Raw genomic sequence first — 60,948 nt, forward strand, 5'->3', positions numbered from 1 at the left:
GTCATACCAAAGAAGCTAGAAGATCCAGGATGCTTCACATTACCTTGTGCTCTTGGGCCTATGGTATTCGATAGGTGTCTCTGCGATTTGGGAGCTAGTGTCAGCTTGATGCCCCTATCTGTTGCTAAGAAGCTCGGTTTCACTCAGTACAAGAAGTGTAGACTTTCTCTGGTATTGGCTGATCGTTCAGTTAAGTACCCTGTGGGTATCTTAGAGGACCTCCCAGTAATGGTTGGAAATTATGAGACCCCTACAGACTTTGTAGTGCTTGAAATGGGTGAAGAAGCTCAAGACCCTTTAATCCTTGGAAGGCCTTTCTTAGCCACAGCTGGAGCCATTGTTAATGTGAAAGAAGGCAAGATTGATCTCCATCTGGGTAAAGGGCACGTTCTCCATTTCGACATCAAGGAGGTAATGAGGAGGCCAACAGTTCAAGGGCAGGTGTTCTACATTGAAGAGATGGACGCCCTTGCTGATGAAATCCTTGAAGAGTTGTCACTAGAGGACCCTCTACAGCATGCTTTGACTGTAGAGAAAGAGGCTGAGGTGGTTGAGAACCTGGAGAGTACTGCCTATGGGATGATGCTGGATTCACACCAGAGGTTTTTCAGTGAGGATCAGTACGAGGAGCTTCCCCAGATGGTTCACAAAGAAGTCTCAGTCACTCAACAAGAGGACAACCAGCAAGATGGCTGGAGTGAACTTAAGGCACCTAAAGTGGAGCTTAAACTTCTTCCCCATGGTGTAAGGTATGCATTTCTTGGTCCTAATGAAACTTACCCTGTCATTGTGAGTAGTGAACTTACTGAAAGTGAGCTATCTGAACTTTTGAGAACACTTAAAAGATTTAGAAAGGCAATAGGTTACTCACTAGATGACATCAAGGGGATATCACCCTCTCTGTGCATGCATAGGATACATCTTGAGGATGAATCAATGACTTCTATCGAGCATCAAAGAAGGTTAAATCCTAACCTGAAGGATGTTGTAAAGAAAGAGATTCTTAAACTCCTAGATGCTGGTGTTATTTACCCTATCTCAGATTCTAAATGGGTATCACCTGTGCATGTTGTACCAAAGAAAGGTGGTATCACTGTGATTAAGAATGACAAGGATGAATTGATACCAACAAGAACCATCACAGGTCATAGAATGTGCATTGATTACCGAAAACTAAACTCTGCATCTAGAAAGGATCATTTTCCATTACCATTTATTGATCAGATGCTTGAGAGACTTGCAAATCACCCATTCTATTGTTTCCTTGATGGGTATTCAGGATTTTTCCAAATCCCCATACATCCCAATGATCAAGAGAAAACGACATTCACATGTCCCTATGGTACCTTTGCATATCGAAGGATGCCATTTGGTCTATGTAATGCTCCAGCCACCTTTCAAAGGTGCATGATGTCAATTTTCTCTGATCTGATTGAGGATGTTGTGGAGGTATTTATGGATGATTTCTCTGTCTATGGATCTTCGTTTTCTGCTTGTTTGTCAAATTTGTGCAGGGTCCTACAGAGATGTGAAGACACCAACCTTGTGCTGAATTGGGAGAAGTGTCACTTCATGGTCAAGGAAGGGATTGTGCTAGGACACAAGATTTCAGAGAAGGGGATTGAGGTGGATAAAGCCAAAATCGATGTTATGGTTGGTCTGCCTCCACCAAAGACAGTGAAAGACATCCGGAGTTTTCTTGGCCATGCTGGATTCTACAGGAGGTTCATCAAGGATTTCTCCTTGATAACTAGACCTTTGACCAGGCTGCTGTGCAAGGAAGCTACCTTCAGTTTTGATGTGGAATGCCTACAAGCTTTCAAGAAGCTAAAAGGTGAACTCGTTAGTGCCCCAATTGTCCAGCCACCTGATTGGGATCTTCCTTTTGAGATCATGTGTGACGCCAGTGACTATGCTGTGGGAGCTGTTTTGGGGCAGAAGAAAGATGGCAAAACCCATGTGATCTACTATGCCAGCCAAACCCTCAATGATGCTCAGATGAGGTATGCCACAACAGAGAAAGAGATGCTGGCAATTGTTTTTGCCTTTGAGAAGTTCAGGAGCTACTTGGTTGGGTCTAAAGTCATTGTCTACACCGATCATGCTGCCTTGAGACACCTTTTGGCCAAGAAGGATGCAAAACCCAGGCTTTTGAGGTGGATCCTTTTGCTCCAAGAGTTTGATATGGAAATCAAAGACAAACCCGGAGTTGAGAATGGAGTAGCTGATCATTTGTCCAGGTTGAGGGTAGAGTCTGGTATCCCTATTGACGAAGGACTTCCTGAGGAGCAGATCATGGCTATCGAAGCAGTGATAGCAGTCTGTGAGACTGGTAGGAAGCTGGAAGAAGTCCAAGCAACAGAGGAGAAAGAACCTTGGTATGCCGATTTAGTGAACTACCTAGCCACAGGAAGAGAACCTCTGAATCTTGTGGGCTATGCCAAGAAGAAGTTCTATAAGGATGTGAAAAGATACTACTGGGATGAGCCCTACCTCTACATTCTCTGCAAGGATCAGCTTTATAGGAGAGTGGTTGCAAATGAGGAGATTGATGGGATCCTTGCACAGTGTCATGGATCATCCTATGGAGGTCACTTTGCCACCTTCAAAACAGTTGCAAAAGTATTACAAGCTGGATTCTGGTGGCCACATATGTTCAAGGATACACAAGACTTTGTTTCGAAGTGTGATTCTTGCCAAAGAAGAGGAAACATCACCAAGAGGAATGAGATGCCTCAAAATCCAATCCTTGAAGTTGAAGTGTTTGATGTCTGGGGTATTGACTTCATGGGACCATTTCCATCATCTTTTGGCAACAAATATATCCTTGTGGCTGTTGATTATGTCTCCAAATGGGTGGAAGCCATTGCAAGCCCCACCAATGATGCTAGAGTTGTAATCAAGATGTTCAAGAGCATCATCTTCCCAAGGTTTGGAGTTCCAAGAGTTGTAATCAGTGATGGAGGTTCCCACTTCATTAACAAACTGCTTGAGGGACTTCTCAAGAAGAACGGTGTGAAGCACAAGGTGGCAACTCCTTATCATCCCCAAACAAGTGGCCAAGTTGAGATTTCTAACAGGGAGATCAAATCTATTCTGGAGAAGATTGTGGGGATTACAAGGAAGGATTGGTCCAATAAGCTTGACGATGCACTTTGGGCTTATAGGACAGCGTACAAGACACCACTGGGCACCACACCTTTCAACCTAGTGTATGGGAAAGCTTGCCATCTGCCAGTGGAGCTTGAGTACAAGGCACTATGGGCAATAAAGTTGCTGAACTTTGACATCAAGAGTGCCAAGGAGAAAAGGCTCTTTCAGCTACACGAGCTTGATGAGATAAGAATGGATGCTTTTGAGAACTCAAGAATCTACAAGGAGAAGACTAAGGCTTTCCATGACAAGAATATCCTGAAGAGAGAGTTTAAAGAAGGAGATCAAGTTCTTCTCTACAACTCTAGGCTGAAGTTGTTTCCAGGAAAGCTTAAGTCAAGGTGGTCGGTCCTTTCAAAGTCAAGGAGGTTAGGCCATATGGAGCAATAGTTTTGTGGAGCACTGATGGAAGAGACTTCACAGTCAATGGACAAAGGGTTAAGCTCTACATGGCTACTGCACCAGAGGAAGATGGGGTTTCAACTCCACTGTCTGATCCTACCCCGGCCTAATCTAAAAGGAGGCAAAGTCAAGCTCGGGACTTAAAACAAGCTCACTTGGGAGGAAGTCCCATGCGTATCCTTGTATATATTGCATTGGTATTTTCATTTTTCATCTTATTGCATAAAAAAAAAAAAGAGAGAAGTTGTGTGCAGGTGCTTGATCGGTTCAGTTTTGAGCAGGAGTCGTGCGTGGGAGCGAGGTCTCACAGCGACACCTCAAGGTCGCTCCAGCTGGGAGCGAGGTTTCGAGAGCGACACTCCAAGGTCGCTCGCGTTTTCGTCGCCGGATCAAGAAAAATCGCCTCAGAGCGAGGTCTCGGAGCGAGGTCGAAAGGTCGCTCCAGCTGGGAGCGACGTTATGGGAGCGACACCTCGGAGTCGCTCGCGGTTTCGACGAAACGGAGCTCAAAAACTGACCCGGAGCGACGTCCTAGAGCGACACCTTGAAGTCGCTCCAGCTCAGAGCGAGGTTTCTAGAGCGACACTCCAAGGTCGCTCGCGGTTTAGTCGAAACACGACGCGAGGAAACGACTCGGGAGCGACCTCTCCCAGCGACACCCTCACGTCGCTCCCGAACCGGTCCAGGTAAGTTTCCTAACTCTAAACCCCGGTTTAATTCAAGTAAACCGACCCTAACCACCCTAGACCGAACCGGACGACCCTAAACCTACCCCAACCCCCGCGACTCCATCTCTATCACTCTCCCCTCCTCTCACAAACTCACAAACTCTCTCAAACTCACCCACACCAAAATTCCCAAAACCTTCTCAATTCTCACCCAAATCAACTAGTTCTTGTTTCTAAATCCAAGCTTTCGCCCCTGTAGTCTATTCTTCACTACCCATTCACCATTTCCTTTCATCCAGAGCAAGGTATTGAGTTTTTAAATTCAAATTCGTAGGTCCATGAACCCTAGAATTTGAAAGTCGAAATTTGGCCTTTTCTTGCTAGATTGTGGTGAAATAGACTAGGGAAAGTTTATCTATCAAGTTGGGTTGTTGAATTAATGGTGAAATTGAGTTTAAATTGCACTTTGGCAAAATTAGGGTTCATGGATTTGGGGGTTTTTCGAATTTGATCTTAATTGGGTGTGTTTGTGGGTGGACTAGATGCGTTAAGATGTTACATTGTTGCATTGTGTTGAACTTGAGTTTAAACTGAAAAATTCACCTGTTAAGTTCACTTTCAAAATTTTCACTTGCAAAGTCTTGCTTTTCTTTACTTCCATCTACTTATCCCTTTCCAAGTTTGTAATTTTTCAGGTGAAAATGGTTAAGAAGACAAAGGGAAGGTTGGAAGCTGAGAGGCAAGAAGCCGAAAGTCAAGAGTTTGCACTAAGAGGAAAAGCTTTAACCAGCGAGCCAACTGGCTCAGGGACGCAGAGGACTGTGCGACAGCAGACGTTGGCTGCAAGGAAATCGAAAGAACACGAGAAGAGGGCAGGGAAAAGTGTACCAGTTCCCACCCATGAGGAAGGTGAAACTGAGAGTGAAGATGAGCCGGCACCTACGAAGAAAGCCAAGATGTCAAAGGGCAAAGGGGTTGCTGTTGATCGAGACAGAGCGAAAACTCCATCTGTGGAGGAGCTATATGATCATTTGAAGAATGGAGTCACTTGGGCTCCAACCAGGTTTGCCGACCTCGATTTGCTGAAGGAGTTGGGTCTAGAGTCTGATATTGAGGCGATGCTGGGACATTTGAAGATGCCAAAACTCCTCACCATGGCTTATCCTTTCTACAAGGATGTCACTTGTCAGTTCCTATCCTCTCTTGTGGTCACTTACCACGACACGGCGCATGTGAGACAAGGATGGGGAAAAATCAGGTTCAAGGTCAATGGAAGAGAATACAACATGAACTTCAAGGACATTGGGAGGGTCATGGGGTTCCAAGACCTAGAAGACCACTCACTTCCCAAGTGTGAGAACCTCCCCACAGAGCTCTGGAAGTTGATCACTGGAAACAAGCACTCTACCGGGGCGGACAAGAACTCACACATCCGACACCCGTCTGTACGCTACCTCCACAGATTGCTAGTCCATGCTTTTTACCCACGGAAGCAAGCTGGTACGGTTACTGAGGAAGACATGCGACTGCTCTGTCCGGCTATCCGTCCCTACGCTCAACCTGGAGTGTTACCCCTTCCCAGCACTGACATCTATGCTACCTTTGGGATGGTCAGTTTCTTTGTGGGCCGTCTCGAGCACTACAGAGACTGGGCGTGGTACACCACTGATTCGCGCCCAAAGATGGGGATAGGCGGAATGATCACACCACTGCTCCAATTTCTGAATGTTCCCTTGGGAAAGGACGCAGCAGGGCCTAGGTTCATTGATGGCACCTACTTGAGGATTGCCACCTATTTCAGTGGGATGTATGGGAAGGACTACGTCTACCACTACTACTTGCAGGGCAAGCCAGTCGAGGTGGTTCTTCCAAACCGGAAACTGACGAGTTTAGAGATACCTGGAGCTGTCAGCTTCAACATTCCCCAGGAATACTTTCTCGGAGAACACGGGCCTCTCGATCCAATTCAAGCAGCTCCATCAAGGAAAAGGAGTGTCCCTACGCAACCTGACTCGCCTGTTGCAGACACATCTGAGCATATCTATGGACCTCCGCGCTACTACTTCAAGCCCCATGACGGAGTCCTTCCCCCTGGAGCTCTCCGTGATGCTCATGACCACATTGGTCGTCTCCAGAGGTGGAACAAAGCTCAGGACAGAACGATAGAAAAGCTGAAGGATAAGTGCAAGGCGCTCAGCAAGACTGTGAAGAAGCAGGCAAAGACTTCAGCCAAGTTCATGAAGAAAGTAGCTGATGTCTTAACTAGGGGAGGAATAGCTGGATGTAGCTCAGCCGATTTCGCTTTCGCGAACACCTCAAACCCCCAGCCTCCACCCCCGCCTGATGCTCTTGGCTTCCCCCTCACTGCTGCGCAGCTTCAGCGTAAGTGGAGGAACCCACCCACTCAACCTTCCACTTCCGGCAACAAATCCCCATCCCTCGCTTCTTCAGACAGTAAGGACGAGATTGACGAGGTTGAGAGCCAACCATGGTATGGAGGCTCCGGTTCAGCATCCGGTGGTTACTACACCACCTTCCCTCCTGACGACGACGATGCTGGGGCATCTGCCCCCACCTACTATCCATAGGAGGTACTTCTTTCTCTCCTTGTATATACCATTTCATTTTTGCATATTAGTTTTCTTCTCGGTATCTCTCTCCTTCCTTGACCACACAGAGACTGTGTATCTCAAGTTTGGGGGAGGTACCAAGCATTTGATAATGTTTGCTTTGATTGTGTTTCATTTGAGTCATGCATTGCACACCTATTTGCAAAAAAAAAAAAAAAAAAAAAAAAAAAAGATTTTTCATTTATTTTGCATCATTTGCACCATTAGGAGAGTCTAGAGCATATAGGTTGCATTCACTTGCATTGGGAGCAATGATTTTAAATGCCTTGTAAAGAACACTACGTTGCACTGAGTAGCCATGCACCTCTCGAAAAGACTTGTATGTTTCGAGCCTTGAAAACTCTTCTTGAAACTTGTTGATTGTAGAAACTCAGTCTTTGAAGCCAGCTACAACCTTATTTGAACTGAATGAACTTAATGCTTCTTGCTTGGGGTCTCTTGTGTACTGAGTCATGGCTATACACACTTGAGTTGTCACATCTTTTATGCCATTCTTTTTGACAAACTCTAGTGGTAGACCACTCCCAAAACCTTTCCTTCCTTTTAAGCTTTCATTGTTTGATGAGTGAGGCCTTCTTCGGAAAGTTTTACATGTGCATAATGTTGAGAGTATCGGGAACGACAATGCTTGATCTTCATTTTTGCTGGATTGGACACTCTATTGTCTAGCTATAGGTGGGAGGGTGAGCGTTGTAATCATGATTTGGGAGAAATAAAAAGGATAGATTCTTGTGCTCAAGTGAATTGATTTATTGGGATAAGTAGAGAACCTCCAGCTCTAGTTTTGAAAAGTCTTGGCCCCCAACCTAAAAAAAAAAAAAAAAAAAAAAAAAAAAAGGGGCTAGCAAAGTTGTTAGGAGCTGAGAGACATTTTGAGGTTGTGAAAAATCCCTTATAGATTTCAAGGAAAAAGAGCTGATGTTTTTAGAATCTTTTGGTGAGAGGTGTGAGTTGGGTTTGACATTTGAGAGTGAATGTGTAACTTATATGTTTGGGAAAAGGGTAGAACAATGGAGATTGAGCATTGTATGCATGAGTTGGTCCCTTTCTTAGATATATTATGTGCAATGTCAAGGCTACTTGTTTTGAGAGTAAACCACCTTAAAGATCATATGTTTTGAACCTCTTGAATCACTTGAATAAAAGCCTTCCCTTACCCAACCAAATGACTTGGACCAACTGACCATTTGCAAGAGTTCACTTGATATCTTATGCTTAATGAATGTGAGAGTTGGCAGATTTGAATGTGTGGATGCTTGATGATGAGTGTAGGGACAAAAGGAGTTGAGATAGGCCTAGAGAAGCTAGAGTGTAATAAGAGAGTGTGCTAATTGTGTTTGCTAGTGGTGTTTCTTTTGGCTATGAGCTCCCACCTTCAACCTCTCTCCCTATGAGTTCTAGAAAGTTCACTTGTGGACAAGTAAAGAACAAGTTTGGGGGAGTTGATATCTTGCATATTTCTATTGTTTTATCCATTCATCCATGTGTATTTTGATCATATAGATTAGGATTTAGCCATGTTTAGGTTGCATTTAGCATACATGAGTCCTTATCAGGTATTAGAGTACCACATGGAGTTCTTGGAGACACTTGGAGGCATTTGGAGCTCAAAAAGGAGTGTTTAGAGTGGTCATTGGGCGAGCAAGGCATGGGAGCGACCAGTCCGGAGCGACACCACCAAGTCACTCTGATCACCCTACTGGAGCGACCTAACCAGAGCGACAGGGAGAAGTCGCTCGCGGTTTCATTACTCGGAGACGCGAGAACGAGCCCGGAGCGACCTCTCGGAGCGACATAGCGAGGTCGCTCCAGCTGGGAGCGACGTTATGGGAGCGACAGGGAGAAGTCGCTCGCGGTTTCATCACCCGGATACGCGAGAACGAACCCGGAGCGACCTCTCGCAGCGACACAGCGAGGTCGCTCCCGAAGCCTAGAGCGACTTGTCGGAGCGACGGGCTGAGGTCGCTGCGCGTTTTATTTCTACTCGAACTTGTGATTTCTCAAGGGCCTTTTGGTCATTTCATTATGCACGTTTTTATTTTCTAAACCTATGTTTTAATACTCGAGGAGCCACCAAAGGGGGGATGATCTTTTGTTCTTAGAGAAAACCACCAAAAACCTTTGGAAAGTCATCTCTTTGAATCAATTGATCAGTTTATTATTGAGAATTCTGTGTTCTTATCTATTTCCTGTGTTTCTCTACATGATTAATCTGAAATCCAACATGGGTTTAAGATGAATCATGGAGATTAGTGAGTAATTACCTTTTGAATTCATGGGTTAGGGAGATTGAGGGTGTTTAGGTTAGAACTAGGATGTTTTAGTGTAGATCATTCATATTTCCTTGCTAGTAGAGTGAGCATAAAGCATCTTCTGAGTTGGCCACTGAGTAGTTGAACCTTAGGCATTTCCCCCCCGAAAGGTGTTCGAGGAAATGCCCGAGACAACTCTTCTTAGCTTTTAGCATACTTTGCCAAAGACATTTGTTGTTAGAGGTGCTAAGATAGCCATTGGACTTGCTAGTTATGATTGCTTTCATATTATTCAACCAAAGACATTTGATGTTTGAATTGTGTTAAGTAAATGAACATTCATCTAGACATAGAGTTTGTTTAGGATTGTGTCCAAGCTTAAGGTTAATAGATTGATTGATCGTTTGCAATCTTTAGTTCGAAACTTGATCACCCGAGGTCTAATTCCTATATCCATGAGTTCTCTTTTCCAATAGTTAAGAAAATATCATTTAGTTATTTCTTTTAATTAGTCATAGTTTAAAAACTCATCTAAATCATTGGTTGCACTTAGATTAAGTGATACTTGCATTCTCGGTGCTTTGATATCTCTCAGAACTGGTTCGACAATCATTTATACTACATCATTTGTCTTAGGAGCCTTGAAAACTCCTAACATCATGCGGCCATCTCAAAATGAAACGCTCGGAGAGTCGGTCAAATTGGCGACCTTCGTGACCAGCTCAATTCGAAGGCCGACGACCTGCAAATCCAACTCAACCGTTCGAAAGGGTTCGGTCTGCGACGACGTCTCGAATCAAAAAAGAAACAGCCTGCAGAAATTCCTACATTCGAGAACACAACTGACGATTTGAGGAAGCAACTCGAATCAATGCGAGCTACCCGAGCCCTGCACATTAGCGTCATAATGGGCGGATCACCACCTTGCGGTGACTCGGTTCGAGCCGTCAAAGATTACAAACGTCAAGCAACCACCTCTCAGAAGTGGCCTTCTCCAGTAGAAAATGATCACCAGATCACTTTTTCGGCACTAGACACCAAGGGCGTCCACATGCCACATAACGATCCTCTCCTCGTCGACCTTGACATCGGCGAATGTCTAGTCGCAAAAGTCCTTATTGATACCGGCAGCTCAGTCGATCTCATCTTTCGCGACACACTCGACAAGATGGGAGTTGATTTAAGGGATATGAAGCCTTCCTCTCGCACGCTCACCGGCTTCAACGGAGCCTCGGAGCAAATGATCGGGACAATTCGCCTTCCAGTTTACGCATGTGGTATAACCCGCACCGTCAAGTTCTCCGTCATCTGCGCCAAAGCACCCTATAATGCCATACTCGGAACACCATGGCTGCATCCCATGAAAGCCGTCCCTTCGACTTATCATCAATGCGTCAAATTTCCCGGCAAAGACGGTAAAACTCAGACGATTCGAGGAGATCAACAAGCCGCGAGAGAACTACTGATCGCAACTGTAAAGATGCAGCAACAAGCTTCCCTTGTCAACTCCGTCAGTAAACCACTCCACAATATATACCCCCAGAAGGAGGAAGTTCGCGAAGTCGCAATTGATGAATCCGACCCGACGAAAATCATCCGAGTTGGCGTCTACCTGTCCGACGACGTATGTTCAAGGATCATCTCTTTCATCAAAGACAACGCCTCGACGTTCGCCTGGAAGACTTCCGACATGAAGGAGATCGACCCCGCAGTTACCTCCCATGAACTGCACGTCGACCCGATGTTCAAACCCATCCGACAGAAGCGACGAAAAGTCGGTCCAGAACGATCTAAAGCCGTAAATGAAGAAGTCGACAGGCTCCTCGACGCGGGTTTCATAACCGAAGTCCGATACCCCGAATGGTTGGCTAACCCGGTTGTCGCCAAAAAGAAAAACGGCAAATGGCGCATATGCGTCGACTTCACGGACCTCAACAAGGCGTGCCCAAAGGTCAGTTACCCACTCCCTCATATCGATCGTCTCGTCGAATCGACTGCTGGGAACGAACTCTTAACCTTCATGGACGCTTTCTCGGGATACAACCAGATATTGATGCATCCCGACGATCGCAAGAAGACGACATTCATCACCGACAGAGGGACCTACTGCTACAAGGTGATGCCCTTCGGGCTAAAGAACGCCGGCGCGACTTATCAGCGACTCGTCAACCGAATGTTCGCTGATCAGCTTGGCAACACCATGGAAGTGTACATCGACGACATGTTAGTCAAATCACTCAAGGCCGACGATCACCTAAACAACTTACGCGACTGCTTCAAGATCTTGAACGACTACGGGATGAAGCTCAACCCGGCCAAGTGTACCTTCGGTGTCACTTCGGGAGAATTCTTCAGCTACAGTGTCACTCAACGGGGAATCGAGGCTAACCCCAAGCAGATCTCGGCGATCCTCGACCTTCCAAGCCCAAAGAACAGCCGCGAAGTACAGCGACTAACCGGACGCATAGCAGCTCTCAACAGGTTCATCTCGCGATCAACCGATAAGTGTCTTCCCTTCTACGAGCTACTAAGGGGCAATAAGAGGTTCGTCTGGGACGAAAAGTGCAAGGAGGCGTTCAATCAACTCAAGCATTACCTCACAACCCCCCCAGTACTATCAAAGCCAGAAGCCGGCGACACATTGTCTCTCTACATAGCCGTCACATCCTCCGCCGTCAGCAGCGTGCTCATTCGAGAAGATCGGGGAGAACATAAACCAATCTTTTACATAAGTAAAAGAATGACCGAGCCGGAGACGAGATACCCAACACTCGAAAAGATGGCCTTAGCTGTCGTCATCTCGGCCAGGAAACTGCGACCCTACTTTCAGTCGTACACGATTGAAGTACTGTCCAACCAACCACTCCGAACGGTTATGCAGAATACTAACCAGTCAGGACGGTTGACTAAATGGGCGATGGAGCTGAGCGAACATGACATCGTGTACAAGAATCGCACAGCAGCAAAGTCACAGGTCCTTGCCGACTTCTTGATCGAGTTAACACCAGAGCTGGAGCAAGACCTCATCCTACCAAGTTTAAACTGGATCCTACACGTCGACGGTTCATCCACGAGTAAAGGGTCGGGAGCAGGAGTGCAACTACAATCACCAACAGGAAAACTCATCCGGCAGTCATTCAGTTTTGGTTTTGCGGCGTCAAACAACGAAGCTGAGTACGAATCCCTCATCGCAGGGCTCCGTCTCGCCAAGGCAGTGAAAGCCAAAAGAATCAGCGCTTACTGCGACTCTGAACTTATCGTAAGCCAGTACCTCGGCGATTACGACGTCCGCAACGAAAGGATGGACGCCTACCTCAAACTCGTCCAAGACCTCACGCGAAACTTCGAGTTCTTCGAACTCACGAAGGTTCCTCGCGGAGAAAATGTCTGTGCCGACGCCCTCGCTGCTCTAGGAAGCAAGCTACACGATCAAGTCAAGAGGACAATCCCAATCCATAAAATCGAGAAACCGAGCATTGACACGAAGGTGGAACAGACTGCGATCGCAGCAGCGATTAGCGAAGCGATGGACATCGACGAAGCAGAACCTCCTTCGCAAGATGATCAGCCAACAGATTAGCGCAAGGAACTCATCGATTACCTCGCTGAAGGTTTATTGCCTACCAAGAAATGGGACGCGCGGCGACTGAAGCGACGTAGCGCACACTACGTTGTCATGGACGGGGAACTACACCGATGGACCGCGACGAAGGTGCTACTCAAATGTATCTCCGGCGAAGAAACGAGACTAGTCATGGCCGAAACACATGAAGGAGCAGCAGGCAATCGAAAGAATAAACTTTGCGATCGAAAGAATAACCAGAAACGGCGAGAGAACGCACTTCGAGCGATCCGGTCCTTAAGCTTGCGAATCCTCTCGACGGTAATTTCGGACCAACGGTAGATTCGAAGCAAAGCGACGGCTCGAACGCTCTTCAGGAAATCCTCGGGATAGACTAGAGACGTAGGATGGCCAACTGCGTACACAACAAAAAGAAAGTTTCGTTAAGATCGACAAAGTCAGACGTAGCTCGCGACAAGATATTCTACCACAAGAACGGTTCCATAGAACCCGATAGTCCTCTCGAGGAGCCTCCTCGAAAGCCGAGTCGTCGGACTTGAGGAAGAAATAAGAACGCTGCCAATTCTGCGTTTTGTTTGGATGACCGGCGCACACATTGCAGTTTGGTCGCATCTTCACCGAATAGGTTCTTTCCTTCATGTCGGTTATCGAGGTCATCTCCTCGAACGACCTGACGCTCATCGGCATGTCAATCTGCTCCGCTAGAACTGATAAAGTGACGGCTAGTCGCAGCGAGCCGTTTAGTAACTGACTAATCGCGAGATCTCGCCGCCTAGCGTACGCGGTGATTAGTCGCGGGATGGGGAACCAACAGCGAGTGTCGTCCTGGAAATAGGACTCGTATACCATTTGGTACCCGATCGGAGGAGACCAAGGCCTTTGCTCCTTCGTAGGAATGAGGAAGGTCACGCCTGTCGCGTTCGTGGCCCGAAGAACCCTCTTCACGCTCCGCGGGGTCGACTTAGTCTCGTCCACACCGTCCCACTCTTGACCAGCCACGAAAGCAGGACGCAATAAGTCAGGATGTAGTCGTGGAAGCTCCTCGAAAATCCCTTCCGGATAGAAGGTCGTCGGAAACAACTCGGCTTCAGAATCGTCGTCTTCCGAAGGAACGTCTTCCACTGCGCGAGCTCTCAAGGTAATCGAGTCAACGGGCACCGCCCCGCTCTGTCCATCTCTCGCACACTCCGTCGCGTCCCTCACAGCGACATTCTCACTTCCTTCTCTCGCAAGCCTCGTCGCATCTGCGACTAAAAGCCTTTGGGAGCGAGACAGATTGACTGCATCCATCATCGCCGTATGATGAGCTGATTCGAGGTCCCCGGTGCAACCGCCGTCAGGATTCCTAGCCGGAGCCGACGTCTCCGCAACTAATTTCCCCTTCTGCTGCCTCGATAGTCTCTGAACTGACGACATGGTGGAGCAAGACGGCGAAGAATGCGTCGAAAGAAGGCTATAACACTTAGAGAGATAAGGAAAGGAGAGAGTAAGTACCTTTGATCGCGGAGGAGAACTTGAAGAAATGAAAGGGGGTCTGCGTATTTATAAGGAAAAGAGAGGGGGGGGAACTCGAGGCGCTATCATTAGGTCTACTCGGGCCTAAACGGGCCTCGAAATCCACCCTAAAAACCCAGCGGACCCTCGCGACGATTCCGCTTCTCGACATATTATGAAAGGAAGAGAAGGGGGGAAACTCGAGGCGTCATCGTTAAATTCAAACGGGCTCGTTTGGGCCTCGAAACTCTCCCAAATGTCCATCGGACCCTCGCGACGGTTCAGCTCCTCGTCTAAATCAGATGTCGGTCATCTTAAAATCAGAATAAACCAACGGTTAATCTAGACACGTCAGTCGGGACCTGAATATCCGCGACTAATCGACCTCAAGCGGAAATATTCCAGAACCTTCCCTGCGACACAACGACCAAAAGGAGCGATAAAGCCTCTCCTGCTCGCCTCCGAGAAAACGACGCTGTGCGACTCATCGATCAATCGCTCCAACCTTCCGACAGGCCTTCAATTCCCTCAAACCTTCAAACCTTAGAATCCATCACGAGCCAGAAAGCATTCGCTCACTAATGGACTGGGGGGACTTACTGTGGAGGATGGATTTGACCACCCCACAAGGCCCGAAGAATAGAAAGGCCTGGCCCGGACTAGGTAGAGCGACGGCTCGATCGGTCGGCTTAAGAGTCAGGTCTCTCGGCTTGACTCTTGAGTACTTTTAGTCGATCATCGTCGACTGAAGTATGTTCGGCTCAGCGGCTGCTCGGACGCCTACGGGCTTCTCGGCCCAGCAAAGGAGGCCCACCAAGATGGCATAAATTAGGTCAAGTACGAAACATCAGGACGTCTATATAAGGGAAAGGGGAGACAACGAGAGAAAGATCCGAAATAACTGACTAACACTTGGCGGCTAGATTAGGGTTTTCACCTTTGCTTCATCTCGCCCTTAGTTGTACTTTTCCGGTAGCTCATCGAGCCACCGGCTTCCTTTCTGTCTCATTCTTTTCATTTCTCTTGTAACCGACTGAACGTTTTCTCCGACCATAAATAAGATGTCTTTGTTAAAACCCATATCTTCTTTATTACCGTTTTCCGATCAAACACATAGTTCCTCGAGAGCAAGATGATGGCGATTTTAGATCCTCTAATGGCCCTTATGAGTTCTGGACCGATGGATTCTCCTCTCCTGATCTCATTGTCGATGAATGGTGTGATTCCTTTTCTTCTAAACTCCTTTTGAATGTGGCTTAGAAACCCTATGCGGACATCTTCCCCGCGGAAGCTTGGAAAAACATCCTGTGTCCAGTTATGAGACGAAGAAGATGGAGCAGATGAAAGAGACAAAGAGGACGGATGTGATGAAGGAGACAAAGAAGATGGAAGTGATGAAGGACATGGAGGTGAAGAAGGAGACAGAGAAGGTGGAGGTGATGATGGAACTTGAATTTGGCTCTGGTTCTGCACTCGGATCTTCTTTCTCGCTGGATTCGAAAGCTCATGTCCTTTCCTCTTCTTTCTCTTTTCTACCATCTTTCTCTGTTTCTTAATTTCTTTCAAAAACGATTGAAATTTCATTTTAAAAATCTTTTTTTTTTACTGAAGTTGATAAAAAAGAAAATCAGTTTCTTGGTTTTCTCGATGGAATCTGAACTTTTTTTAGAAAACATGAAGAAGCATACAACAAAATGGTAAAGGAAATGATAAAAAGGGAAGAAGCAAACTGTATGGTGGAGAGAGGGACCAAGAATATTTCTTAGATTACTTTATGTAAAGCAATAATGAACCAAAGAGACTTGTGAAAATTTTGTATGTGTAATTGCGTATATGTCTTGAAACGTTGACTCGGCCGACTTACAAAGACTTTTGTGGAAAAATATGTCACCGACGAAAAATAAGGTGCATAAAGTTTAATGTAAAGTCCCACCATTCCGTTTTGGCTTATACTATTCTAAGAAGGAAAATGCAAGGAAGAGCACAAGCAATTTCAAGGAAGCAGTGATCAAAATCCAATGTCTGCACATCAGAACTGATGAGTTCACACTTGAAAATTTCGCAGCAAAGAGATCATTCAATCTTCTCTAGAAGCTTTTAATATATTTATCCTCCTACTCATACCAATCTTTTCTTTTAAAACGTTTGGGCTTCGTTTGGTTTTCATATTCATTCAAGCTTAAGTATATTCTTCATAAAAAAAATGTTCATGAACATCTGGTCATCATCATCTAAACAAGTTATGGTACTTTAGTTCTCTTTGCAAACAACATCCATCATCCCGCATTCTCCTAACTTCAATTTGTCATCGTAGACTTGAACCTCAAAGACAAGCTCGCTGTAGAAATGCTCCTCTAAAAGTGGTGGAGACATTACGGACTTAATACTTGAAGGTATGAGGATGGGGTTTCTTGGTCTACACGCAAGATTGACATGATTTTTAATTTTCTCCCTTGATGTGAGAAGAAGGTATCTTCATCATGTTAAACTCACAAGTCTCAACGTCGCCCTTATGAACCCAGGAACATGCATACAAACCTTAAATCTTTTGTGGTGAGAAAGTGCGTATCAAATCCATTCAGTTTCAACTACATGGAACTCTCAGTGTCTTTGCTAATAAGGTCTCTTGATTCTTGATTCAGTTTGACACAATTAGAAAGGTGATGAGAAAAAAAAAAGCTCAAAACTGAGGAAAGAGCAATCTTAGGTCACGGATTAGGTCTAGGTCAATTTGGTATAACCTGCACTTGCAACGGGAAACACGTAGTAAGCTAACAAAAGAGCAAGACAGAGACGATGTGAAGAAAGAGAATCAGATAATGTTAGCATTTGTCTGGATAATGATAGACAGTCCATTCGTCTTGTAATGGAAATGTGTGGTGGAAGTGAATTGTCCGATAGGATTGTAGATCAAGCCTGAGAACTTCTTCCTCTTTAGTAAAGATGAGAACGCTATGCTCAAAGCTACTGACTTTGGATTGTCTGTTTTCATTGGAGAAGTTGAGAATGCTATACATACAACTCTTCTGGTTATAAGATATATGTAAATGCTATGTTTTAGATTTCTTAAGATTATAACCAATGTTTATTTTCAGGTGTGATCCATATATAACTTGAGAGTCTTATTAGTTTAGTTCATAGTGGTAATCTTCAAAACAGAGGCTTTGCAAGTTGGGAATGTGAGTAATTGTGTAGACCTTGTGTTTTTTTTCCTTAATCTTACTATCAGTTTAGTTAGTTGATAACTGTGTTTCATAAGCTTTAATGTGTTGTTTTATAAACTTAAAAAAAATTGCAGGGAAAGTTTACAGGAGATGAGTGCAGAGATTATTCTAGACATCTTGCTTTGTGGTGTACCTCCCTTACTTGCAAAGAACTGAAAACCAGGGTGGCTAAAAGATGAAGTTAACAAAATCATGGAAGTTATTACTATAGATACAAACTGGATTGAGATGAGCACTTGTTCAAAGACTTCAATACTCTGACAAAGACAAGAGCTGGTAAGTTCGCTTTGGTGGAGCAGAGAAACCTATAGACTGAGAAGAAAATATTCTGAGACACTGATATGGACTTGGCTTAGACCGGTTTATAAACAGTGTATGAGTTGGAGTAAGCCATGAAAGAGTATGGATGGGGAGATGAAGCTATCATTAAATAATCTATAATGGAAGTAGATACAGATAATTACATGTTATGTTTCCCTCTACATATACAAATTCTGTTGGTATATGGTGGTTATGTTTTTTTTGTTGTTTCAGTCATTTCGAATTACTGGTATGGCCTCTTCTCTAAGAAATCTGTTGACTTTTTGTGTTCATAGGCAGAACTGAATTCGAAAGGAGTGGCGCATTGTCTCAAAATTTGCATGTTTTCATGCTCTTTTCTGATTCTTACCACGTATCTGACAGTCTGTGGTTCAGTGTAAAGCAACTAAGCAGTAGACAGAAGAAGCTGAAGTAGTCAAAGAAGGGCTTGAAGAAGCATTTAACAAGTGCTTGGGATCAAAAAAATCTGGATACTCGTTATGTCAGAGGACAATACTTACAACTGCAATTGGGATCAGTCACGGTGAAAATATATTAGGTTATACGACCGTACAATGTAGGCTGTTTGTATATAAAAGAAATGCAGTCTTGACTATATTGGAGAAAACAAATGGTACAAGGAAGGCTTCTATTAGAGTGTATAAAAGTATAAATACGTTTGAGTTTCAACAAAGAGCGTCTTCTGGTCTGGTATATATGTGGAAAGGAGAATATATTTTTTTGTATGGCCCTGTTGGAGAAAGAAAAATCTGCACAACACTGAACAATATTCTGAGACACTTAGATGGATTTGGCTAACACAGTTTTATCACAAAGGTTGAGTTGGACAAAGCCCTGAAAGAGTACGTTCAATGGCATCCTGAATCAATTGACTTAGGGCCCGACTAGTTTAAACGCAGCGATTGCGGTTGCGGGTGCGGAAGTTTGCGGATGCGGATGGTTGCGGTTTCAAGCGTTATTAAGCGTTTTGTATGACTGGTACAACGTTTGAAAATTGTTGCGTTTGCGAAATATTTGTGACTGGTTGATTATAAGATATTGCAGCGGTTTAATAATAAATTACTTATATCAACATATTATAACATTAAAAAAATATAAAAAACATATTATTGTAATAAAATATAATAATTATCAAAATAATATGATTAATAAAAATATTAGGTTTATTTATAAAAAAATCAAATTAGTTGAAAGTTATAATTTTAATAAAATTTGTTTTGAAGATTTATATTAAAAAAAATTTAAAAATATTTTATTTCATTTTATATATGTGTATATCTTTATATATGTGTGTATAGAAATGTTTAAAAATTCTAATAAATAGTTAGTTTAAAGTTTTTATAAAGAAAATTATGATACTGTTTGTGAATTTTAATTAATATATAAAATATGTATATATATTTTTATTTATAATATTTCCATTTTAAAATTTTAATTTTAAAATTTTATAATATTTTTGAAAATAATTTTATATTTATTTTTCCACCCGCAACCGCCCGCGACCGTCCGCAACCGCAAAAGCTAGCTTGAACCAGCTTTTGATTTTAAGAGGTTCGGAGCGGTTTGAAGCGATATGTATGATTGTTTCAAAACGCTGTCAACCGCTAGCAACCGCAAAAGCTGCGTTTACGGGTCGTAGCGGGAAAAGCAGTCGGGCCCTTAGTCACTTAGGATATATTTCACTCAAGTTGCACAAACCTTTTTTATTGTAGAATGAACGTATCACAACAATATTATGCACATAGGCACATAGATTATTTTTGCCAACACATTTTTACTCAAACCCCAAGATAACTCACAACGCAATGATAATTTTAGACAAATACCGAAAAAATGGACATCAACTTGAAATTAAGGTTTTTGGAAGAAAAGAAAATTGTTAACGAAAATGAGATTTGTTTTTTTAGCGTCCATTAACACGAGGAGGGAGCATCGCTTTCTGGAGAACCGCATTCGTCACTTTCTTCTGAACCGTATTCTTCGCTTTCCCAATCGCTTTCTGAAGTACTTAGTCTGCATTCTTTTATCCTCGTCCTGTACCAAACACCAATCTCAACGTCAGTCTTACCAACCAGCAAAACGCAAGCTTTAAATCTCAGTGATGTAGGAAAATTGATGTGAGGATATTCTTGATGAGGTCAAAAACATGCTGCCATTTCCAGAGGTTTTCACAGTATGACATAAATAAACATATCAAGACGAGACCATTACCTGAATGATGGAGGAATTTCTTCTATAGCAGTTCCATTAATCTTTAGATCTACAATGTTTGTGCAAATCTCAGGAAAGCTTTTCAACGACGAGCAGTTACTGAGATCTAGCTCCAAAAGAGATTCCAAGTTGGTGATGATCGGAAGGGCCTTTAGCTTTGAGCAACCTTTCATTTGCAATCTTTGCAAACAATGAAGATTCCCAATAGAAGAGGGGAGCTTCTCTAGACTTGAGCATCCGTTGAGATACAAGTCCTGGAGATTAGTCAGATTCCCAATAGAAGAGGGGAGCTCCACAAGGCTTGAACATTTGTTGAGGTTCAACTGTTCAAAATGAGTCATATTTCCAATAGAAGAAGGAAGCTCCACAAGGCTTGAGCATCCTATGAGACATAATTCCTTGAGACTAGTCATATTCCCAATAAAAGAAGGGAGCTCCACAAGGCTTGAGCAGCACCACAGATCCAAACGTCGAAGATTAATGGCAGTTGAAAGATCAGGAAGCTCCTTCAGATTTTTCGCTTCAGTCAATTTCAACCACTTGAGATTTCTAATCGTCTGTACAGAAAACAAAGACATCATTAAAACAAACGTTGATACATATTTCATGCAAAAAAAAAAAAAATCACTACCAATAATTCTAATACAATAGCGCTTTCTCAAAATAAAATAAAATAAAATAATAATAATAATTCTTATACAAAAGGATCATTTAATTTCTTTTCAGCTAAAACACATTGTACAAGAAGATAACTTATAGGTTCGATCAAAACGGAAGTATACAAATTTTTAGAGAGAGAAATATTTGTACTTACTTTATTTCCTTCCCACAATTTCTCAAGCTTGCTAAAACTCATGTTTATTCCCACCAGGAACTCCGGATTAAAACTAGAAGGCAGACATGTCATTGGAAATTTGGTCCAATCCAGTAATTTAAGTTCTCGAGGTAGGCAGATCAGACTTTCTAGTACGTATGGACTGTGGTCTAGTACGTATGGACCGTGGTAACTAAAATCACAAGAACGATTTAAGAATTGAACATTGGACATTCTTTCAAAGGCTCTGTCACTTACCTTCAACTCCTTTCCCAACTCAATAGTTATGCCTATAACACTTCGACTACCCTGAAAAAGAAACCAAAGATAAATAAGCAACATGATTTGTTGTCACATATTCTAGGGATAAATGCAGTGAACGACCAATATGAAAACTTACTACTGTACCATCACTTAGTACTTTGCATATATCTTCATCATCAACCAAAAACTGACGTTGCCCAGGCTCGTAAGGGGCTTGTTTACGAACAATTTCCCTACCCAAAAGTGCTAGCAAATCATGCATCTTTATAACTCCCGAGTCGACGGATATGAGAGATCTCTCAGCTAAAACACGAAGACGACCTTTTATACCAGAAAAATTCTCTGCAAGACACTCCTCCACTATTGTAATATGTCGGCCGTTGAAAAAGCAGGCTATGTGAAGAAATAAAGCTTGATCGTCATTGCATAACGTATCATAGCTGAGCTTTAAAATACTTTCAATGTCTCCATCAAGTCTAGTTCTTAACCTTGGTAACTCATGTTCCCACTCCTCTTTTGACAATCCCTTGAAATAAGATCCCACAACACTTAGACCCAATGGGAGTTTACCAACAAGCTTTGTAACTTCCAGAGCAAGGTCCCCAAAACCATCATATGGGGATTTTTGACCAAAAGCATTTATGCAGAAGATTTCAAGAGCTTCATCATCATGTGGAAAACCAACCTCGTAAATAAGGTTAATCGGATGGGCTTTTAAAATTCTCTTATCTTGCGTTGTGACGATAACCCGACTTCCCGGACCAAACCACCAAAGTTCTTTCGCCAAGGCATCTAGTTGCGCAGATTGGTCCACGTCGTCGAGAACAACTAACACTTTCTTATCTTTTAGTCGGTCTTGTGCAACTCCTAAATGATGGATAGTGACATCCTTCTGATTGAGTATTAGAGACAAGAACTTATTTTGTAATTGCAGTTGTGCGCAAGGTCTTGGATACTCTCTTTTGATATTCTCCATGAAGACGCTAAGTTGAAAGTCAGGAGAGTGTTGGCTAAATAGAGATCTGGCGATGGTGCTCTTACCAATTCCAGACGGACCCCAAATCCCTATCATCCTCACCTCATTGGAATCCAAGCGTAAGAGCAGATCCATATTTTCCATGTGAGCTCTCATCCCAACTAAGCTGTTAAAATCACTTGATGGAACAGAACTAATCAGCTTGTTTGAAACATCTGTGGCTATTTCCTCAATCATGGCCGCTTCATTATCCCTAAACAGAGGAATAATAATACATCGGCTCAAACGGTTTCCAAATAAGAATTTGGCTGGAAATATGCTGTGTGCAATTCTCAAGAATGTCACATTGCATGTTTTTATACACAAATTTTTGGATGATGTTAAATACACAAAACTCTTAAATTAAAAATTAAGCAACTCTATTTGAATTCACGCTCCCAATATCTCTTCATTAAATAACCAAACATGTTCAAAATTTAGGGAATGGTACTCCCTCCGTTTTTTTTATATTTGACGTTTTAGAGGAATTTTTTGTTCCAAATTATTTGACTTTTTCAATTTTCTATGTAAAATTTATTACTAACTAATGCTAGATAACCAATGATATTATAGTTTCTATTTTATTATTGATTAAATTATGGTTAGGTAAACAATTAATGATGTTTTTGTTTACAAAATTAAATATTTTTTAATCCATGTGCACGATCCTAAAGCGTCAGATATAAAAAACAGACTTTTTCTTGGGTTCACCCCCTAGGTGAACCTTTAGGTTCACCAACCAATAGAAAATTGTCATTTTAGATCTAGTATCTTTTAATTAAGGAAACAAAATAACTTGCCAAATTATATTATGTTTTTAAAATAAAAAAATAAAAAATTAAATAAATAAAAATAACAATAGTTCTAAAAAAAGATTATTTAAAAAAAAAAATTATTTTTAAGATTTAGAGTTTAGTGTTTAAGATTTATAATTTAGAATTTATCCAAATGTTTAGTGTTTTTCCAAGGGTTTAGGGTTTACCTAAGGGTTTAGGGTTTACCCAAGGGTTTAAGGTTTTCCCAAGGGTTTAGGGTTTAGGGTTTAGGATTAGAGTTTAGGGTTTAGTGTTTTGTTGACAACATGTTTAGTATTTTTCCAAGGGTTTAGGGGTTTACCCAAAGATTTAGGGTTTACCCAAGGATTTAGGGTTTAGGATTTGAGTTTAGGGTTTAGTATTAGAGTTTAGGGTTTAGTGTTCTGTTGACAACATTATTTTTTTTTAATTCGTTTTTTATATATTATTTTTATTTATTTTTAAATTTTATTTTGAAAAGATAATATAATTTGCCAAGTTATTTGGTTTCCTTAATTAAAAGATACTAGATTTAAAATGTCAATTTTCTATTGGTTGGTGAACCTAAAGGTTCACCATAGGGGGTGAACCCAAGAATAACTCTAAAAAACAGAGGCAGTATAAGTTTTCACAAGTTTTTGAATTTTTGGAACTAACACCTTTTTGTTATATTTTGAGATTAACATTGATATTATATATTGATGCATATAAAGAGCAAGTAAAAATTAAGAGGAAAAAACTGTGATCATTTGGAATTTTTGAGTGTTTTTTTCAATGTGTTAGATTTGTATGAGTTTGAAAGATTAGAAATAAAAAGAAATAGAAGAGGACAAACCAGGTGCTTGAATCGTAACCAGCAATTGTCGCCACCTTCTCCAAAGCCTGTCTCCATTTTTCAGTATCCTCCTTACTTTTACCCTGGCAAGTTTTTTCGAAAACTTTCCCAGAATATCCTCTCAGCTTCTTTACATGAGATGGATCTACTTTATAGAAAACGGGGATTACGGTTTGGCCTAACTCTTCTTGAAATAAGTTTGCTATTACACTAATCTTGTGGTTTTTTCTCCCATGACCTCTTATCTAGGCTCATAATCTTAGTTTTTTTCCTAAGTTAATGATTTTTGCATTTTTAATATTTAGCTTGAAATTCATGTAAACGTAATTATTCATTGTTATTGGCTATGAAATCCACCGTGTGATTTTTGCAACAAAACTCTAGTTCTTAACAAATAAGGAGTCTATGATAAATCAAAGTGAAACAAAACCACATAAAGAAAAGATAAATCACTTGTCAATTGTATTTTATCATTCATTGTTATTTATCGCTGCAATCTTCCACATCATTAGTAAAGTAATGATTTTTGGTGCGCCATAAACAAATAATCCACAAACTTTTGTTGATTACTTGTTTACATCAACTGTGAAATCAACAATGGTCACTTCATTTTGAGAAATGGGAAATACATGCGATGACATAAGCACAGCTAGCTACTTGAAACTGCTGTTTTAGCTGGTGCCTATCCATTTTGGTCCAACAAAGCAAAGCAATGAACATGATAGATGTCATAGCGAAGAAGCTGCAGTTCATTCAAACAAAGAGATGAGATGCTTTAGTCTACCAATCAACCGGCTCTGTATTTGTGTGTTATGCAAGGAGAAAGAGAAATAACTTGTTTTATCTCTAGACACCGTTTCTCATCCTCTACGTGTAGTTTTAGTGAATTGCAGAGACTGCATTTAGGTGAGTAAAACTCACGAATAGTAGCCTCTTCAACGCAGCTGTGAACTCTGGGGATGCGAGTACTTGTGTGTTGCTTTCCTAATCTGATTATAACTTTATGCCAACTTTAGTTAGTTGATAATCGTGTGTTCATAAACTTGATGTGTTGTTTTTATAATAAACTGTAAACAAGATTGCAGGGAATGTAAAACAGGGATATAGCTGAACATGCCAACCATGGCCCTCTATATCTGAGAATGTTAGGAAAAATGCTCAGTAAGGATTCCAAGAAAAGAATCTCTGCAGCACAAGCGAGAAGTTCTCTCTGGTGGAACAGATAAAATATAGACTGAGAAGTTAACTAGAACAATATTATGAGACAACAGAGATGAGTTGGAGTCAACCATGAAAGAATGCTTTAAGTGGCATCTTCAATCAGTTGAGATAGATTTCACTCAACGAGTAGGAAACAAAGGTTGCTGATAAAAATTGTTTCCTTGATATTTAAGATAAACAATGGAATGCATTACTATATTTTATGCACATGCGTACATAAATATAGTTGCCGTTACATTTTACGCAAACCAAACATAACACAATGATAATCTTACACACATACCGCAAAATGCGAAATGTTTCTTCAGCTTCCATCAACATGAGAGAGCTAAGCTTTCTAGAGGACGTAGTCCGCATTCTTTAATCTCCCAGTTTTCTTTTTTGAACCTGAACTCAAAGACTAATTCGGGGGAAGTCACAGTTTCTTCAAATTCGATTACGACCAGATGCTCAGAACGTGGACAGAGTGGGAACCATATATGAGTATATGCTGGGAAAACACCGACATCCCTCAGTTTGCCATTGATGCAATAAGATATATCCGACCTGTACCAATCCGCAGGCCCAACGTCGTCAGGGTTAGTAACCAGCAAGAGGCAAGCTTTGAATCTCAAGGATGTAGGAAAATGTGTATCGAATCCATTCAGTTTCATTGACACTGAACTCCCCGTGGCTCTGTAACTGAAATAATATGCAGGCACCGTTTCTCCGGGAAAGATCGCCCATCTTTCTATCGATGTCTTGAGAATAAGGTCTACTGCTTCTCGATTCAGTTTGAGGCAGTTAACAAAGCGAAGATCACTCAGCTTTGTCCTGTAAAAAGAGCAATCTAGTCTCTCGAGGGACTCACAGTTTTCTACATGCATGAATTTTAATGAATCTGGAAGCTGTGGGAGCGAAACCAGCTTTGTGCATCCGTTGATTACAAGTGTTTGTAGACGAGACATTTCTTTTACCAATGGAGAAATTTCTTGAATTCCTGTGTCGCTCAAGTGAAGATTCGTGATGAGGTCAAAAGCATGATGCGATTTCCTTAGGTTTTCACTGTATGACATGTCTAAGGTATCAAGACGAGACCATGACCTGATTGATGTTGGAATTTCTTCAATAGCAGTTCCTATGATTCCTAGAAACCTAATGTTTGTGGAAATCTCAGGAAAGCTCCACAAGGAAGGGCCATTAACGTTGATGTTCAAGAAAATCAAGAGATTTCATGTTGATGTTCACTGGAAGGGCCATTAACGTTGAGCAATTTCTGAGATTCAACTTCTTCAAATTATGAAGATTCCCAATAGAAGAGGGGAGCTCCACAAGGCTTGAACATCCTTTGAGATCCAAATTCTCAAGATTAGTCATATTCCCAATAGAATAGAATAAGGGAGCTCCACAAGGCTTGAGCATCCTTTGAGATCCAAATTCTCAAGATTAGTCATATTACCAATAGAAGAGGGAAGCTCCACAAGGCTTGAGCATCCGTACAAATACTTAGCCGTCATAGAATAGGGGAGCGCCACCGAGAGAAACAACTTTTTGAGATTAGTCATATTTCCAATTGAAAAAGGGAGTCCCACAAGGTTTAAGCATCCAGAGAGATCCAAATTCTCAAGATTAGTCATGTTACCAATAGAAGAAGGGAGTTCCATAAGGCTTGAGCACAGCATGAGATTCAATTTCTTGAGATTAGTCAAATTCCCAATAGAAGAAGGAAGCTCCACAAGACTTGAGCAATTCTCGAGATCCAGTTCTCGGAGATTTGTGGCAGTTGAAAGATTAGGAAGCTCCTTTAGATTTATGGAATGAGACAAATCCATCCACTTGAGATTTCTAATCGTCTGTACAGATAAACAAAATGCATCATTAAGAAAAAGACGATCCTCAGTTAAAGCATATTATTTAGAAATATATACATATTTGTACTTACTTTATTTCCTTCCCACAATTTCTCAAGGTTGCTACAACTCATTTTTATTTCCATTAGGAGCTCCGGATTAAAATTAGAAGGCAGACATGTCATCGGGAATGTTCTCCAATGCAGTAATCTAACTTCTCGAGGTAGACAGTTCACACTTTCTAATATGTATTGACTATTTGTTCGTACGAGTATAATATGCTCAACATAATGACTATCAAGTCTTAAGAATTGGAGATTGGACATTCTTTCAAAGGCTTGGTCGCTTATCTTCAACTCCTTCTCCAACAAAAAGTTTATTCCTATAACACTTCGACTACCCTGAAAAAAAAACCCCAAAGATACATAAGCAAACATGATTTGTTTTAACATTTTCTAGGGAGAAATGCTGAGAACGACCAATGTGAACACTTACTAGTGTATCATCACGTAGTACTTGGCGTATATCTCCATCATCAACCAAAAACTGACGCTGCCCAGGTTCGTTAGGGGATTGTTTACGAACAATTTCCCTACCCAAACGTGCTAGCAAATCATGCATCCTTATATATCCTTCTGAGTCTACGGATATGAGAGATTTCTCAGCTAAAACACGAAGACGACTTTTAACAGCAACAAATTTCTCTGCAAGAAACTCTTCTACTTTGCCAATCTGTTCACCGTTGAAAAAGCAGGCTATGTGAAGAAACAAAGGGAGTTTACCAGCAAGGTCTGTAACTTTGCAAGCAAGGTCCCCAAAACCATCGTACGGAGATTTTTGACCAAAAGCGTTCATGCAGAAGATTTCAAGTGCCTCATCATCACGAGGAAAATCAACCTTGTAAATATGGTTGATCTGATGTGCATTCAAAATTCTTTTATCTTGCGTTGTAACAATAATCCGACTTCCACTGCCAAACCAGCAAGTTTCTTTCGCCAAGGCATCTAGTTGCGCTGAGTGATCCACGTCATCGAGAACAGCTAACACTTTCTTATTTTTTAGCCGGTCTTGTGCAACTCCTAAATGATGGATAGTGACATCATTCTGATTGAGTATTAGAGACAAGAACTTATTTTGTAATTGCAGTTGTGCGCTGTATCTATCAAAACAAGGTCTTGGATACTCTCTTTTGATATTCTCCATGAAGACGCTAAGTTGAAAGTCAGGAGAGTGTTGGCTAAATAGAGATCTGGCGATGGTGCTCTTACCAATTCCAGACGGACCCCAAATCCCTATCATCCTCACCTCATTGGAATCCAAGCGTAAGAGCAGATCCATATTTTCCATGTGAGCTCTCATCCCAACTAAGCTGTTGAAATCACTTGATGGAACAGAACTAATCAGCTTGTTTGAAACATCAGTGGCTATTTCCTCAATCATGGCCGCTTCATTATCCCTAATCAGAGGAAAGATAATACATCGGCTCAAACGGTTTCCAAATAAGAGTTGTTTGGCTGGAAATATGCTGTGTGCAATTCTCAAGAATGTCACATTGCATGTTTTTATACACAAATTTTTGGATGATGTTAAATACACAAAACTCTTAAATTAAAAATTAAGCAACTCTATTTGAATTCACGCTCCCAATATCTCTTCATTAAATAACCAAATATGTTCAAAATTTAGAGAATGGTATAAGTTTTCACAAATTAACCCACACACCGAAACACACCGTTTTGAGTTTTCTCTCTAGTGAGCGATTCTGAGGCGATTTGGAGCTAGGGTTTTGAGGATGGATTCGGCTGCGCCACCGGGTTCTCCTGTCTCTCCGACGAGGGATAGGATGGTTACGGAGGTTCGCGACGAGGGTTCTACGGTGGGGAAGTCAGATCTACCTACCATTCCGAAGCTTGGGCTGAGTTGGGTGTTTGCTGCCCAAGATAAAAAGGTGTTGAAGAAGTTCAATGTTGAGATCACTAACAGGGATGGTCTTCATTCGGTGGTGATTCCGGAGGAGGCTCTAGCGAATCAAACTCCTTTGTGGGAGGACTTTGTCGTCGGAAAGTTTCTGGACATCTCCCCCCACATTGCTAAGGTCCATATGGTTTTAAACAAGATTTGGAAGTATGGTGAGGTTGCTGCGAAGGTGGAAGTGTACGAAGTAAATGCGACAACTATGAGGTTCAGGGTTCCAAATCCAAAAGCTAGGGAGAAGATCCTGAGGAAAGGTATGTGGAGTATCGCAGGTGTACCAATGGTGGTGACAAAGTGGACTCCGAGGGCGGAGGAAGAAAAGCAGGAAGAGGAGTCCATTCCAATGTGGGTTCATCTCCGTAGGGTTCCGCTTCATATGTTCTCCTGGGAAGGTCTCGGGTTCATTACGAGTGCAGTGGGCTTCCCGGTAAAGTTACATCCAGAGACGTTAGCTTGCTCTAACTTTGAAGAAGAAAAAGTCTTTGCTAAGGTTGATGTCTCTAAGGCCCTCCCCAAATTCATCAACTTTACAAAGAACGGGAAAGAGTTTGAGGTGGACTTTCAGTTTCCCTGGCTCCCTGACAGATGCAAGTTATGCGACAAGTGGGGACACATGGAGGAGGTCTGTAAGATGAAAGAGAAGGAGAGTCAGTGGGAAAGGGTTGAGCACTGACTTAGAAAAGGTGGTTGAAGGTGATCTAGTTTCAACTAAGCAGCTGGAGAGTTCGAAAGATGAATTTGCTCAGATAAGTAAAGTGGGGATAGTTGAGAAGAGTTTGGAAGCTGGTACACAAAAAGAAGAGAACCCAGCGGGGGAGAAGGTAGTTGTTACTTCAGATGAGACAAGTAGCTGGGCGTTAGTCTCACCTGCGAAAATGGGAAGGTCTCCGGCAAGGATCAGACAGAGGTTCTTCACATTTCAGCTTCAAAATTCGCAGTCTTGAGTGTTGAAGAAGAACGAGAGGACGGGGAAATACCACATGAAAGCCACCAGTGTGTTAATGAAGAGGCTCACTTATCCAAGGAGAGTACGGATGTTGGAAGCGAGGCAGTCGATGAGGGTATCACTATTGCTAAGGTAGTTGAGGAGCAGTCAAGTATGGTTCAAGAGGTAGATGAACAAAGTGAACCAAGTACAACAAGGGGGTCCAGAAGGAAGAAAGCTAAGTCACAGAATGCAACTTCGGTGACTATGAGCACCAGGTCTTCCCTCCGTCATTAATATGTCGAGCTTCTTTTGGAATGTGTGCGGATTCAACAAACCATTGAAACATTCCGTGATGAAAGAGTGGCTCAGCAATAAGGATATGAAGTTTGGTTGTATTTTGGAAACAAGAGTAAAGGAGGGAAAGGCAGGAAGGATTTTGGGTTCGGTGTTTAAGGATTGGTCTTCGATGACCAACTACGAGCACAGTCAGGGAGGTAGAATTTGGTTGCTGTGGAGAGACACTGTTCGGTTTACTCCAGTGTACAAGACTGATCAGCTGATCACTGTCTCTGTCTCTTTGGAAAATGAGGAAGAGTTTTTCTCTACATTTGTCTATGCTAGTAATGAGGTGGAAGGCAGGAAGCAGCTGTGGGAAGATCTATGTCACCATCATGACTCTCCTCTATTTCAAAACAAAGCGTGGTTGATTATGGGAGATTTCAACGAGATACTTGAAATGGGAGAGCACTCGGGGGGTGATAGTCTGCTTCGAGCTCCGAATGGTATGAGGGATTTTCAGAGGATGGCTCTCCACTGTCGTCTCTCAGATATGGGGTATCAGGGGCCTTTATTCACCTGATGTAATAAAAGAGAAGAAGGATTGATCTGTAAGAAGCTTGATAGGGTCCTTATAAACGATGTGGCAATGGTTAAGCTTGCGAATGCATATTCAGCGTTTGCACCTGGCGGCTGCTCTGACCACATGCGGTGTCAGATTCACATCCTTCAGGGTGTGGAGAAGATCAGACGACCGTTTAAATATGTAAATGCTTTAGGAAGGTTGCCAAGCTTTCTACCTATGGTGAAGGAGTACTGGGAGTCGACGGACGTGCTCTTCCATTCTACTTCAGCTATGTACCGGTTTTCTAAGAAGCTTAAAAATCAAAAGCCAATGATCAGGGAACTTGGTAGAGAAAAGCTGAGGAATCTATCTAAACGCGCTTCTAAAGCGTATAACACCCTTTGTGAGAAGCAGCAAAACACACTTGCCAACCCAAATACGGTGGCGATGAATGAGGAAGCTACTGCTTATGAGAAGTGGCTCCATGTGGCAGAGTTAGAAGAGGACTTTCTAAAGCAGAAATCGAAGCTCCATTGGTTAAATGTGGGAGACCAAAACAACAAGACTTTCCACAATTCGATCAAGACAAGACAAGCTCAGAACACCTTGAGGGAGGTTAAATGTCAGGATGGAAGGATAGTAAACAATCACCAGGAGATTAAGGTTGAGGCAGAGAGCTTCTTCTCAGATGTTCTAAATAAAGTTCCAAGCCGGTTCCAAGCTGCTTCGGTGGAGGAGCTGAGGGAGCTAATTGAGTTTCAGTGTACCTCTGTTGACTGTAGTTTGTTGGAAGCTGAGGTCTCGGCAGAGGATATAAGGAAGGTGTTATTCTCTATGCCGTCAAATAAATCCCCAGGACCGGATGGATTTCCTGCGGAATTCTACAAAACAACATGGCCGGTGATATCTCATGACTTCACCATCGCGGTCCAATCTGTCTTCCGTCTGGGGTTTCTACCAAAAGGAGTAAACTCAACAATTCTGGCTTTGGTACCCAAGAAGAATGATGCAATGGAGATGAGAGACTACAGACCTATTGCGTGTTGCAATGTGCTGTACAAGGTTGTATCGAAGATTCTTGCAAATCGTCTGAAGTTACTCTTACCAAGGATCATAGCTGAGAACCAATCCGCTTTCGTAAAAGGAAGACTGCTGATGGAAAATGTCTTGCTAGCTTCATAATTGGTCAAGGACTACCACAAAGAATCTGTTTCCCCCCGGTGTGCTATGAAAATAGACATCTCTAAGGCGTTTGATTCGGTCCAGTGGCAATTTATTATCAACGGGTTACTGGCTATGGGATTTCCGGAGAGGTTCATACATTGGATAAAACTTTGTATCACCACCCCCTCCTCGGTTCAAGTACAAGGCGAACTGGCGGGTTATTTCCAAAGCAGTAGGGGTCTGAGACAAGGCTGCTCCCTCTCCCCCTATCTGTTTGTTCTCTGTATGAATGTCATGTCCCTGAAAATGGACAAAGCAATGAGAGAGGGAAAATTCAGTCCTCATCCTCGATGTCAGTCCCTACAGCTTACTCATCTGTGTTTTGCGGATGACTTGATTGTGTTTGTTGAAGGTACAAAATGTTCGGTAGAGGGGGCTCTTACAGTGTTTGATGAATTTGAATTGTGGTCAGGACTCTCTATCAGTTTAGAGAAATCGACAATTCTTCATAGCAGGAGTATCAGTGGTTGAAAGATGCAGGATTTTGACGAACTTTCCCTTCGCAGTGGGAGAACTTCCAGTCAGATATTTGGGGCTTCCCCTGCTAACGCAAGCTACTTGCCTCTCCTAGAAAAGATCAGAGGTCGTATATGTACTTGGACAAGCAGATTTCTTTCCTATGCAGGGAGACTGCAGCTGATCCAGTCTGTGCTAGTGAGTATAATTAACTTCTGGTCAGCGGTTTTTCACCTACCAAGTCAATGCATAAGGGAAATTGAGCAACTCTGTTCAGCTTTCCTCTGGTCAGGCCCGACACTAAAGACCTCGGGTGCAAAGGTGGCATGGGTGGAGGTCAGTATACCAAAAAACGAGGGAGGACTGAGGATTAGATCTTTAAAACAAGTTAATTTCGTCTATGGGTTGAAGCTTATTTGGAGGATGCTAGTTGGTGGCTCGCTGTGGGGAAAATGGGTTCAAACGAACCTTCTCAAAATTAAAAGCTTCTGGGAAGTTAAGGAAAGTTCACAGATTGGCTCTTGGATTTTCAGGAAAATGCTTAAGATGCGGTCTGTTGCTAAGACATTCTATATGAAAGTAGTGGGGAATGGGAGACATACTTCTTTTTGGTATGACAAGTGGACTGAGCTGGGAGTGATGTCGGATCTTCTCGGAGACAGAGGGGTTATGGATCTGGGTATCAGGCGAGAAGCCACAGTGGAGGAAGTTCTCTGCAATAACAGAAGGAGAAAACGACATACAAGAGTTTTGTTGAATGATATTGAGAAAGAATTGGAAATAATCAAAGCAAAGCAGAGAGCAGATGTGAAGGACGTCGATCTGTGGAGAGGGAACATGGGATTCAAGCACAAATTCTCCACTCATGCGACTTGGCAGCTAACAAGACCACCAGGGACTCAATGCACTTGGAGCAGGGGTATCTGGTTCTCTCAGGCAAATCCCAAATTTGCTTTCATGGCTTGGTTAGCGCTGCGGGATAGGCTTTCCACCATGGATCGAGTTTCGAACTGGAGTCAAGGGGTGGACACGGCCTATGTACTTTGCAAAAATGCTACTGAAACAAAGAAGCACATTTTCTTTGAGTGCAGCTTCTCCTCACGTATTTGGGGAACTATCACCAAAGGGATACTGCTCAACACTTACTCTACTAGTTGGGGTGACATTATCAGGCAGATCACAAACCAGTCTATGGAGAAGAAGAAGAGGTTTGCTCTTCGCTATGCTTTTCAAACTGCCTTGTACATGATCTGGACAGAACGCAACAAGAGGCGTCATGGTGAACAGCCTCTCCCATTACTGGTCTTGGCAAAGCTGATAGATAAAGCTATCAGGAACAAGCTCAGTTTGGTGCAGTCCAAAGGAGTAAGGGGGTTGGAAAGTATGCTGCAGTACTGGTTTGGCACAATGACGTAAATAGGATTCTGGCTAATGGCTAGGTTTTAGTAGTTTTGAAGCATAGGTTGCTGTAAAGAAGGGTTTGGAGATAGGAGTAGAAGTCTATTTAGATAAAGTATCACTTGATGTAAAAAGGTTATTTTTTGATTTTTTGATGAATAAAATTTAACATTCGTTAAAAAAAAAGTTTTCACAAGTTTTTGAATTTTTGGAACTAACACCTTTTTGTTATATTTTGAGATTAACATTGATATTATATATTGATGCATATAAAGAGCAAGTAAAAATTAAGAAGAAAAAACTGTGATCATTTGGAATTTCTGAGTGCTTTTTCAATGTGTTAGATTTGTATGAGTTTGAAAGATTAGAAATAAAAAGAAATAGAAAAGGACAAACCAGGTGCTTGAATCGTAACCAGCAATTGTCGCCACCTTCTCCAAAGCATGTCTCCATTTTTCAGTATCCTCCTTACTTTTACCCTCGCAAGTTTTTTCGAAAACTTTCCCAAAATATCCTCTGAGCTTCTTTACATCAGCCGGATCTACTTTATAGAAAACAGGGATCACGGTTTGGCCTAACTCTTCTTTGCACTTCATAATCTCCACCAACTCGTCAAGGCACCACTTTGAAGAAGCATAGTTCCTCGAGAGCAAGATGATGGCGATTTTAGATCCTCTAATGGCCCTTATGAGTTCTGGACCGATGGATTCTCCTCTCCTGATCTCATTGTCGATGAATGGTGTGATTCCTTTTCTTCTAAACTCCTTTTGAATGTGGCTTAGAAACCCTATGCGGACATCTTCCCCGCGGAAGCTTGGAAAAACATCGTGTGTCCAGTTATGAGACGAAGAAGATGGAGCAGATGAAAGAGACAAAGAGGACGGATGTGATGAGGGAGACAAAGAAGATGGAAGTGATGAAGGACACGGAGGTGAAGAAGGAGACAGAGAAGGTGGAGGTGATGATGGAACTTGAATTTGGCTCTGGTTCTGCACTCGGATCTTCTTTCTCGCTGGATTCGAAAGCTCATGTCCTTTCCTCTTCTTTCTCTTTTCTACCATCTTTCTCTGTTTCTTAATTTCTTTCAAAAACGATTGAAATCTCATTTTCAAAATCTTTTTTTTTTTACTGAAGTTGATAAAAAAGAAAATCAGTTTCTTGGTTTTCTCGATGGAATCTGAACTTTTTTAGAAAACATGAAGAAGCATACAACAAAATGGTAAAGGAAATGATAAAAAAGGAAGAAGCAAACTGTGTGGTGGAGAGAGGGACCAAGAATATTTCTAGATTAGTTTATGTAAAGCAATAATGAACCAAAGAGACTTGTGAAAATTTTGTATGTGTAATTGTGTATATGTCTTGAAACGTTGACTCGGCCGACTTACAAAGACTTTTGTGGAAAAATATGTCACCGACGAAAAATAAGGTGCATAAAGTTTAATGTAGAGTCCCACCATTCCGTTTTGGCTTATACTATTCTAAGAAGGAAAATGCAAGGAAGAGCACAAGCAATTTCAAGGAAGCAGTGATCAAAATCCAATGTCTGCACATCAGAACTGATGAGTTCACACTTGAAAATTTCGCAGCAAAGAGATCATTCAATCTTCTCTAGAAGCTTTTTATATATTTATCCTCATACTCATACCAATCTTTTCTTTTAAAACGTTTGGGCTTCGTTTGGTTTTCATATTCATTCAAACTTAAGTACATTCTTCATAAAAAATAATGTTCATGAACATCTGGTCATCATCATCTAGACAGTCCATTCGTCTTGTAATGGAAATGTGTGGTGGAAGTGAATTGTCCGATAGGATTGTAGATCAAGCCTGAGAACTTCTTGCTCTTTAGTAAAGATGAGAACGCTATGCTCAAAGCTACTGACTTTGGATTGTCTGTTTTCATTGGAGAAGCTGAGAACGCTATACATACAACTCTTCTAGTTATAAGATATATGTAAATGCTATGTTTTAGTTTCTTAAGATTATAACCAATGTTTATTTTCAGCCTTTCAGGTGTGATCCATATATAACTTGAGAGTCTTATTAGTTCAGTACATAGTGGTAATCTTCAAAAAGAGGATTTGCAAGTTGGCAATGTGAGTAATTACTTGTGTAGACCTTGTGTTTTCTTTTTTCCTAATCTTACTATCAGTTTAGTTAGTTGATAACTGTGTATTCATAAGCTTTATGTGTTGTTTTATAAACTGAAAACAAAATTGCAGGGAAAGTTTTGATAACGTTTGAGAAACATAAAAGATTATAGCTTTGCTAAGCTTTATTGACACATGAAAGATAGCTTAAGAAAGCTTTATTGAAATGCTAGAAACTAAAGAGAGGAAGAGATTAAGTTGTCACCAAGAGATAAACGTTGGATTTGATTTCATATATTGGAAAGGGAGAGGCTGCTATTATAGCAGCCAAAGTTACAACCAAAGAACATCTAACGACATATTTATAATGGTCTATAAACCGTAGTTACATGGTTACAAAAAGCTTCTTAATGGATCATTCAATGGGTCTTTCTTATGGGCTTCAATAAGTTTACAGAGATATTTGGATTGCAGAGATTATTCTATACATCTTGCTTTGTGGTGTACCTCCCTTAATTACAAAGAACTGAAAACCAGGGTGGCTAAACACGGTTCTAGACTCTCTGAAGATGAAGTTAACCAACTCATGGAAGTTATTACTATAGATACAGACTGGATTGAGAGGAGCACTTGTTCAAAGACTTCCAATACTTTGACAAAGACAAGAGCGGGTAAGTTCTCTTTGGTGGAACAGAGAAAACTATAGAATGAGAAGTTAAAACAATATTCCGAGACACTGAGATGGAATTGGCTTACACAGGTTTATCAACAATGAATGAGTTGGAGTTAGCCATGAAATAGTATGGTATGGGAGATGAAGCTATCATCAAAGAAGCTATAGAGGAAGTAGATACAGATAATTACAAGTTATGTTTCCCACTACATAGCATGAAAAAAAACCTATGAGCCAACGCTGAGATTAACAATGAAGAATTCTGTGCCATGATGAAGTGATACTGGTACCACGCAGCCACAAAAGGGAAAACTTGTTCCATTCCATTCATTGATAAATCGAAAAGGAGGAACATAAAATTAAACTTGATCCAAAAACATTATTCTAGAAGTTATAGTGGAAGAAGAAGTATTGCTGTCCTAAACCGAGGGAAATGTTTTACAGAAAGTAGTTTACACAGATACCGCAAACTGCGAATTGTTTTTTTCAGCTTCCATTAGAATGAGATGGTGCCGCAAGAAACTATCGATGATAAAGTGATGCTAAAATCATGGAAATTCTTCTAGTGCAGCTCCTTTAAGCTTTAGATTTATAAATATTTATGGAAATCTCAGGAATAAACCCTTTAAGGCACGCCTCAGAGGACTCAGTTTTCGGATAGGCAACACTCTTGGTGACCATCTTGAGAGAAAGAGAACAAACACCTTGTCCCTAACCAAAGCTTGGATCTCAACAGCATCAGGAAACATGTACTCAATAAGTCAGAAAGGTCTTCCAGTTAAATGAGCATACTCAATAAGAGAAACATATCCTGCTCCACTGAAAAAAAGAAAACAGATTCTCAATTATGGTAGTCTTAGTTGATAATAATCTCGGGTGTTCATATGCTTGATATGAAGCTTACAGGGATATCGCTGGACCTTCCAACCATGACCTTGTTATGAAAAACGCTCAGTAAGGATCCCAAGAAAAGAATCTCTGCAGCACAATCTCTTTGGTAAAGCTTTACAAACCCAAAAACATTGTAATAAATTTACTAGTTAATTACTTGGAAACCTTTAACAGTATCATTGTGGCTCTTCTTTGAACATCCTTGGATCAGAGGCGGCGAAGAGCGGGATAAGCCTTTATTGATAATGCTGTGTTGAGAAGAGGAAATTAAAGGTCTTAAAACAATCACTTACACTAATTAAGAACTCAAACTCTTTGAAGCTGAAGTTAAACAACTTGTGGAAGCTGTTAGTTTAGATACAGACCTGATCGAGATGAGCACTTATTCAAAGCCGATACATTGTACTCAAACCCAATGCGAAATGTTTCTTCAGCTTCAATTAACATGAGAGAGCCAAGCTTTCTGGAGGACGTAGCCCGCATTCCTTAATCTCCCAATTTTTACGGCGGAATCCGAACTCAAAGACTAATTCAGGGGAACTCACAGTTTCTTCAATTTCGAATACGAGCAGATGCTCTGATTGTTGAGACAGTTTCCCCCACAAAGAACAACATACCGAGTTAACCTTGACACCACTCAGTTTGTCCTTGATGCAATAAAATATATCCGACTTGTTCAAAGCACCAAAGTACCAAGCAGGCTCAACGTAGGAAGGCTTAGTAACCAGCAAGAGGCAAGCTTTAAATCCCAAGGATGTGGGAAAATGTGTATCGAATCCATTCAGTTTCATTGACACTGAACTCCCCGTGGCTCTGTAACTGAAATATGCAGGCACCGTTTCTCCGGGAAAGATCGCCCATCTTTTTGTCGATGTCTTGAGGATAAGGTCTCTTGCTTCTTGATTCAGTTTGAAGCAGTTAACAAAGCTGAGCTCATTAAACTTTGTCCTGTGAAAAGAGCAATCGAGTCTCTCGAGGGACTCACAGTTTTCTGCAGCTATGATTTGTAATGAATCTGGAAGCTGTGGGAGCGAAACCAGCTTTGTGCTTCCCTACGTTACAAGTTTATGTAGACGAGACATTTCCTTGACCCATGGAGAAACTTCTTGTATTCGTGTGTCGCTCAAGTGAAGCTCCGTGATGAGGTCAAACGCATGCTGGGATTTCCCGAGGTTTTCACTGTATGACATATGTAACCTTTCAAGACGAGACCATGACCTGATTGATTGAGGAATTTCTTCAATAGCAGTTCTCTTGAGCTTTAGAACTCTAATGTTTGTGGAAATCTCAGGAAAGCTTTTCAATGACGAGCAGTCCCCGAGATGAAGCTCATCAAGAGATTTCATGTTGATGTTCACTGGAAGAGCCTTTAGCTTTGAGCAACCTCTGAGATTCAACTGCTTCAAATTATGAAGATTCCCAATAGAAGAAGGGAGCTTTATAAAGCTTGAGCAATAACTAAGTTGGAAAGATACTAAATTAGTCATATTCCCAATAGAAGAAGTGAGCTCCACAAAGCTTGAGCTTCCGCTGAGATACAAATCCTCAACATTAGTCATATTTCCAATAGAAGAGGGGAGCTCCACAAGGCTTGAGCACTCGCCAAGAATCAACCTCTTGAGATTAGTCATATTCCCAATAGAGGAAGGGAGCTCCACAAGGCTTGAGCATCCATCGAGATCCAAATTCTCAAGATTAATTAGTCATATTACCAATAGAAGAGGAGAGCTCCACAAGGCTTGAGCATCTATCTAAGTTCAACTTCTCGAGATTAGTCATATTTCCAATAGAAAAAGGGAGCTCGACAAGGCTTGAACATCCATTTAACTCCAACTTCTTCAGATTAGCCATATTTCCAATAGAAAAAGGGAGTTCGACAAGACTTGAACATCCATCTAACTCCAACTCTTTGAGAGTAGTAATATTTCCAATAGAAAAGGGGAGCTCGACAAGACTTGAACATCCCGTGATATTCAAATTCTCGAGATTAATCAAATTCCCAATAGAAAAAGGAAGCTCCATAAGACTTGAACAATCACGAAGATCCAATTTTAGGAGATTTGTGGCAGTTGAAAGATTAGGAAGACTCCATAAAACGTTATCTCTACTCTCACTCACTCGTTGAAAGATTAGGAAGCTTCTTCAAGGTAATGATAAGAAGTCAGAATCATGAATGTGTGAGAGAGCGTTGATTGTTTGTCGTTTTATTATATTTGTTTTGGCACCTACATGACAAGGCCATGAGGTTTTATGTCGTCAAGGGGTGTGATTTCTGGCTATTGAAGCCAAAATGGAAACTAAGTTTGTGACATGACAAGAGACCAAACAAAAAAAACTGCCTTTGCGTTTAAACAAAAAGATTGTACAAACTCTTCCTCCCAAGTCCAGACATGGGTTCATTTGCTCTTGTTTTTGTCGGTTGCTGAATTGGAATCTCCGTTCTCTACGCATCACTAACATGTGTCATTTACATACTTAAAATCAATTTCAAACATAATCATCACACAGACTACAATGATGCGTGAGTTGTAGACGACAAAAATAAAATAAAGATAAGTTACTTCTGTTGTATCCTACTTCATTTTGCCTTTACATCCACAAAATTAGTGATTTTAACATTGTTGTTGTTCCATTCATTTCGTGGGAAGATAAGCGAACAAAGAAGCAAACACATATGGTAGTAAGTTTACAATAATGCCCTTGGGAATCACCGACATATAGCTAGGCTGCTACAAAACATCGTTGACATCGTTGGCAAAACATCTTCTGACATATGTCACCAACGAAAAATAAGGTGCATAAAGTCCCACCATTCCCTTTTGGCTTATACTATTCTAAGAAGGAAAATGCAAGGAAGAGCACAAGCAATTTCAAGGAAGCAGTGATCAAAATCCAATGTCTGCACATCAGAACTGATGAGTTCACACTTGAAAATTTCACAGCAAAGAGATCATTCAATCTTCTCTAGAAGCTTTTTTATATATTTCTCCTCCTACTCATACCAATCTTTTCTTTTAAAACGTTTGGGCTTCGTTTGGTTTTCATATTCATTCAAACTTAAGTACATTCTTCATAAAAAATAATGTTCATGAACATCTGGTCATCATCATCTAGACAGTCCATTCGTCTTGTAATGGAAATGTGTGGTGGAAGTGAATTGTCCGATAGGATTGTAGATCAAGCCTGAGAACTTCTTGCTCTTTAGTAAAGATGAGAACGCTATGCTCAAAGCTACCGACTTTGGATTGTCTGTTTTCATTGGAGAAGTTGAGAATGCTATACATACAACTCTTCTGGTTATAAGATATATGTAAATGCTATGTTTTAGATTTCTTAAGATTATAACCAATGTTTATTTTCAGGTGTGATCCATATATAACTTGAGAGTCTTATTAGTTTAGTTCATAGTGGTAATCTTCAAAACAGAGGCTTTGCAAGTTGGGAATGTGAGTAATTGTGTAGACCTTGTGTTTTTTTTTCCCTTAATCTTACTATCAGTTTAGTTAGTTGATAACTGTGTGTTCATACGCTTTAATGTGTTGTTTTATAAACTTAAAAAAAATTACAGGGAAAGTTTACAGAGATGAGTGCAGAGATTATTCTAGACATCTTGCTTTGTGGTGTACCTCCCTTACTTGCAAAGAACTGAAAACCAGGGTGGCTAAAAGATGAAGTTAACAAAATCATGGAAGTTATTACTATAGATACAGACTGGATTGAGATGAGCACTTGTTCAAAGACTTCCAATACTCTGACAAAGACAAGAGCTGGTAAGTTCGCTTTGGTGGAGCAGAGAAACCTATAGACTGAGAAGAAAATATTCTGAGACACTGATATGGACTTGGCTTAGACCGGTTTATAAACAGTGTATGAGTTGGAGTAAGCCATGAAAGAGTATGGATGGGGAGATGAAGCTATCATTAAATAATCTATAATGGAAGTAGATACAGATAATTACATGTTATGTTTCCCTCTACATATACAAATTCTGTTGGTATATGGTGGTTACGTTTTTTTTTGTTGTTTCAGTCATTTCGAATTACTGGTATGGCCTCTTCTCTAAGAAATCTGTTGACTTTTTGTGTTCATAGGCAGAACTGAATTCGAAAGGAGTGGCGCATTCTCAAAATTTGCATGTTTTCATGCTCTTTTCTGATACTTACCACGTATCTGACAGTCTGTGGTTCAGTGTAAAGCAACTAAGCAGTAGACAGAAGAAGCTGAAGTAGTCAAAGAAGGGCTTGAAGAAGCATTTAACAAGTACTTGGGATCAAAAAAATCTGGATACTCGTTATGTCAGAGGACAATACTTACAACTGCAATTGGGATCAGTCACGGTGAAAATATATTAGGTTATACGACCGTACAATGTAGGCTGTTTGTATATAAAAGAAATGCAGTCTTGACTATATTGGAGAAAACAAATGGTACAAGGAAGGCTTCTATTAGAGTGTATAGAAAGTTCAAATACGTTTGAGTTTCAACAAAGAGCGTCTTCTGGTCTGGTATATATGTGGAAAGGAGGATATATTTTTTTGTATGGCCCTGTTGGAGAAAGAAAAATCTGCACAACACTGAACAATATTCTGAGACACTTAGATGGATTTGGCTAACACAGTTTTATCACAAAGGTTGAGTTGGACTAAGCCCTGAAAGAGTACGTTCAATGGCATCCTGAATCAATTGACTTAGGGCCCGACTGGTTTAAACGCAGCGATTGCGGTTGCGGGAGTTTGCGGATGCAGATAGTTACGGTTTCAAGCGTTATTAAGCGTTTTGTATGACTGGTACAACGTTTGAAAATTATTACGTTTGCGAAATATTTGTGACTGGTTGATTATAAGATATTGCAGCGGTTTAATAATAAATTACTTATATCAACATATTATAACATTTAAAAAATATAAAAACATACTATTGTTATAAAATATAATAATTATCAATATAATATGATTAATAAAAATATTAGGTTTATTTATAAAAAATTCAAATTAGTTGAAAGTTATAATTTTAATAAAATTTGTTTTGAAGATTTATATTAAAAAAATTAAAAATATTTTATTTCATTTTATATATGTGTATATCTTTATATATGTGTGTATAGAAATGTTTAAAAATTCTAATAAATAGTTAGTTTAAAGTTTTTATGAAGCAAATTATGATACTGTTTGTGAATTTTAATTAATATATAAAATATGTATATATTTTTATTTATAATATTTCCATTTTAAAATTTTAATTTTAAAATTTTATAATATTTTTGAAAATAATTTTATATTTATTTTTCCACCTGCAACCGCCTGCAAACGCAAACGCTAGCTGGAACCAGCTTTTGATTTTAAGAGGTTTAGAGCGGTTTGGAGCGATTTGTATGATTGTTTCAAAACGCTGTCAACCGCTAGCAACCGCAAAAACTACGTTTACAGGTCATAGAGGGAAAACCAGTGAGGCCCTTAGTCACTTAGGATATATTTCACTCAAGTTGCACAAACCTTTTTTATTGTAGAATGAACGTATCACAACAATATTATGCACATAGGCACATAGATTATTTTTGCCAACACATTTTTACTCAAACCCCAAGATAACTCACAACGCAATGATAATTTTAGACAAATACCGAAAAAATGGACATCAACTTGAAATTAAGGTTTTTGGAAGAAAAGAAAATTGTTAACGAAAATGAGATTTGTTTTTTCAGCGTCCATTAACACGAGGAGGGAGCATCGCTTTCTGGAGAACCGCATTCGTCACTTTCTTCTGAACCGTATTCTTCGCTTTCCCAATCGCTTTCTGGAGTACTTAGTCTGCATTCTTTTATCCTCGTCCTGTACCAAACACCAATCTCAACGTCAGTCTTACTAACCAGCAAAACGCAAGCTATAAATCTCAGTGATGTAGGAAAATTGATGTGAGGATATTCTTGATGAGGTCAAAAACATGCTGCCATTTCCAGAGGTTTTCACAGTATGAATAAACATATCAAGACGAGACCATTACCTGAATGATGGAGGAATTTCTTCTATAGCAGTTCCATTAATCTTTAGATCTACAATGTTTGTGCAAATTTCAGGAAGGCTTTTCAACGACGAGCAGTTACTGAGATCTAGCTCCCAAAGAGATTCCAAGTTGATGATGATCGGAAGGGCCTTTAGCTTTGAGCAACCTTTCATTTGCAATCTTTGCAAACAATGAAGATTCCCAATAGAAGAGGGGAGCTTCTCTAGACTTGAGCATCCGTTGAGATACAAGTCCTGGAGATTAGTCAGATTCCCAATAGAAGAGGGGAGCTCCACAAGGCTTGAACATTTGTTGAGGTTCAACTGTTCAAAATGAGTCATATTTCCAATAGAAGAAGGAAGCTCCACAAGGCTTGAGCATCCTATGAGACATAATTCCTTGAGACTAGTCATATTCCCAATAAAAGAAGGGAGCTCCACAAGGCTTGAGCAGCACCACAGATCCAAACGTCGAAGATTAATGGCAGTTGAAAGATCAGGAAGCTCCTTCAGATTTTTCGCTTCAGTCAATTTCAACCACTTGAGATTTCTAATCGTCTGTACAGAAAACAAAGACATCATTAAAACAAACGTTGATACATATTTCATGCAAAAAAAAAAAAAATCACTACCAATAATTCTAATACAATAGCGCTTTCTCAAAATAAAATAAAATAAAATAATAATAATAATTCTTATACAAAAGGATCATTTAATTTCTTTTCAGCTAAAACACATTGTACAAGAAGATAACTTATAGGTTCGATCAAAACGGAAGTATACAAATTTTTAGAGAGAGAAATATTTGTACTTACTTTATTTCCTTCCCACAATTTCTCAAGCTTGCTAAAACTCATGTTTATTCCCACCAGGAACTCCGGATTAAAACTAGAAGGCAGACATGTCATTGGAAATTTGGTCCAATCCAGTAATTTAAGTTCTCGAGGTAGGCAGATCAGACTTTCTAGTACGTATGGACTGTGGTCTAGTACGTATGGACCGTGGTAACTAAAATCACAAGAACGATTTAAGAATTGAACATTGGACATTCTTTCAAAGGCTCTGTCACTTACCTTCAACTCCTTTCCCAACTCAATAGTTATGCCTATAACACTTCGACTACCCTGAAAAAGAAACCAAAGATAAATAAGCAACATGATTTGTTGTCACATATTCTAGGGATAAATGCAGTGAACGACCAATATGAAAACTTACTACTGTACCATCACTTAGTACTTTGCATATATCTTCATCATCAACCAAAAACTGACGTTGCCCAGGCTCGTAAGGGGCTTGTTTACGAACAATTTCCCTACCCAAAAGTGCTAGCAAATCATGCATCTTTATAACTCCCGAGTCGACGGATATGAGAGATCTCTCAGCTAAAACACGAAGACGACCTTTTATACCAGAAAAATTCTCTGTAAGACACTCCTCCACTATTGTAATATGTAGGCCGTTGAAAAAGCAGGCTATGTGAAGAAATAAAGCTTGATCGTCATTGCATAACGTATCATAGCTGAGCTTTAAAATACTTTCAATGTCTCCATCAAGTCTAGTTCTTAACCTTGGTAACTCATGTTCCCACTCCTCTTTTGACAATCCCTTGAAATAAGATCCCACAACACTTAGACCCAATGGGAGTTTACCAACAAGCTTTGTAACTTCCAGAGCAAGGTCCCCAAAACCATCATATGGGGATTTTTGACCAAAAGCATTTATGCAGAAGATTTCAAGAGCTTCATCATCATGTGGAAAACCAACCTCGTAAATAAGGTTAATCGGATGTGTTTTTAAAATTCTCTTATCTTGCGTTGTGACGATAACCCGACTTCCCGGACCAAACCACCAAAGTTCTTTCGCCAAGGCATCTAGTTGCGCAGATTGGTCCACGTCGTCGAGAACAACTAACACTTTCTTATCTTTTAGTCGGTCTTGTGCAACTCCTAAATGATGGATAGTGACATCCTTCTGATTGAGTATTAGAGATAAGAACTCTTTCTGTAATTGCAGTTGGGCGCCGTATCTATCGAAACAAGGTCTTGGATAGTGTCTTTTGATATTGTCCATGAAGACACTAAGTTGGAAGTCATGAGAGTATTGGCTAAAGAGAGATCTGGCGATGGTGCTCTTACCAATTCCAGACGGACCCCAAATCCCTATCATCCTCACTTCATCGGAGTCCAAGCGTAAGAGCAGTTCCGTACTTTTCATGTGAGCTCTCATCCCAACTAAGCTGTCGAAATCACTTGATGGAACAGAACTAATCAGCTTGTTTGAAACATCATTGGCTATTTCCTCAATCATGGCTGCTTCATTATCCCTAAACAGGGGAAAGATAAATATATTCGCTCAATACGTTTTGCAAATATGAATCGGTTTTGGCTGCATATATACAAAATTTGAAAGATGTTAAAATACACAAAACTCTCAAATTTTAAAATCAAGCAACTCTATTTGAAATCACATCCTAATAGGTATTCATAAATAACCAAATTAACATCTGTAAAATGTAGGGAATGATATAAATTTTCAAAAGTTTTGCAACCAAGGCTTTTTTATTATATTTTGACATAAATATTGATATTATATATTGATGTCATGGAAAGATAAATAAGTGGAAAATTTGTTATCGTTTGGAAATTTTTTTTCTGTTTGTTACATTTGTATGTGTTTGAAAGATTAGAAGCAAAAAGAAATAGAAAAAAGACGAACCAATTGCTTGAATGGTAACCAGCGACTGTGGACACTTTGGCTAGAGTTTCTTTCCATCTCCCAATATCCTCTTTACTTTTACCCACACAAGTTTTTCTGAAAACTTTCCCAAAATATCCAGTCAGCTTCTTTACATCAGACGGATCTACTTTATAGAAAACGACCATCACAGTTTGACCCAACTCTTCTCTGCACTTCATAATTTCCACCAACTCATCAAGACACCATTTTGAAGATGCATAGTTCCTCGAGAGCAAGATGATCGCGATCTTAGATCCTCTAATCGCCTTTATGAGTTCGGGACCGATGGATCCTCCTCTATTGATCCTATTGTCGTTGAATGGAGTGATTCCCTTTCTCTTAAACTCTTTCTGAATGTGACTGAGTAAGTCTATGCGGACATCTTCCCCACGGAAACTGGGAAAGACATCGTGTGTCCAGTTTTGAGACGAAGAAGATGAAGGAACTGATGAAATAGAGAAAGAAGATGGATGTGATGAGTCAATTTCTTCGATGTCTTGATTGAATCTGAATTTTCGAAAAAACACGAAGCAACCTGTTGCAGCACCAAAGATGGTAAGGAAAAAGGAATAATTCATTTGTGTGGTGGAAAAAGAGAGAAAGAGAGAGATCTGTATATAATTCAGTAATCAAATATAGTAATAGAAGACATTGACTCTATATATTGACTGAGAATCTTTTTCCAAATATATTATCATTAATATGTTTTAGAAGTTAAAAGTGGCCAATAATTAGGCTTCGATTGTGTGTGTTGTAAAAACTAATAAATAATAAAATAAAAATGAAATAATTCTTTTTGAAATACTTTTATAAATATGTGAACAGTTAAAGTAGTAATATAAAAAATTATTCATTGTTCCTTTTCAATTTTTTTTTTTGTGATGAGGAATTTTTTTTTTTACATTTTATTTATAAAATTGAACATTACAGAATAGATATAAAAATATTTGAATATTTCAAATTAAATTTCTTTTAAAGGGTGTAATTTTTGGAAGATGTCACTTTTTCTTATTTCTATAATTTTGTTTTTGTAAAAATATGTTATGTAAATATGTCAGATACATTTTCTTCTTTGCCCCTATCAGTGAAAGACTAATCTCAAAATAATTTTATTTAAAATAATTTTATTTTTAGAGTCAATTTGACCAAAAGCCTAAAAAAAGTGAGGAATTACAAGCTACTTATAACAAAAAAATATTGTGGGCCTTTGTATTGTACCTAGACAAATATAAATGACCAAACAGTCCTCGTGTCTATTAATATTCCATCTGTTTTATAATAAGTGTTGTTTTAATTTTTTTTTTGTTATAAAAAAATATCACTTTACAATTTTAATGAAAACTATATTTAGTTTCACCTGAAAATTAATTGAAAACTTCATTAATTTTATAAATAATTTTATTTATCTCAGATACTATTAGCTAAACGGTATACTTAATAACAACTTACATATATTTCCGCCACTTTAATTTGTGTGAAAAATGTCAAAGTGACACTTATTTACATACGGAGGGAGTCATGAATTAGACTAGGCTTACTGTAGGTTAGAAACACAAAAAACTTATTTAAGGGGATTAATAATCATTAAAATGTTATGAAATAACTTATAATTTATAGTATTGAAAAATTTAAATAAGAGTAGAATTTAATATCCGTAGGAAGCAAATAACACTAATATAAGGGAGAGAGTTTATTATAAGTAAGGAGAAGAAGATGTAATCGTGTCTTACAAATGATCGAAAAACTTCGTATTTATAGAAGAAAAATCACTGTGCAAATAGTGACAGTGGAACCCACATCTTTTATTATTTCAACATATGTGTGCGCCTCTTTGTTTGAAATTAAGTTTCGTAACACTCTCCCTTGGAGACCAGTGTCACTCTCCGCTCTCGCTTAACGTCTTTGTTGCCTCGTTAAAAATCTTTCTAGGAAAACCCAATGGGAAAAACCATAGTAAGGTAAAAAGAGTACAACTACGTAAGCTCCCCCTCGAATGAACAGTCATAGATCCTTCTGATGACGCATTCCAATGTTACGAACATGTTTTCTGAATACCGAAGTCGGAAGTGATTTTGTGAAGAGGTCAGCTGCATTGTCGCATGATTGGATATATCTTACTTCAATCTCTTTCTTCTTTACGAGCTCTTGAGTGTATGAGAAGAACTTCGGATGAATATGCTTTGTTCTATCGCTTTTAATATATCCGTCCTTTGTTTGAGCAACACATGCTGCATTATCTTCATATAGAATAGTTGGCTCCATATTTTCGCCAATCCCGCTGCTTGAACAGATGTGTCGGCTCATTGATCTCAGCGATACACATTCTCTACTTGCTTCATGGAGTGCAATGATCTCAGCATGATTTGAAGAAGTAGCCACGAGCGTTTGTTTCTGGGAACGCCAAGATATAGCAGTGCCTCCGATCGTAAAAACATATCTTGTTTGCGATCGGGCTTTGTGTGGATCTGAAAGATATCATGCATCTGCAAAACCAACCATTTGACCTTTTGAACTTTTAGGATAAAATAAGCCTAAATCAATGGTCCCTTGGAGGTAACGAAAAACATGTTTAATTCCATTCCAATGTCTTCGTGTTGGAGATGAGCTAAATCTTGCTAGAAGATTAACAGCGAATGATATATCAGGCCGTGTACAATTTGCAAGGTACATCAACGCTCCAATTGCACTTAGATATGGTACTTCTGGACCAAGTATCTCTTCTTTTTCCTCAGGTGGTCGAAATGGATCACTTTCAATATTAAGTGACCTAACGACCATCGGGGTGCTAAGAGGAGTTGATTTATCCATGTTAAATCGTTTCAACACTCTTTTAGTGTATGTGGATTGATGCACAAATATACCATTTTGTGAATATTCTATTTGTAGGCCAAGACAATACAGTGTCTGTCCTAGATGTTTCATCTCAAATTCTCCTTTGAGATAGTCTGATGCCTTTTGTATTTCCTTTTGAGTTCCGATAATGTTAAGATCATCAACATATACCGCGATTATTACAAATCCGGATATTGTTTTCTTGATGAAAACAGATGGGCATATAGGATCATTCACATATCCTTTTTTTATTAAATGATCACTGAGACGATTATACCACATACTTCCAGATTGCTTTAACCCATATAGTGATCTTTGCAATTTTATTGCACATAACTCTTTAGGTTTGGAACTTAATGCTTCTGGCATTTTAAATCCATCAAGGATTTTCATGTAGATATCAGTATCTAATGATCCGTATAGATAAACTGTAACAACATCCATGAGACGCATCTCAAGATTTTTATCAGCGGCTAGACTCATCAGGAATCTAAATGTGATCGCATCCATTACAGGAGAATATGTTTCCTCATAATCAATACCAGGTCTTTGAGAAAATCCTTGGGCTACAAGGCGAGCTTTATACCTTATAATCTCATTTTTCTCATTTCGTTTTCGAACGAAAATCCATATGTACCCAACTGGTCTCACATCTTCAGGTGTGAGTACAATAGATCCAAATACTTTTCGTTTGTTAAGCGAATCAAATTCGATTTGTATTGCTTCTTTCCATTTATTCCAATCATGTCTCTTTTGACATTCATATATGGATTTCGGTTCTGGATCATCGGTATCTTCATTTACCTCATTTGACATAAGATATGAGAAAACATCACCAATGTCATCATTTTCATTCCTTTTCCATATCTTTTTATTATTTTTATTATGGATGTAATTAATAGAAATCTCATGATTATCTTTCTTTTCATGGTGCTCTGATTCATCAGAGTCCTTATCATTTATTTCTTCCAAAATATTTTCCGCTATTTTGGGTGCATCACATATTTCAGCTTTCTTCTTCTGTTTCCTAGGATTCTTATCCTTAGAACCAACAGGTCTACCACGCTTCAGGCGTGTTTTTGGCTCTCGTGTGTCATCTTCCTTTTCTTGTTCATTTGGCATTTTGATACGAGCATGCGCATTTGCAGCTGGTATATGAGATTTAGTTACCGTCTTGGTATCTGCAAATGCATCAGGTAGCTGGTTAGCTATACTCTGTAAATGCATAATTCGTTGAACTTCTAGTTCTGACTCTTTAGTAGGAGGATCAAGATATAACAATGATGGTACACTCCATTTTATATCATTTCCAACATTTTTGTTTTCTCCCCTAGAACTGGGAATACATTTTCGTCAAAATGACAATCAGCAAAACGTGCTGTAAAGACGTCACCAGTCTGTGGTTCTAGGTATCTTATAATTGATGGAGAGTCACAACCAACATATATTCCCAACCTTCTTTGTGGTCCCATCTTTGTTCGTTGTGGTGGTGCTACAGGCACATATACTGCACAACCAAAGATTCTTAAATGGGAAATATTTGGTTCTCGACCAAACGCTAATTGTAGTGGGGAATACTTGTGGTATGCACTCGGTCTGATTCGAATGAGTGTTTCTGCGTGCAAAATAGCATGTCCCTATACAGAGGTTGGAAGTTTTGATCTCATGATCAATGGTCTTGCAATCAGTTGCAGACGCTTAATTAAAGATTCAGCCAAACCATTTTGCGTATGAACATGAGCCACAAAATGTTCAATTTCAATTCCCGTTACCATACAATAATCATTGAATGCTTGGGATGTGAATTCACCAGCGTTGTCTAATCTAACTTTTTTAATATTATAATCAGGGAACTGTGTCCGCAGTTTGATTATATGAGTTAGAAATCTCGCAAATGCCATGTTTCGAGATGATAATAGACAAACGTGTGACCATCTACTGGATGCGTCAATTAATACCATAAAATAGTGGAATGGTCCACATGGTGGATGTATCGGTCCACATATATCACCTTGAATTCTTTCAAGGAACTTTGGTGATTCTTTATCGATTTTGGTTGGCGATGGACTTACGATCAATTTTCCTAGAGAACATGCAACACATGTCATTTTATTCCTTTGAGAAATCTCCTGGATTTTCAGTGAATGACCATGTGAGCTCTCTATGATTCTACGCATCATTGTGGTGCCCGGGTGACCGAGGCGATCATGCCATAAATTAAAATCTTCTGGATTTTGTTTTATCATAAAATTTGATTCGAATGCATCGATATAAGTATGGTGTAATCCCGAAGGAAGTTCTGGAAACTTTTCCAATATGTCTTTTGCCAAATTTATCAGAAGTTATATATATACACTTCTTTCCATTCTCAGTTACAGACTGAGTATCATATCCTTGGCGATATATGTCTTTAAAACTCAACAAATTTCTCCTGGAATTTGGAGCATATAGTGCATTATTTATGGAAATTTTTGTTCCATTTGGCAATGTAAAGTTTGCTTTACCATTTCCTTCAATCACTTCTGCAGGACCTGATATTGTATTGACAATAATTCTTTTTGGTTTTATATCTGAGAAATATATATTTTTTCTCAAGATAGTGTGCGTTGTTCCACTATCTAGTATACGTATCTCTTGAATCTCTTTCTTAGATTTTGTTCCATTTGCGTTTTGATTCATTTCTGAAATTATCATAAACATTAAACAACAGTGAAACGTGAAATTTATTCATTGATTATATAAAGAAAACACACAATAATTATACATATATTGTTGTTAAAACAACATTATTCTTTGAAAAACATAATTATTATACATTACAAATGAGGACTATTCAGTAGTCTTATTAGAAACATTTCCGTACTCTTCAAGAGTTGTTTATAAATTACCTAGAACCACAGACTGGTTCTTTATCGATTTTGGTTGGCGATGGCTTTACGACCAATTTTCCTAGAGAACATGCAACACATGTCATTTTATTCCCTTGAGAAATCTCCTGAATTTTCGTCAACCTCTGCTGAGATCATTGCACTCCATGAAGCAAGTAGATAATGTGTATGGCTGAGATCAATGAGCCGACACATCTGTTCAAGCAGCGGGATTGGCGAAAATACGGAGCCAACTATTATATATGAAGATAATGCAGCATGTGTTGCTCAAACAAAGGACGGATATATTAAAAGCGATAGAACGAAGCATATTCATCTGAAGTTCTTCTCATACACTCAAGAGCTCGTAAAGAAGAAAGAGATTGAAGTAAGATATATCCAATCATGCGACAATGCAGCTGACCTCTTCACAAAATCACTTCCGACTTCGGTATTCAGAAAACATGTTCCTAACATTGGAATGCGTCATCAGAAGGATCTATGACTGCTCATTCGAGGGGGAGCTTACGTAGTTATACTCTTTTTACCTTATTATGGTTTTTCCCATTGGGTTTTCCTAGAAAGATTTTTAACGAGGCAACAAAGACGTTAAGCGAGAGCGGAGAGTGACACCGGTCCCCAAGGGGGAGTGTTACGAAACTTAATTTCAAACAAAGAGGCGCACACATATGTTGAAATAATAAAAGATGTGGATCTCACTGTCACTATTTGCACAGTGATTTTTCTTTTATAAATACGAAGTTTTTCGATCATTTGTAAGACACGATTACATCTTCTTCTCCTTACTTATAATAAACTCTCTCCCTTATATTAGTGTTATTTGCTTCCTACGGGTATTAAATTCTACTCTTATTTAAATTTCTCGATACTATAAATTATAAGTTATTTCATAACACATTTTCGTCTCCGCATCATCTTTTATTATTTCAACATATGTGTGCGTTTCCAAGTTACATGAGGCTCTCCCTACTCAATCTTTTCAAAAAAATAATAATAATAACCCCTCACAAATATCTTCTTCACCACGATGAAGTCTATTTTCAAGTCAATGGCATTTTGTCCTCAACTCAGTTCCGATGCATGATTCATGAGACCAATATCTGTGTTTTCAACTAAGTAGATAAATATCATCTCAGTATATGAAAAAGATGGATGTGTGAGTTACCCAGATAATTATTAATATAGCAGCTAATATTACATTTAGCTAATAAATTATTTGTTACAGGCTTCTAAAAGTGTTAGTAATCTAACGTTAAATTTGGCAGATGTTACATAATGTGGTTTGATATCATGTTTTATAGATTGTTCAATATTAATAACACTATTATATGTGATTTATTATTTGTCTTTAGTATGTGTTATGTCTTATGTGTATAGACTTCTAAAATTATACTCTCTGTATTTTATTTTAAGTGTCGTTTTGAGTTTGTGCACACAGATTTAACAAAATAATTAATTTTGCATATTTCCAATATAAAACACTATTATCTATAAACCTAACCATATTTTAACCAATAGAAAAATAACTGTTGAATAAAATTAATAAATTTTGCGTTGAAAATCGAAAATGACACTTATTTTGTAACAAATTTTTTTTTTTACAACGATACTTAATATAAAACGGAGGAAGTATAATAGATAAATAAATTGTTACACATTCTTAGATATGTTAAACCTATACCAATAAATCTCATAAAATAATCTAACATATCAATAAAAAACAAAAAGTAAAATTATGTTATTATATAAGTTGGCGGGTTACCAAGGAATCTTAAATATTAATTAAAATATGCATGTAAATGTATGTTAAAATTGTTATATGCTATAAATTTAGGTAGTAGTTAGGGCGATGAATGTTAGGACTAGTCTATCGCCTCTTCATGCAGAGATTGAAGCGTTGCTCTGGGCGATGGAATGTATGAGGAATTTACATCAATTTCAGGTTACGTTTGCAACAGATTGTTCTCAATTGTTGATGATGGTTTCTGAACCTGAAGAATGACCAGCTTTTGCAAATTATTTGTAAGATATCAAGACTCTGAAAGAGAGTTTCACCCGATCAGAGATTATCTATGTACCACAGACGCAAAATTCAAAGGCGGATAGTCTAGCGCGCAGTGCTAGAAAGCAACCATCTTTTGTCGTTCACATGGATTCAGATCACTCGGTTTGGTTTACAGAGTCAGTATGAGTCTGAATTGTTGATGACAAAAAAAAAGTAGTAGTTTAAAAATGAATTTTAAAGCTAATTAAAAGGTATACTTAAAATTATACATGGCTAAAATCTTTATTGTATCAAATTAAATTGTTGACAACTTTCAATATTATATTTAGCGCGTAAAAAGTATTCTTAACAAGTTAACCAACTACAAAAATGACAAATTACAAAGTTTAGAACTCTCTGTTAATTGGTTCATAACTAGGTAGTAGATCGTTTTGTCTGATCAAATCACTTGAGATTTATGTTGTAATATCTTCTCAAATCAAATGAAATCCAAATGAAATCTCCGGTTTTTCAAAACAATACATAATTCTTCTTTTCTCTGGCTATGTTCTTTTTCTATATCCATTTTTGAACATGATTGATTTGTTTACTCAACTCGTAAAGGCTTATCAAACAACGCTTTCTACTTTTCTTCAGGATTTAGCCTGAATCGATGTCAGAGCTCTCAGTGGTTTGTGGACTTGAACCAAAGTAGGAATTTACATTTCCGGCTCCCCAGAGGAGTGGCTCCGTTCCATGCCTCATTCCATAGGGAACCACAAAACGGATCTATTTCATTATATTCCATCCATATCCCAATTCCATTCATTTAATTGTGGTTTCGATAGGTTTTCTTTTAATTTGGATATGCTATTTTGGCGTCATTTTTTTAGGAATAGGTTTACATAGTTATGAGTTCATTTACATCGAATTAACTAAAACATTAACCAAAAAATAAAAGAATCCAAATAAAAAAAATAGCATCTATATAACTTCATATAAGTTAAGAAATCAAATCTTATATATTAAAACAGAAGTCACAACCTTGGTTCATGTGTGTTTTTTAAAAAAATAGACCCTCAGTAGAAATCAGTTATCATTCATTTATTACTAATAATATGGATTAATAATATATCATTCCTAGGGCTGTTCAATATGGTAAAACCGAACCGTACCGAACCGAACCGTACCGAAATAGACGATATGGTTTGGTTTTGGTATATACCATATAAACCAAATGGATATAATTTTATAAAAACAGTAGGATTTGGATATGGTTTGGTATATAACCGATTAAACCGAATAAACCGATTAAAAGTAGAAACATGTAAATATGTATCTATTTTATAACAATACATGAAAATTTATTTGTTATATAAGTAATTTGTGTTAATAACTATTACCATAATGTTATAATAAAGAACCTTATATAATTTGTAAAACACTTGAATACATCGCAATTCAAACATCTTATTTTCTAAGTCTTTTTTTTTTTATCTTTTTGTTTTATTTTAGTATTCACTAAATTAATATGAAGATGATAAATTTGATGGAAAATAATTAATGGAAAATTTTCACAACTTTTTTCTTATCTATAAACAAACAGTTTCGTGTTCAATCGAAAAAACATGACTTTAATGAACACTAAATATGGAAGAGTGGAAAAACTTTTCTTTCATGTTTCTTTTTTGTTTCATATTTTTATTTTCAAAATTTCAGGCTCTGATTTTAATTATAGATTTGATGATTTTATTTGATGGTAGAAGCATTTTTACTTTTTTGTTCATTTATTTGAACATGTAATATATTTTTAATAAATAACTGTGTTGACAATATAACTCTAAAATTCATTTTATATGATCTCAAACTAAATAATTATGTTTTTTGGTATAAAACGAATAAACCGAAAACCGACGGTATATAAACCGAACCGAACCGAAGTAAATATGGATTTTGGTAGTTATATTTTACTAACCGAAATACCGAAAACCGAAAAAAACCGAACCTAAACCGAACCGATATCCGGATTGATCATTCCTAATATAACATCGACTCCTAAAAACCCGGATTGGTTAACAAACTCACCTTGATTCATGTGTAATATTTTTATTTGGATCATCATTTAATTTTTTTATTAAATGTATTTCCTTAATGATAATATATAATCTTTTAACTACTTAAATCATAATATAATTTGACATCTTTTAATTTTCTTAACAAATGTGTTGAAAAACATTATACTAATATCTTAATTATCAAAAATTGTATATAAATATTTTCACTAATTTTGTAATTAGTAATTAAATTAATGTTATTATACATTAATATATATATACATATATGTACTCAGTTATCTTTTATAAAATGAAAAAAAATATATCAAATTTTACTATTTTATAGTTATATCTATCATTTTAAAATAAAACATTGAATTTAACTAAACATGATAAAATTATTTTAAATTGATAAATTAATATTTTTTATTTTCACAAACATTAAAAATTTATGCTAAAAATATAATATGTTGGTAGAATGGGTTAACATTAGTAAATTAGATAATTCATGTATAAAATTAACTTATCTTAAACTTATATAGATAGTTATTATCTTAAATGAATAAACATAAAAACATATTGATAAAGGAAATCTAGCACTTTGAATTACGGATCAGGATCATAATAATTGAATAAAAATAATTTTAAAATATATATAAGAGAAAATACCAAATATATGTGATGATTTGAAATAATCAATTAACTTACATCATAAAAACTATCAAATTGTTATATTTAAAATAATTATATATAAACATTTAAATATATAAGTAACTTTAAAAATATATTTTAATTATGTAAAATATATATAAACAAACTGATTACAAACCAACATAACTGAATTGAATTACTATCTAAAGCCCAACAATGGAAGATCATCCTAGTACCACCAAGCTTTACTCCAAGCAACTTCGAGAGAGAGAGACTTACCAAGCACCACAAAGATAACAGACTCCTCCAATAGTGAATAGGCACAGTCAGTTAAACCATGAACTTAAAGCTTCTAAACACCCGGAAAGGCTGAACCATTGCAGGAACAGGAACCATGATCAATTAACCGGAAGAGGCAATATCAATAAGGAACGACTTGGCCAATAAGAAAGCCAATCTCTTGAGAAGAGACATGGAGCGAGCCGATCCAAAACCAGGCCAATCTCATCTCGAGAAGCAAGACTTGAAGGGGAACAAAACTGGACTGAATGAAAAGAGACCAACAATGGAGAAAGGAAGCTTGAAACCGGGAATATAAATCCATTAGACGGATAGAATACAAAATCTGCAGAAGATGGAATCAATCAGAGGAGAGATTTCAGCCCGGAAGAAGGGGGAAAAACAGAACAACCCAAACTGCTGGCCAGATCTAAGATTAGATTTACACCGATTATCAAAGATGATCCAGAGCCACATGCAACAGATCCATCGAGAAGACAACAAGATTAAAAGAAAGCCTCCTCAAATAGATACATCTCTCGGACTGCCAAACACAGATCGGAGGTTGAAAGATAGAGGGTAGGGGAAAAGAGAAAGAAAGAGAGAGGAGGTTAGAATCGTATATGGAGTAGGGGTAAAATGGTCATAAATATTTCGACATAAACTAAGAAAATGTTGTTTTATTCACCTAATTTTCCTATAATCCTTGTGTGCATAGTGCAAAGAAAACCAGGTGAATTATGTACGTACTTTTATATTTTGTACATAGATTTGAGAAATCATCAGATTTTATTAATAACTTTTTTTTTCTATTTCTCTTACTCATTTTCTCTGCATTGTTTTTTGGGTTGTTATAGCGAATTATGGGTTTTCTCTAATTTTAGGGTTCTTCTTGTTCTTACTTGAAGAGTTTTTGTATTTTTCTTATTTTTATTTATTAATTAGTTCTAATTCATTAGAACTGAGTATAACTAACTTAGTAAAATTTGGTATAACTAACTCAGTAAAATTAACCAACTTAGTAGTACCAAGTAATACTTAGTAAAAATGATTTAGTAGTACCCATTAGTATCCATTAGTATTCAGTATAACTCAGTATAACTCAATATAACTATAATTAAAATTTGAGAATAAAAATAAAATTGAAATTCTAAAATATTGAAAATTTGAAAAAAACTGATTTCTTTTTTTTGAAAATTTGAAATTTCAATTTCTTTTTTAAAAATTATTAATTTCAAACATATAAAGATGTAAAATCAGATATTCATATTTCATCAAATCAATGCGAGTATAGAAGATTTAGGAAGTCCGTAAGAGAATAAGAGGTTAGTGATTGAAATATAGGGGCAAAGAAGATGATGGCTCAGATATGTCACCAATTGTAGATTATGCATTTACGAAAAATGAATTTGAAAAATTCTGTAATTTTATTGGGTTATATCTAGAGCTAGGCCTGGGACGGATCAGATATCCGGACAATTTTAAGGTATCCGGATCCGGATCCTTATCCGGCGGATCCATAATTTTATTATTCTTATCCGGATCCGGAGTTCTCGGATATCCGGGTGTCGGATATCCTTCTAAAAATTGTAATATCCGGCGGATATCCGGATCCAGATTTGGATCCTTAAAATAAATAAAATAATAATAATAATATATATAAAATATTAAAAATAATTTAAAAATAAAAAATATATAATGTTTTTAATTATTTCTATGTATAATATTACAAAATTTACATAAAATTTACATATACTATTATAAAAATAAAAATATATTAAATAAAGTTAGTTTTTATATATAGATATTACTATTTTTGAAATAATTATTAATAGAACTTACGGATCCGGATATCCGGACTAAAAAATCAAAATATCCGGATCCGGATTCGACCCCTCCGGGTATCCGGATTTTCGGATCGGATCCGGATCGAATCTCGGATTCGAATCTCGGATCGAATCCGGATTTCGGATAAAAGTCCCACACCTATCTAGAGCAGCCAATTTTGAATTAGAAAGTTTCATTGAATAAAATATTATATTACAAAAATAATAATTAGGGTACTTGAATAAGTAAGTCCACTTGTGGAAGAAAAAGAATCGGCGGATGGAAAAGTTGTATGTGTAATGCGTATATGTAACGTAAGAGAATACTAGATATTTTTTACAAAAAATTGATCAAAAGAGAATACTAGATTAGTGTTTGAGATATAGGGGCAAAGAAGATGATGGCTCAAACATGTCACCAATCGTAGAGTATGCATTTCTAAAAAATGAATTTGATAAATACTGTAATTTTGTTGGGTTATATCCAGAGCAGCCAAGTTGGAATTATAAAGTTTTTATTGAGTGAAATATTATATTACAAAAATAATGGGGGTGATTAGTTGGGATTTATCTATCTACTTTAGTTTTATTTTTTTTCTAAATCATTAAACTTTACCAATCATGTTTTATCTTTACTTTTCAAAGTTAAAACCTACATCAAATTTCTATTAATTTTTACCAATCATGCTTTAACTTTATTTTTAAAGTTACAGCAAAAAAATAAAGCAAACATTTTTCTTTTGTATTTTAGTTAAAAAACCTACATTTTCATTTATAAGCCGTAGAATAAAAAAATATCTATAATATCAAATAAATAAGATAATCACAATAAAAAAAAATCTATAAATATTTTACTCTAATTTTGGGTGCTTTAAATTATTGAAATATTTTAAATAATATAAATATTATTTACATATCACATTTTAAATAACAGTAAACTTTGATAATTTAAAAAAATATTAATATAAATTATTTTAAGTGATAAAAATAATAATAATTTTATATATACATCACATATTTCACATATTTTATTTTAAAATATCTGCAGCCTATAGCTTACAGCTACAATAAATTTAACTACATCAAAAGTTTATGCAAAAATAATCTACAATAACAATTTTACAACTACAACCAATTTATATACAGCTAAACTTTTACAGCTACAGTCGAACCAATCATCACCAATAATTGGGGTAATTGAATAAGTAAGTCCACTTGTGGAAAAAAAAAGAGTCGAAGACTGGAAAAGTTGTATGTGTAATTGCATTACGTATATGTAACATAAGAGAATAAGAGATTAGTGTTTGAGATATAGGGGCAAAGAAAATGATGGCTCAAATATATCACCAATTGTAGAGTATGCATTTCCAAAAAATGAATTTGAAAAATACTGTAATTTTGTTAGGTTATATCTTTGAGCAGCCAAGTTGGAATTAGAAAGTTTTTATTGAATAAAATATTATATTATTTTTCAAATAATGGGTTTATTTGTGAAATAACCAAGAAAAAAGGAAAATTGGTTTTGTAAAAAAAAGGTAGAGAGAGATAGGAAGAGAAAAGAGGAGAGAGGCTGTAAGTTTTTTGTTCGTTATTGAGGGCAATTTCCAAATAAGTAAGTCCATTTGTGAAAGAAAAACGAGTACATGAGTGGAAAAGTTGTATGTGTAATTGCGCGTAACGTTGACCCTCCACTCACAAGACTTTTGGAAAAATATGTCACCGACGAAAAATAATGTGACTTTTTTTTTGTGTGCACAAATGTGATTAAAGTTAAAAGTTTAATATGTAAAGCCTCACTGATGCAGATAAGTATTTAAAGTATTTTCAAATATCTTATTATTTATTTTATTAATTTAGATAATTATCTTTATTGTTTTAGGTTTTTACGATTTTTTTATATATAGTTTTTTAGTTTTAAATTTGTATTCAATTTATAATTTGATTAATAAAAGTTAAGAGATTTCTCTTTTGTTTCTCGTTTTCGGTAAATCATTGGTGATCTCAACGAATTTAAGAAGACAATGATCTTAGGCATTCTTAGACTAAATAAGATCATTGTGATTATCCTAGTTTTCTGGGTATTCTCAAAATCAACAGATTTATAGTTCTATCTTATAAAGCTTCCACTACATCAGTTACCCTTCTTTCTCGGAACAATCCGTTTGGCTATATATATTATTCTAAAAAGGAAAATGTAAGGAAGAGCAGAAGCAATTTCAAGGAAGAAGTGATCAAACTCAACGTACATCAGAATTGATAAGTTCACACTTGAAATACCACAACAAAAAGAGATCATTAAATCTTTTTTCTCTAGAAGCTTTATAACTACAGTATTTCTAGTCTTAAGACCTTGATTGGTAGAGAATTAGCATTAGGAGTAGCAGTATGCAAGAAAAACAGTATGCTGCAGAACCTATATGTTTTTGCTAAATTGTTTAATATGATGGTTGGTAGAGCAGTATGAATATGCTATTTAAAATTATAATAAAAATTAGTATATAATATAAAATATATT

At 38.3% G+C, this 60,948-nt stretch overlaps 3 protein-coding genes and 2 pseudogenes across 4 annotated transcripts; 1 reads left to right on the forward strand and 4 right to left on the reverse strand.

Moving 5' to 3' along the window:
- The first annotated feature begins 4,366 nt into the window (after positions 1–4,366).
- On the forward strand, positions 4,367–7,691 carry LOC106386167. The gene is made up of 2 exons (XM_048751426.1): positions 4,367–4,528; positions 4,919–7,691. The coding sequence occupies exon 2, from the start codon at positions 4,925–4,927 to the stop codon at positions 6,809–6,811; it is 1,887 nt and encodes a 628-aa protein (XP_048607383.1). The 5' UTR covers positions 4,367–4,528; positions 4,919–4,924; the 3' UTR covers positions 6,812–7,691.
- Positions 7,692–19,640: 11,949 nt separating this feature from the next.
- LOC125575553 (disease resistance protein TAO1-like) lies at positions 19,641–22,229 on the reverse strand. The gene is made up of 4 exons (XM_048749907.1): positions 21,153–22,229; positions 21,011–21,061; positions 19,939–20,495; positions 19,641–19,761 (listed from the first exon to the last, which is right to left on the reverse strand). Exons 1-4 carry the CDS (start codon positions 22,227–22,229, stop codon positions 19,641–19,643), a joined length of 1,806 nt encoding a protein of 601 aa, XP_048605864.1.
- Positions 22,230–25,025: 2,796 nt separating this feature from the next.
- LOC125575432 lies at positions 25,026–34,910 on the reverse strand (annotated as a pseudogene).
- A 1,688-nt stretch (positions 34,911–36,598) lies between these two features.
- On the reverse strand, positions 36,599–39,035 carry LOC125583273 (annotated as a pseudogene).
- Positions 39,036–42,666: 3,631 nt separating this feature from the next.
- Positions 42,667–46,558, reverse strand: LOC106389935 (disease resistance protein TAO1-like). Of its 2 annotated transcripts, XR_007320916.1 has the most exons (6): positions 45,899–46,558; positions 44,399–45,506; positions 43,999–44,307; positions 43,627–43,741; positions 43,185–43,579; positions 42,963–43,012 (listed from the first exon to the last, which is right to left on the reverse strand). XR_007320916.1 is itself a non-coding variant. In XM_048751425.1 (5 exons), exons 1-5 carry the CDS (start codon positions 46,495–46,497, stop codon positions 42,892–42,894), a joined length of 2,694 nt encoding a protein of 897 aa, XP_048607382.1. In that variant the 5' UTR covers positions 46,498–46,555; the 3' UTR covers positions 42,667–42,891. The 2 variants fall into 2 exon arrangements, 1 of the variants encoding a protein (XP_048607382.1); XM_048751425.1 differs by having other exon boundaries at positions 42,667–43,012; positions 43,185–43,741; positions 45,899–46,555.
- Between the last annotated feature and the right edge of the window lie 14,390 nt (positions 46,559–60,948).

The sequence above is a fragment of the Brassica napus genome, chromosome C3, assembly GCF_020379485.1.
Source record: "Brassica napus cultivar Da-Ae chromosome C3, Da-Ae, whole genome shotgun sequence".
NCBI lineage: Eukaryota > Viridiplantae > Streptophyta > Magnoliopsida > Brassicales > Brassicaceae > Brassica > Brassica napus.

Coding starts and splice junctions, on each gene's coding strand:
- LOC106386167 (XM_048751426.1), top strand. CDS start 4,925: ATGGTTAAGAAGACAAAGGGAAGGTTGGAAGCTGAGAGGCAAGAAGCC.
- LOC125575553 (XM_048749907.1), bottom strand. CDS start 22,229: ATGATTGAGGAAATAGCCACAGATGTTTCAAACAAGCTGATTAGTTCT. Junction 20,496..21,010: donor AGTTGGGAAAGGAGTTGAAG/GTAAGTGACAGA, acceptor TTTTCTGTACAG/ACGATTAGAAATCTCAAGTG. Junction 19,762..19,938: donor GAAATTCCTCCATCATTCAG/GTAATGGTCTCG, acceptor TGTTTGGTACAG/GACGAGGATAAAAGAATGCA.
- LOC106389935 (XM_048751425.1), bottom strand. CDS start 46,497: ATGAATTATTCCTTTTTCCTTACCATCTTTGGTGCTGCAACAGGTTGC. Junction 44,308..44,398: donor TACTAAGTGATGGTACAGTA/GTAAGTTTTCAT, acceptor TTTCTTTTTCAG/GGTAGTCGAAGTGTTATAGG. Junction 43,742..43,998: donor AATTGTGGGAAGGAAATAAA/GTAAGTACAAAT, acceptor TTTTCTGTACAG/ACGATTAGAAATCTCAAGTG.